Source organism: Convolutriloba macropyga, chromosome 6 (assembly GCF_964194025.1).
Source record: "Convolutriloba macropyga chromosome 6, txConMacr16.3, whole genome shotgun sequence".
Lineage (NCBI taxonomy): Eukaryota > Metazoa > Xenacoelomorpha > Acoela > Convolutidae > Convolutriloba > Convolutriloba macropyga.
Genome location: NC_134473.1, coordinates 36,053,437 through 36,125,525, shown reverse-complemented (window position 1 = coordinate 36,125,525; position 72,089 = coordinate 36,053,437). Strand labels below are relative to the sequence as shown.

General features: G+C 33.6%; 2 protein-coding genes across 2 annotated transcripts in view; one reads left to right on the top strand and one right to left on the bottom strand.

Annotated features, from left to right (window-relative positions):
- LOC142341648 (transcription initiation factor TFIID subunit 11-like) overlaps positions 1 to 6,288 on the bottom strand; it is a 102,289-nt gene extending 96,001 nt beyond the window's left edge. Inside the window, exon 1 of the mRNA XM_075392763.1 lies at positions 6,264 to 6,288. The gene's annotated coding sequence lies outside the window, so the exon portion shown is untranslated. The remainder of the gene's footprint in view (positions 1 to 6,263) is intronic.
- A 5,525-nt stretch (positions 6,289 to 11,813) lies between these two features.
- LOC142341645 (putative acyl-CoA dehydrogenase 6) lies at positions 11,814 to 66,998 on the top strand. The gene is made up of 7 exons (XM_075392758.1): positions 11,814 to 12,338; positions 25,094 to 25,285; positions 25,720 to 25,947; positions 59,832 to 60,079; positions 60,585 to 60,744; positions 64,155 to 64,363; positions 66,892 to 66,998. The coding sequence occupies exons 1-6, from the start codon at positions 11,906 to 11,908 to the stop codon at positions 64,247 to 64,249; spliced, it is 1,356 nt and encodes a 451-aa protein (XP_075248873.1). The 5' UTR covers positions 11,814 to 11,905; the 3' UTR covers positions 64,250 to 64,363; positions 66,892 to 66,998.
- Positions 66,999 to 72,089: the final 5,091 nt, after the last annotated feature.

Below are 72,089 nucleotides of genomic sequence, written 5' to 3'. Positions count from 1 at the left end.
AGAAGGCAAGTGGGTTCTGTCAAGACTAAGAATGACTAACAGTTCACAGAAATTTTGAGATTTGTTAATGTTCCAAAAAATTTTCGAAAAATTATTTTCAAATTCTTAACAGCCATTAAATTCAAAAGATTTCAACGGGGTCAATAAATACGCTCGTATATGCTTCAATAGGAATATGGAGATGTTTGTCATAAATAGGTGATCAAAAAGACATCACAACAAGTCTTATGACTGTGAAAACAACAACAAAATCAGGCAAAAACCAAAAAGTCAGTAAAGTGCGAGAGGAAAAGGTGGAAGCCATTTGAAACCATAAGCTTTTCTCCAAAAATTTTATCTGTGATCCACTGAACATCTCCATTAATCTTGTGTCATTGAAGTCAGATTACTAAAAGCTAGAAGATAAAACCCCCAGCTGGATCAAACTTGGTTACAGTAGGACTGAAGAGGGTGCTGTCATCACAGAGACTGACTTACAGTTCACAATAATAAGTTTATGATTGGTTAATGTTCAAAAAAAAAATCGAAAAATTATTTTTAAAGACTTCACAGCCAATAGCTGTCCACTCAAAGCACTAGATTTTTTTACTTAGATCTCATTTTGGAACATAATGCACAGTTAGTCAATGAGTCCATGCCATAAGACACCAAAAAATAGTGAAACCCCAAAAACAAATTCAAAAATTCTTAGATTCTTATAAAATCACGAAAACAAAAAACATCACGAAAACAAAAAATCAAGAACGATTTTTTTGTTCAATGTTCAACGGGCTTCATTTGCTTGTAAAGGAGATTTGTCATTAACGGAATCTTGATATAAAAAGTGACTTGTCTCTAGGTGACCTAAAAAAGCAAAAAAAGTAGAAAATTTTTATAAAAAAAGAGCTGTCAAATAGATTTCGATTTTTGATATTGAAGCTCCCTATGAGACCAGAACTAGTTTTGTTATTGCCTTTAGTCTATCAGAAACACAAAATTGGTTCATTTTTTTGGCAAGAAATTTGAGTTTGAAATACTATTTTTTATAAAAAATATCTTATTTTGAAGAAAAATCACACTAAAAGTGAACAAATATCACAGGTTTACACGAAACTTCATTCCTCGATAACTCCTCGAAAAAAAACGAAAATCAAAAAAATTTTCTTAATTCTACGCTGGACCAGCTTTTTAATGATACCACTCACATTTCTCTCCTATCGATCGGCCAAAATTGACTGAACAAAAAAACCATTTGAGTATATAGTTCCTCCCCTCACAAGTGGGGTCGGTACAATAATAACAAATCGAATGTAAAGTTATGTGCCTAAGACCTGTTTGTGCTATAAGTCTCAAATTAAATGTCCTTAGTATAAAAATGTTCAAGCTTACTGATTACCAGTTGAATCGGGTTGAGTTGTTTTTTTCAAGAGGAAAAGTAGACATTTGCGAAGGTCCGCCGTCTAAGTATTTGTCTTTTTGGTATTTGTAAGTGAACACTTTAATATATCAGATTATATTCTGTCGTTTATATGATTCTGTCGATGTTTTTCTAGTTGAAGATCCGTTAATGGTTTTCACTGGATGATTTTGTCTGAAAAAAATTTAGATGCAAAGGAAAAACTGTTGTCTGCATCCGTGATCTGGAACAATAATCATTCTCATCCTGCTCCTTTCCTCAATATTATCGTTGAAGCTTTGGGCCAATAGGGAGCGGACAGCCACGTACTCGTTTATAGTGACACGGTTTTCTAATTTTCCTCTTCCCTAAGAAATTGAGTAAAGTAGCTCCGCCTATCTCAACAAAAGCTTTTTTTCCTTTTGAAAAGTATTAAAAAGCGGGAGCCCTCTGAGCCTGATTCATCCTTGCGTATGCGCCTGATTTCTTCAGCTTGGTTCGCCTTCTTTCTTCTGAGTAGTTAATCTGATTTAAAAATTTAAGCGAGGAAAAGGAAATTGAGCAGTCTTTGCGAAGCCTTCTCAAATTTAGTTCTAGTTTTAATGGGTCCAGGCCTAAACTGAGGCTCTTTTAGTTATTGGAATTTGAAGGCTCAGATGTTAACTTATTTGTTAGCCTAAGAACGCAATAAACTGTTTTGCGGGTGCTATAAGTAGTTGCAACTAACTTTTTAATGTATGCGGTCGACGTTCTTGATTAATTATCCGTTCATTTGTAGCAGCTCTAATACTACAGCTCACTCCGAAAATAGAAAGGAGCAAAAAGAAAATAACTGCATCGTAAATAATTTTTTGACTTCTGGACTATTATACGAGTTTTAGTTATGCTTTTGAGTTTTTGTCAATATCAAGGTTCAGGTGAAATCAGATGCTGTTTGAATAGCCGCACAAAATGGACGAGGGTAGAAATGAGGGACCTGGAGAATTAAATCCAGTTCCTGCGACTTATGTATATGCAGCTTGAATACAAAGATGTATACAAAATTTTCTACTAATCCATCACAGGGAACATTTGCCTTCCAAAATGACGAAACATTGGTCGTCATTAATAACATGAACCCCGAGAACGTGTTGATCAGTGATTCTATCGTCAAATCTGTCTTCGGTTCTCTTTTCTTTGTCTCTGCTTCCTTATTCGTTTAGTATTTTGAAATCTTCCGCAGCCTACTCAACTCTGACTAGAGATATTTGTTTTCTTTTTTCAGCTCTTTAATTGAGTTTTCCAGTTTCAGATTTTTTTGCGAGAACGATTTGCAATATGCCTGTTCGTTGGTTTCATTAGTTTCTCTTGATTTATTAGAGATCACATATTGGCTCATCGAGTACTCATATGATGTGTCATTCTCTGTTTCTCTGCATTCCATCTTCATTTTTTCAAAGGACAATTGTAGATACTCAAGTTTCGTTTCCTACAACTCCTGATGAAAGTGGATAGTTTTCTCAATCAACTGCTGTTCATTGATTTTGACTCGGAGATCAGTGATCACTGGAAAAGCAGATAGTGCTTCTTATTGAACATCGAGGTAAATATGGAGATGATGATTCCTTACAGTGGATGTTTTCTGTGTTTGATACGCCATTTTTTGTTCTGATGGCATTGAAGTTTTTATGATTGGGTGTTGGGTTGTAGCGAGCTGAAGAGAGGTATTGGTTGGTTCGTGAAGAGTTGATTCCTCCTATTATGAAGTGATATACCTAGGCTTCAGGCTGTATATGAGGGTGGTAACAAATCTAGGACTATGGAATTCATGTCGTCCTCTCGAATTCTTTAATTCTAAACAGTTTATAGTATTTTGGCGCTGTTCCGTAGTTAAGAGATCGTTAATATTGCTCACAGCATCTTTATTTTGTAACGGCTGACAGCATCTTTGTAACGGCTCACAGCATCTTTATTTTTTACAAAGCTAGTATCTCGGAACATTAAATCAATTTTATTTATATCTTCACTTGTTCGCAACGTTAGAATAACGGGATTATGATCAGTAAAATTGTGATGTTCTAGGACTTCTACAGAAACATGCTTATCCGAATTTTGATAAATGAAATGGTCCAAGCAAGAATTGTACTCATTAGTTGAACGTGTTGGTTCGGGTGAGGAAATACAGAAACCATTTACTGTAATGCTGTACAAGTAATTTCTGCTCAGCACTTTATTTTTCATAATATCCAAATTCATATCATCACAAATAAGTTGTTGCTTGAACTTAGATTTTCTAAAAATTTATCCATCATATTGACAAATTCAACTTTGTTTGAGCGTGGTGGGTTATATACAACTACAGTTTTAAACGTTTGTTTATTTTTGCTGATATCTGCACAAAGAGCTTCCTGAAAGTCGATCTTGCTTTCCGTTGTATTACTGCAAAATTTGTTACATTGCAACATGACTCGACCCCCTTTAGAATTCCTATTCGTTGCTACAAAACTATTGTATTAAGTAACAAGATAGTTGCAGATTTCATCTTTTTCAGAAAGCCAGGTTTCAGTTAAACAAATTACATCAGGTTGTACATCCAGACTATAAATATCAGCTTCTAGGTTCAACACATTTTTTCTATGAGATCGAACATTTACATTGAGGATCGTTATAGTTTTTGTGTTACTTTTATGTATTGAACCTTCAGCATTGGGGACGAAAAAAATCTTTGTCTAGAACCGTAGTCCAGAAATCTGAATTTTGAAGAACTTGAGGGTATCGCTGAATGATGTTGGGTTTTCTGTTTGTCGTGTGGGAAAGTTAACTGACGAAAAGTTTGATTATTGATATTTGCGCGTGGTGGTGGAATAAAGGAGTTGAAACAATTAAGTGCACTTTATGCTGTAATTGAGATCAATTCCACCTTCGTACAAACCATGAATTTTGTAGGCTAAATTGTCGTACTTCCACTGATAGAACAAAGTGCCCTCCCTTTACCATAATGAATTTCATCTGCCTTCATCAAGTTGATAAAATTAACTCGCGCTTTACTCAAGTTTTTTTTTCTTTTTCATGAAGTCAAGTTTTGTTATTCTGCGCACAAATGTTGCTATTATTGGTTTTTTTTCGGAATTTGACGTCAGTCGGTGCTCAATTGAGATGTCCTCCTCCTTCAATTTCATACCGATGTCCGCTGCAACATCAACAACTAACTTCGATGTCTATTGATAAATTTCTTTACCTTCAGATGAACATGGAGATAACCCAAGCAGTTTGATATTATATCTTATACGTTTCTAAGAGCTCCGATTCAGAAAGAGTTTTGAGCTTAGATTTGGCAGCTTCCAAGTTGACTTTACCATCGAGTTCATTTCTTAGGTCACTATTTTTTTGCATTGACAATTTCACTGATAGTATTGCGCAGTTCTGTCCTAATGGTTTCAAGTATACACGGAACTAAGTGATCAATTGATCTTTTAATGCTAGATTCTACTGTCTTCTCTAAATTCACATCTGAATTCGACTCTTCCACTGGACTAAGAACAGTACAGCTCCTTTTAACACTTTTTGCAACGGGAGTATCAAGGTCTTTACCATTTCTAATTAGTGTTTCTCCGTGAAATCTGAGTTCGGGCATTGCTTCAGAGACATTACGCACAATTTTGCTTTCCAGGACTGTCGAGTTCGCTATATCGTTGATTGCGGTCCTCTCCATTTGAATTTCATTTCCAACAGAATTTGTAGCTTCTGACATCATTTGAGGAATTCTAGTCGACTACGGAAGTTAAAATTTAAGGACAGATTACATTAATTTACAAAAACCAAAGAACAAAAAAATGTATGCAGAATGAACACGAAGAGTAAGCAGAATAGTAGTATTTAATATTTATACTTCAGTCGAGAATTTGAACTTTATTGCTTTTAGCAGTTCCAAGATATCAACATCTCAAAAACTGCCTGTGCTGATTAAGCAAAATATCAAATTACTGAGGAAGCATTTATTACTGTTGCGCGTTTCATCCAAATTATAAGCAAGCAACTAGTCCTGCACTTTTAGCACCACAGAGTCAATCCCTCAGCAACGATCTCAGACGGCAGCTCCAAGAAAACGAAATCTCAAAAGTTCACCCAGAGATCACAGCTAAGAAACCGAAACTGACTAGCAAAGATTATTGACAATTCAACAAAAGAGCATACAGAGGTTTTGACTTTCTAAATGTTATTATTTTTTATTTTCCCTCTTTCTGGTTTTTGATCTTTTCTTCAAGATTAATTTGTTCAATGTACGTTGTTGCTGAATAACTGTTCTAAGCAAATTCACTTCAATTCGTGACGTCGGATGAATTCGCTCTAGTTCTGCTTTATAATACTGTGACTTCTTCTTTCTTGGGGAAATCAAATGACGTCTCACACTATTAACAGTAGCAATTTTCAGATCGCACAGTCTTTTGAAAAGATCGGGTGACCCAAAAGGATTACAGCAAACGAAGCCTAATATTTGATCGCTGTATTTCGTCAGGATATATTTCAATTCGTTGACTGATAAAGGATTGTTTCTGTTGCTCTTGTGTGGTGTCACTGTATTATTCAGGAGATCATGCCAGATTATTAGGTCCTTTCGTTGTTTCAATGGCAATTTTTCGAGCAGCTGTTGCAGACAGAGGCCAGCACCGCTTCTATGATTTAGGTTCAGACCTGATTTTGAATGTATGTCCTAGAATGCTGTACTGTTTGAGAAGTATGTAAGGGGTTCGTGTGACTGCTCTGTTAACGCAACTCGCATCAATAATTAGAACCATAGGGGTTATACACTAAGCGGATCTCTAAAATCTCAGTTATTTGGGCCCCAAGTCTTATCCGATTCGTCGGCAACTACAACTGAAAAGAACTTATTAAACAGCAACGAATTGCTATTTAATAAGTTTATCACAACAATTATGCTAATGTAACTATTACATGCAATTTGCAGTAAACTGCAAGCAGTTCGTCTTGGTGGTAGAGAGTAGTCTTGCAATATATTTCTGCTGCATTTTGATAGTTTTTTTGCATATTGCGGATTTTTGGGACAATACAATTCTCAAGTTCGTTAGGCGAATTTGAAAGGTTTTGTACTACAGGTTATTGTTAAATGTTTTATGTTTGGATTATGATTTTAAGTACCAGACTCTGTTGAATATTTCGATCTGAGACGTTCACAAATAGGAAGCAGCTGTTCATGTTTAAACTATTTGGAACTGGCGCTGCAAAGTCCCAAGTGTTTCTATTTCTGTTTGTGCTTCCATTTTGCTTCAAGTGCGCCTGATACAACAAATATCTCGTGTGGCTGCACTGTCATCTGTTCAACGCCTATGATGAAATAGTGTAAGGCTCCTTGTATCTTTTATTGGTTTCGTTCCACTATATTGCGATAGAACCTCCGAAATCTATTTCAATGAAGCTCAACTTGTTTAATTCGAGTCATTGCTTTTTGATGTCCTGTCGCGCTCGCTTGTTTTCCAGCTTTGCCTCATGAGCTAAGCAGTGTGGTCTGACAGGTTCGGGGCGGAAACGTTCTGATTGCGGCTATTTCAAATGTCACTTTAATTCGCAGTGCTATATAGAGCCAACTTCATAGGAGCGATAGTACTAACAGCTGAGTTTTTGAAATGTTAGTCGCGCTTTTTTCCCCTTTCTATGTTTTTCAACCAATCAAAAGCTGAAGTATCATAATATTCATACTAAGCGTAACAATTTTCAATAGAAAACTATGATGCCCGAAACAGACGATCAATTCAGTTCATTGGATCTGCAATCCAAACTGGTCTATCAATCCTTAATGGATGAATATATGGTCATAACATACATTACCTAAAAATGCAGTCTTCAAGATAAATTTAGGGCGCAAAATTCTATCACAAGTCAGAGAACTCAACTAGGGCGAGAAAAAGAAGATTGAAGCGATCTACTTCCAAAATCAAATCACATATGTGAGATTTAGATTAGTTCAGATACATGCACGATTTTTACATCTTTTAATTCTACATCAAATCAACTAAAAATGATGCAGTGGTAACAAAAGTTTCAAAACGTATTATCCCAAACTGAGTTAACTTTCTATATCAAAATCCTGGGTTAATGGGGCAACCTTCATTAGTAACAAAATTAGACGCTGCAAAGCGCATTCAGCGAAGACCTATTTTAAACAATCATTTTTTCTCAACTATCGTTTATGAAGGAAAATGTTTACATTTGAAATGGGGAGACATTCCTTTAAGGGTCCCCTAATGGTAATGATAAAAGATTTCAGAGGCACCCTAAATATGTGAATGTTTCATTGCTGCATTTATTATTCAAAGTGCTTTCAAAATTGTACGAAGCGCTGTCGTAATTTATAGTTCCATGCATCCTTATGTTCAAACCTGTTGTAAATAAACATAGTTTGTTAGTCAAGTTCTGTTGTGTTCTCGTGTGTTATGTTTAAGTTCAAATGTGGCTTCATTTGTTTGTTTGTTTTTAAACTGGTTGAAGACTCTTCCTCCTTGCATCCTGTCCATTCCTTTTAATATTAGTACAGCCAAAGTATAGTTTACAAATTTTATTTGCAATGAATATTTTGCCCTAATTTGCAATACTAATGTAACCAAACAATTTTGTATAATTCAATGTTCACTCATCCTTAACTTTTCTTCTATCTACAATCATGAGGAACCTGATTGACTTTTAGCCGTATAAGGTTTTTACACATCTTCCAAATCGTTTAGAAGCATTGTGGGGTTCAACAGAGTGTTCACTGCCTATAATTTTGTAATTGGTAGACCCCCCCCCCCCCCCATTGAGGAATTAAAATCCCACCAAATCATAGTGGAACAAGTTAATTTTCAATATATACACTTCTTGCATTGAAGGACCAATTATTTAACAATGATGGACTTTCGTCTCAGTCGCAAAAAGAGGCGTGTGGATTGCATCTCAGACAGCTACATCAACAGACCAAATGGGAAGTCAATTACAGGTTTTGAAAAAGGACGAATTATGACCAGAATACCTCTTAAACATAATGAAAAAATTCCTGACTGACTTTAGTTCTATGCTCCATAGGTCAGTGCCCGTAACTTGCAACTTTACGTTCAAGTTCATTTCAGTAGTACAAGTACACATTGTAACGCCAGGTGTATGATCCTCTGAGGCATACCCTTTCTATGAGGAATTGAATTTAAAAATATTTGAGCTAGTGACCATTTGATACAAGTTTTCAGGAAAGTAAGCTCAGTAATCGAATTTGTATCTCTTGGTTCCACTAAGAATTGTTATTGTAAAAAGAGTCACATATCCAGAAATGCAAGTTTTAAATTTGAGGGACAACAGCTAGGTGATAATGCGTCCCTGTTTGATGAAGAGGAGAGAATTGGATTGTGACGTTTTACTGACTCTTTTGAGGCACTTAATAAAGACAAAATTGATCAAAATTCATTGTCGTACAGAGACATCTATCGGTCAATCTGAAATATTTAATTTTTTGTTCTCAGACATTTATTGAAAGAACGATTGTGTCTCCGGTGAGGAGAGTGAATAGATTTGTTTTGTGACTCCACGTAGTTGCGGGGATCGTAGTTTTTTATAATTCAAAATTTTGATTGTTTGGGCGCCATCATTTTAAGATCTGATAACAATTTTCAATTTTTGCTGTTAATGAGAAGGTGAACTGGAGCAGTAAATTTAGTCTCGTTGAAATAGCAAGGAGAGAAAAACAGAGTAGTTTTGAAGTGGCTTCATATTATACTATTTGTATTCATAAAAGTGACTTTTGGATTTTGCCAGTTTTTGTGCTTCCTTTTTTGGGTCTCATCTGTGATAGGTCTCATTGGTTCGTTAATCAGGTAATTGCATGTTAAATTTTTGATTTATTTTGAAATCTAACTGTTTTAACGGATTTTGACACTGCTTTTCAAAAACAGTTAACATTTTTTTTGGATAATCCACCTTTTATCGTTGTTGTTATTGCTCTGTGACATTGTGTCATTGTGAGCAGATCTAATTGGCTCTATTTTGAGTCTGATTTTGACCATTTAATGGTTTTTATTCATGTTGAACTGTTTTCACGACTTGCTTTCCAAAAATTTCATTTTTTTCAAATTTTGCCGTTTTCTGTCATTATTATTAATCTGTCACTTAGTCTCAATAATAATAGGTCTTTTTGGAACTCTTTATATAATTTTGTGAGATTAACTTATTTTTTAATTCACAACTGAAGGTTTTTACTACTTTGTCACGACTTGTGTACAAAAAAATATTAATATTTTATTATTTTGCGATTTGTCGTTGTTATTCTGCTACTTAGTCTTGCTAATGAAAATTATCTAGGCTCTCTAAAGATTCATTATTGAATTAGTGGTTATTGGTTGGTCGTTTTTAATCATAGCTGACATTTTTCGATACTTTGACACGACTTGTTTTAAAAAATTAATTGTTTATTTTGGATTTTGCCCGTTTTTTGTCTGTCGATTAGCCATTAATTTTGGGTCCCGTTTGCTCTGTAGTTAGTTATAATTGCCTCTGCTAAAGGGTTTCAATTTTTTGCTGATAATTTTTATTTACTTTGACACTATTTGTTTTCGAAATTTTAACTTTTGATTGTTGACTGCATTTGTTGCTACTTTTGTTTCGTGGTCCCTCAGTTGTTTTCATTTAGATGATATAAGCCTCCTATTTATGGATAGTATGATAGATGTTGAGGAGTTCAATTTTTAGTTGCGTGTTATAGTGAATTTGATGCCACTTTTCAATGACATCGTAAAGACAGGTTTTTGCAAAATTTGGTTGGCTTCCCCTCTGGTTTTATTTCTACAAAGTTAGCAGTTTGATGTTTAAACTCACATCGTATAAGTTAAACTCACTTCGAAGTTGACGTTGTTAGACATCATAACTTCGATAACCATATTTTTCTCTAAGGAAAGGGCAATAATTTTGTTTTTTAGATTTTTGTAGTGTTCTGTTTACTTTTGTGGTCGTCTTGGTATTTTATCTGTTGATTATCGGAGGCTGTTCTTCTAAGCAGGCTGATGGCGTTTTCTTTAGTTTGCTCGGTTCTTTGAATTGTAATTCAGTACTGGTCCTGCGATGTTTCTTTTTAAATTCGTTCGTTTTTCTCGATTTTTGTTGCGACCATCCGATCACGCGCCACCAAGTGAAAGACTTTTATCTGTGACTTCTAGCTTACAGCTTGTGTGAAGGTTCATTACCAGGGCTCCTTATAACTTGTAGACAATAAGGTCGATGAGACCTGGAGAGGACAGGCAACTGGAATTTGTTCTGAAAAGACCTTTCCAACAGCTATCACCTACTTGTTTTTTAGTAAATATGAAAATTTTAAATAAAATTGCCCTTTGGTGACGTTGATCGGCTGTTTTTTTCTGGAGGTGATCTGAAAACGGGATAATCAAATGCAGCTGCGCTTAACCAGAGAAAACCCATAAGTTTTTAGGCCACGTGACATCTACTTACTTAATTTGAAAGCTTGTGAAACAGCATCACTTGACGCAACAATTACTGCTCCAGTGCAAACCAGCTTTGTCTCAGACGGGGAAATGATGTGTAAGCCCTCATAATTGTTAAGGAATAAGCGCAAAATTCAATGAGATTGGGATTCAGTTTGTTACCGATAGCTTTTGAGTGTTTTTTAGTTCCCTCTAAGACTGTCCAAAATTTTTGAATCAAAATAGCTCCATGGCTGACTGGCGAAGTTTCCAGCCTTTGGGTTTCTCAGAAAATAGCAATGACAGATGATTCAATGATGGTAAACAAAGACCCTGAATTTAGCATTCTTTTCTCTTTACATCACCAGCCGTAATTTCGCGATACGTTTTTTTTGTAAGTATTACAAAATAGAGAAAAAATGATAGGCGAGAATTTAACTGAATGCATCACAACGGGAAATTTTGCAGAAAAATTTGCCGTTATCACGATTTAACTAATTTTCCCCCTGTTTTGACAGATGATGTACTCAATCGCTAAGATTACTGTATTAACCACTCTTTCGATCAAGCTTGTGGTTTTTCAGTTGACAAAAAAGGAGTTTCCAAAGCAAGATTTATTCATTGCCCTTGTGAAGCTCAAAAGTTGAAATTGATTCAGCTGAATGTTCTAAGGACGCTTTTGATTAAAAAGAGCATCTTAAAGCTGCGCTGCTCAAATAAGCAGTGTTATATTTAAACCAGCAGGGAGCGATCGAAGGCAGTTACGCTCTAATCGCCATTTTAGTCGGTTCTTGCCGTGAAAATGAGAATTTTCCCATTTCGGGATTTTATTAAGCTCTTGGACGAGTTCCATTTTCTTTGTAATGCGTGGTTGCTGATCTGTGACCGTGGGAATTTTAATTTAACGGGAATCTCGAAATGTAGATATTAAATAATTGTCAGATCAGAGTGGTATGCATATACAGAGTAAATGAAAAACAAACCTCATAGTTCCACTTGAATAAATTTAATAAAGCTTCGTTATATTTTGATTACTTTTACTGCATTCGAGTTAAATTCTCAATATAGAAATATCTTTCTCGGATCAAATTTTCAGCTAAGAATGAAACCAAAGTTATCTAACTTCACGTTGCCGATTAAAATTGTTCGCAATTTCATCAAACCGTTATCAACCTCGTCGGCCTTATCTTTATTTGCTCCGACAACCGTCAAGTCGTCAGACTCTGTAATTCCAAGACCCAAAGCCTTGCCTCAACCTTCGCTGATAGCCGAGCATGTGTACACCGAACAGCATATCGAATTACGAGAGTCGTATCAAAAGCTAGTCCAAAAAGAGATTGAACCATATATCGACGAATGGGAAGCCAAAGGGATTTTTCCAGCTCATGAGTTGTTTAAGAAATTGGGAGATGCAGGATTTCTGGGAATATCAAAACCGGTTGAGTACGGGGGAATGGGTTTGGAATACAGCTATGAGATCGCGGCTGCAGAGGAATTGGGAAAGTGTTCATGCGGTGCTATACCTATGGCCATTGGTTTGTACTGCTGTTTATTTCGGTTCAGCGGAAACCCAACTTTCATATATTTAAACCGACGAAACAGTCCCAGACAAAACAGTCCCAAATAGCAAAATATTACCAGACAAAATAGTCCCAAAAAACAGACAAAACAGTCCCAGAAAAAATAGTCCGAACTAAATATAGAGTCAAACTTATGCACATCAATTAACAAAGAAACCACTTCAGTTATTCATACGATTCTATTTCTTTGAACAAATATTAAGCCGATAACATAGTTTTTGCCAAATAATGTGTTTTGAAACAAGATTTTGGTTTAGTCCAAATCCATATCAATAAAAAACAATGCATTCAGAATCTGAACTCATAATTTATGTTTGTTAGTTGTTTGTAGACTATATTTACAATTGTTTTATTATTTTATTTAAGATTTTTCGACCTGGAAATGTTTTGTCTGTTTTCTTGCGACTATTTTGTCTGTGACTGTTTTGTCCGGACACGTTCATATAGGCTCGTCTCAATTTTTTTCGAACCCCGTTTGTAGGCGAAGTTTTTTTGCTTTTATTTGTCGATTTTTGCCGATTGGATTAATTAACTGAAAAAGCTGCGTGTTGTATCATTAAATAGCCTCTGGATCGGGGATTGAGAACTGTAATTGGCAAATTTGCTTTCATTTTTTTCTCGGCGGATTTAGGAAAGTTTAATGCTTAACATCAATTGCTTGAATTTTTAACTGTTGAACAACGATAACTCGTGATTTTGAATGTTACCAAATTTTTCAGACGCACGTTGAAGGGCGTCGCCGTGACATTTGCCGCTCGGAATGTGGCAGCTGCCTCCTCAATTACAAAAATTAAACATTTTACTTCTCCGGTTCATTTGTTTTTAATAGCCGCATAGCGATAGCTGAGTCTATTATTGGCCTTCTTTTGCTTTTTACGACTCGAAGAGGTGTATTGGTTTTGGTTTTGTTGAGGATTTTTTTAATGGAAGTGCTATTTGTTCAAACGGCTGTTTGACCTAAAAGCGAAAGAAAAATTTTCTTATAAACTAATTTTTCTAAGTGAGAGAAGTTTATTTGATCATACGCTGTGTTCATTGAATGACTTTTCAACTTTGAGAAGATCTTGAGGAATACGAACAGAATTCAATGAGATTGGAATTCAGTTTGTTACCGATAGCTTTTAAGTGTTATAAATTTTCCCGCTAAGGCTGGCCGACTGAAGAATTTTCCAGCCTTCGGTTTTATTCTCTTCAGACTCCCAGCAGTAGTTTTCCGAAAACGATTTTTAAGGGTTGTAAAATACAGAAAAAAACTAATTTTGGTGCGTGAGAATTCTACTTAATGAATCAAAAAGGGAAGTTTTGAAAAATAATTTGACGTTGTTCTTATGATTTAAGTAACTGTTCACTGTTTCGACAGATACTGTTCTCTTTTTCTGAAATATTAGATCCGCTACTATTTCAAAAAGAGGTTCAAATACGGTAAAATTGTAGGTTATACAAGCTTACTTCTCTACAGACCAGCTTTGTTTGAGATATGACAATTAGGTGCAGGCCTTCATAGCTATTTAGGAATAAGCACAAAATTCAATGAGTGGGAATCAGTTTGGTACCGATAGCTTTTATGTGTTATGTAGTTCCCTCTGAGACTGTGCAAAAATTAACTGAGTCAATTAACTGAGTCAATTAGCTGTATTACCGACGGGCAAAGTTTACAGCTTTCGGGTTTTCAGAAAATGATGGGTCAACCAATCCAATGATGGGTAAACAAAGATTCTGAATTTGGCATTCTTTTCTCTTTACATTTCCAGCAGTAATTGGCAAATTTGCTTTCATTTTTTTCTCGGCGGATTTATGAATATTTAATACTTAACATCAATTGCTTGAATTTTTAACTGTTGAACAACGATAAGATAACTCGTGATTTTGAATGTTACCAAATTTTTCAGACGCACGTTGAAGGGCGTCGCCGTGACATTTGCCGCTCGGAATGTGGCATCTGCCTCCTCAATTACAAAAATTAAACATTTTACTTCTCCGGTTTATTTGTTTTTAATAGCCGCATAGCGATAGCTGAGTCTATTATTGGCCTTCTTTTGCTTTTTACGACTCGAAGAGGTGTATTGGTTTTGGTTTTGTTGAGGATTTTTTTAATGGAAGTGCTATTTGTTCAAACGGCTGTTTGACCTAAAAGCGAAAGAAAAATTTTCTTATAAACTAATTTTTCTAAGTGAGAGAAGTTTATTTGATCATACGCTGTGTTCATTGAATGATTTTCAACTTTGAGAAGATCTTGAGGAATACGAGCAGAATTCAATGAGATTGGAATTCAGTTTGTTACTGATAGCTTTTAAGTGTTATGAATTTTCCCGCTGAGGCTGGCCGACTGGCGAATTTTCCAGCCTTCGGTTTTATGAAAAAATAGCAATGACAGGCGATTATTTTATTCTCTTTAGACTCCCAGAAGTAGTTTTCCGAAAACGATTTTTAAGGGTTGTAAAATACAGAAAAAAAAACTAATTTTGGTGCGTGAGAATTCTACTTAATGAATCAAAAAGGGAAGTTTTGAAAAATAATTTGACGTTGTTCTTACGATTTAAGTAACTGTTCACTGTTTCGACAGATACTGTTCTCTTTTTCTGAAATATTAGATCCGCTACTATTTCAAAAAGAGGTTCAAATACGGTAAAATTGTAGGTTATACAAGCTTACTTCTCTACAGACCAGCTTTGTTTGAGATGTGACAATTAGGTGCAGGCCTTCATAGCTATTTAGGAATAAGCACAAAATTCAATGAGTGGGAATCAGTTTGGTACCGATAGCTTTTATGTGTTATGTAGTTCCCTCTGAGACTGTGCAAAAATTAACTGAGTCAATTAACTGAGTCAATTAGCTGTATTACCGACGGGCAAAATTTACAGCTTTCGGGTTTTCAGAAATTGATGGGTCAACCAATCCAATGATGGGTAAACAAAGATTCTGAATTTGGCATTCTTTTCTCTTTACATTTTCAGCAGTAATTTTGTGATACTATTTTTTGTAAGTATTGCAAAATAGAGAAAAATGACCCGCGAGAATTTAATCTAATACATCAAAACGGGAAGTTTTTGATGAATATTTTGCTGTTATTTTTACGATTCAACTTCTTTTCCACTTTTTTAACGGATGATCTACTCAGTTGGTAAGTGAACTCAGTATTAACTTTTAATTCGATCAAGCTTGTGAGATTTTAGTTGACGAAGGAGATTCACTCTCCCAGCAGCAATTTTGCGATACTATTTTCTGCAAAATGGAGAAAAAACGATGCGCGAGAATTTAAATTAATACATTAAAACGGCAAATTTCGAAGAATAATTTGCTGTTATTCTTACGATTTAATTATTTTTCATGGTTTTTGATGAATGTTGTAATCAGCCGGTAAGTGTACTCTGTTTTAACTTTTCTTTCGATCAAGGTTGTGTCTCTTCATTTGACAAAGGAGTTTCCAAAGCAAAATTTATTCAATGCCTTTGTGAAGCTCAAAAGTTGAAATTGATTCAGCTGAAAGTTCTAAGGACGTTTTTGATGAATAAGACTATTTAAAGCTGTGGTGCGCAAATAATCAGTGTTCTATTTAAACCAGCAGGGTGCGATCAATTGTAGTTAACCTCTAATCGCCATTTTAGTTGGATCTTGCTGTGAAAATGATAATTTTCTGATTTCGGGATTTTAAGCTTTTGGCCGAGTTCCATTTTCTTTTCAATGCGTGGATGCTGATCTGTGGGAATCCGAGTAACGGGAATCCGAAATGTAAATAATAAGTAATCGTCAGATCGCGGGGTACATAAAGAGTAAATGAAAAACAAACCTCATAGTTCCAGTTGAATAAATTTAATAAATCCTTATTTTAATTGGTTTTACTGCATTCAATTTAAATTCTCAATATGGATTTATCTTTCGGATTTTATGTTTTCTTTTTATTATCCTCAGTCTGGCATATATCATTCTGGAATACTCCTCAGAACTAGAATTGTTCTTCCACTGATTTTTATTCGCTAAATATTTTTAATTCCAACATTTTTTGTTAGATTCTTCAAATTTTTGTTGATTTGCTATTGATTTTATTTGTGTAGCACTTAAAGTTTGCTGTAATTAGTAGTAGAAATTATGACTGATACTTAGTATTCGAGAAATTTTGGACTAGATTTGTATTAAACTATTTTCGGCTTTTGAGTGCTACTATGTTCTTTTTTTTCCGAGCTATAAATTTTTGCAGATGTTTGAATTCATTTTGTCTGATCTCTTCAACAAGAGAGAAATATATCTTGTTTTGTCCTAATTCGTAAGCGCTATGTCGTCAGAAGAATAATTTTCGTGTTTTTATGAGTCCTCTTAATTTAAGTTTTTTTTTGAATTTGGTAATTTGGTATCTAAGAATGTTACCTGCCTTACTTAGACTTTGCTGTAATTAGTTTTAGAAACTTGGACTGATTCTAATTTTTCATGAGGTTTGTCAACAGTCAAATCTTACTTGAGACAAAATGCAGGCCAGGTGACATCTACTTATCTAACTTAAAAGCTTGTGAAACAGCATCACTTGACTCAACGATTACTGCTCCACTGCAAACCAGCTTTGTCTCAGACGCGGCAATGAGATGTAGGCCCTCATAGCTGTTGAGGAGTATGAGCTAAATTCAATTAGAAGGATGTGATTCGGGTTTATGAAAAAATAGCAATGACGATGAGAAAATGAAAAAATAGCAATGAGTTGTAGGCCCTCATAGCAGTTCAGGAATAAGCACATAATTCAATGAGTTGGAGTCAGTTTGTTACCGATATCTTTTACGTGTTATGTAGTTCCCTCTGAGACTGTCCAAAAGTTTTGAATTAAATAGCTCTATTGCCGTTTGGCGAAGTCTACAGCTTTCGGGTTTCACAGAAAATAGCGTTGACTGACAACTCATTCATGGGTAAATAAAGATTCTAAGTTTAGCATTCTCTTCTTTTCACTCTCCCAGCAGCAATTTTGCGATACTATTTTCTGCAAAATGGAGAAAAAACGATGCGCGAGAATTTAAATTAATACATTAAAACGGGAAATTTCGAAGAATAATTTGCTGTTATTCTTACGATTTAATTATTTTTCATGGTTTTTGATGAATGTTGTAATCAGCCGGTAAGTGTACTCTGTTTTAACTTTTCTTTCGATCAAGGTTGTGTCTCTTCATTTGACAAAGGAGTTTCCAAAGCAAAATTTATTCAATGTCTTTGTGAAGCTCAAAAGTTGAAATTGATTCAGCTGAAAGTTCTAAGGACGCTTTTGATGAATAAGACTATTTAAAGCTGTGGTGCGCAAATAATCAGTGTTCTATTTAAACCAGCAGGGTGCGATCAATTGTAGTTAACCTCTAATCGCCATTTTAGTTGGATCTTGCTGTGAAAATGATAATTTTCTGATTTCGGGATTTTAAGCTTTTGGCCGAGTTCCATTTTCTTTTCAATGCGTGGATGCTGATCTGTGGGAATCCGAGTAACGGGAATCCGAAATGTAAATAATAAGTAATCGTCAGATCGCGGGGGTACATAAAGAGTAAATGAAAAACAAAACTCATAGTTCCAGTTGAATAAATTAAATTAAGCTTTATATTTTAATTGCTTTTACCGCATTGAAGTTAAATTTTCAATTTAGAGTTATCTTTCTCGGATCCTTCTTGTTTTTTGTTTCCCGGATCCTTCTTGTTTTTTGTATCATCCTTACTCTAGCATGTATCATTCTTTAATACTCCTCAGACCTAGAGTTGTTCTTCCACTGATTGTTATTCGTTAAAATGTTTTAATTCCATTCTTTTTTGTTAGATTCTTCAAACCTATGTTGATTTACTATTGATTTCATATATAATATAACAGTTAAACTTTGCTGTAATTGGTATTAGAAACTTGGCCTGATTTAGAAACTAGGATTTAAAGACTGATTTAGAAACTGTTTTTAGAAACTTGGATTAAAAGTTTATTTAAATTTTTTGTCATTGTTTTCTTGTCGTCTTAAGCAGAGTTGTCTTTTTTGAAGAAAGAAATTTGGTTTCTAAGAATCATACCTGCCTTACCTTTAAGTTGAGTCGCAGAGTTGAGTTGATTCGCGGAGCTCTATTTTTTTTTAAATATTACTACTTTGACAACTTTTAGCCCGGTCAGTTTTTTTGAGCCTGTCAATATTTTTCCATCCAAAGATTGTTGGCTAATTTTCAACGTTACCAGATATGTTTTTAGTAATTTGATGGTTTGCGGTATTAAGATATCCCAGTGAGTGTCTCCTGCCAAAAGTCGGTCTCTAGATTTAATTTTTTTTGTTTTTTTTTGTCTCTAATTGATGTCGTACTGGTTTTTATATTAGCTAGTTTCAATATTGTCAATGCTCACATTTTTTGTTATAAGGTGTAATTTTTCTACCAAATACTTTCATTTAATCATGTGATTTGAAGATAACCTGTTTTACGACAAAAGTTATTGTAATTTTAGACGTTTTGTCTTCCCAATTGACCAAGTTTTTATTGCATGTATTTTAGTCCTTTTTTGTAAATAATTTTCAATAGATGCTGTATTAATACGTGAACCTCAATTGATACCATGGTGTTTTTGAGGGTCTAATACTGCGTTTTAAATTCTTAATTTTTTTTATATATTCCCCAATTTTCCATTCGAGTTTTGCTGTTTATTAATTAGTTTCTTCATTTTTGCTTGATAAAGCAGATTTTTTGGAAAATCAATGCCTGTGGTAACTTACTTTTTTTTAGTTTTAATTACAAGAAGTTCTTTTTGTGCACGGTCAGGGATCCTATTTTTCTGTAAATCTCGAATGAATTATTTTGTGGTGTTCAGTATTGGGAATTCTGCAGAAATTTGTTTCGTAATCTCAATTTTGAAAAAATTATTTTGTTTGCAAACTTTGAGCTATGTTTCTGCATTTTAATCTATACTATATGACAGCTAGATAATTTTGTTCAGCCTCGAATGCTAATTAAGGAAATGTAATTATTGATACATTTTTTCTCAATATGGTTTTTAGCTTCCAAAAATCAAGATATAGTCTTTTTGTTTTTCTGTGTTTTGTTTGTCCCTATTCTCCGCATTTTAGCATATACAGGTCTATTATTTTTGTGATGCCTATAGTTTAATCAGCCCTGCCTATATCAGTTATTAGAAAATGATGGTTTTGGCGTTTTTCTTAGTTTTTTGTTCGCAATTGATTTCATTTGACCTATTGCTGCACTGAGAACTTGCTGAAATGCCGTTTAAATTTTTAACTGATAATTAATTTCTACGAATCTTATGGGGTCTGAGGTTTGATTTGAAATGATTTTTTGCCGTCAAAATATATTCTGTCTCTTCTGTCGAATATTTTTGTGCCTGCAAAATTTTAAAATCTTTCAGGCTATGATATCTCCAAAAAGAGAGAAGTATACCATGTTTTTAGGTTAATACTAGTGACTTCACAAATAATCATTAGGTGTATTCGAATCATATAACTTGCTGTTCCTTTCCTTTTGAATAATCCTTTCGAACAATGTTAGTTTCTACGGATTATACCCTCCTGATGCTTTCACAGTGTATCTTGGGTCGCACAGTTGAATGTGGAGTTCTATTCTTCATCAGATTAGCATCTTGGTTTACTCATGATAATTTGTATTCCACTCAGTTTTTTAGCCTGTCGGTTTTGAGCCCGTCTTATGTGTTTTGGTGTTCGTTTTTTTTTGTAAATGAATGATGTTGTTATTGTTCTCACAAACTATCTCCCATCATGTCATTGCTCAAATTTTTTGGCGACAGTTGTGAAACTTTCATTTTTTTAAATCAAATCTGTTGAAATGAATAGTCAAGGTTTTGAGACAAGAGGTAGTAGTTCCAGCTGTAATTACGGTTTTCCTTCTCAAGTTCTGGCGCTTCGAGTCGCTCGCGGATTTCTTCCGGTTCTGTTTCATTTCGTCAAAGGATTTTTGTTACGACCGCATGTCACAATCACTTCAAATCTGCTTTTTGTTCATGCGATCATGCACTTTTAATTGAATTGCGTGCGTGGCGTCATTTTTCAGTCTTTTTGGAGAATGGCGTTGTTCATGTGTGTGGTTAAGAACTTACCTCACTCTGAAAAATGACTTTCACTTTCAAAATGACAGGAGATAAGGCCATGTGAGTACGTGTCACTCTACTCGAAGTTTTTTCGGTCAGCTATAATAATAAATGTTTGCTTGTACAGTAAATAGAAACCGCCATTGGACGCTATCTTCATACAAAAAAATAGTTACTCATGAAATTTCTATTTTTCTCAGTTTTTTCGAAATGTAGATATTGGAAAATTGTTTTGCTTTTAAATTGTGGATATTTTTAAGAGCTCATGCCTTCAAGTTATTTTGAGTGAAGAGTGCATAAAATGGCAGTCTCTTTGTGCAATTTATTATGGGTTTTTTGGTTTTGCTGACGTTTTGCAATTTTCTGTATGCTTGCATTTTTAATCATCAAATACTCTAAAATACTATTCTACTGTTAGATCCTATGTGCAACTAAATGATTTTTAAGAGTTCTCTCTATTATTTGTGTGCAGTATCTTATCCTTTATGTTTTTCATTTGTGCTACTTTGAGGGAAATCAATTTTTTGAATGAATTGTCGGTTTTGGTTGTTGTGCTATCTTGGAATAGTATAGAGCTTTTTTCCGAATGATACAGCAAAACTGTTTTGTTGTGGTTGCTGTGGCATCTTGGAATATTGTAGAGCCATTTCCCGAATAAAGTAGCATAACTATTTTGTTCTGGTTGTGGTGCTATCTTGGAGTATTGAAGAGCCATTTTACGAATAAAATAGCCGAAATTTTTTTGGCAGAAGAAATATTGTTTTATCAACAAAAGTGATCAGTTGACGCACTTTATCCCAAGTAGGTTTCATTGAACGCGGCAACTCATTGGAGAATTTTGGGAATTTTGGGTTGTGTTTAGTAGTTCTTTGTTATATTACATTCTGTACTTCGTTTTTGCTTTACTTTAGGTTGATTATTTTAATTCGTTGCAATCGAAAATAAAGCTCCAAATTTTGCCTTGAACACAGGCTTTTTATAGTTCCTTGAGTCAGGATGTTTTAACTTTTGAGAAGTGTCTTGGTAATTTTTGAATAACTCACAATGTTTCTTGAAAAGTCAATTATCTTTGAAAGATGTTTAGCAGATGTCCTTTCCATCTGTCGAAGCATTTGAACTTCAATTGTCATTGATGTACACTGTAGATTGTAAATCTACACCTTTTAAGTTCAATAGTTTTGTGTTCAATTGGGTGCAACTTGTGATATTTGATTGATTTGAATATTTTTGTTCCGACCCGTCTTGAGGGGGGAGGAACTATATACTCAAAGGGTTTTTTTTTGTTCAGTCAATTTTCGCCGATCGATATATTCATCGTAGAGAGTTGAGACTGGTATCATTAGGAAGCTCGTCCAGCGTAGAATATGGAATTAAAAAGATTTTGTTAATTTTCGTTTTCTACAGGGAGTTATCGAGGTTTAAACTTCTGAGAAAAGTAGAGTGAATTCACGATGTTTTTATTCACCTTTTCCGAAATTTTTGCCTAATTTTTCGTCAATTTTTTCCAAAATTTGTTAAATTTTTTTAAGAATAGTGTAGTTGATTTCATTTTTAAAGACAAAAAATCTTTGTTGATTCTTCTGATTTAATTTTTTTGATCTAAAACTCTGGATAAATATTTTAAAATTCAGCCTTTCAAAAACAGCAGGAAATAAGCTACTTTAGTCCACTTTGATTACCTTTGCCGACAGTTTACCCGCAAACAACACTAATTCAATCTTTGTAGACTCAGAAGGGGGCTATTCCTACTTCAACTTTCGCTGAGAGTGCTCTGTAATTAAAACTTGCCGTTTTTTGCTAACTTTACTCGTTGATTATCAAAAATGCAGAATTTATTTTTGAGTTTTCAACTATCAAATTATCTATATCTACAACATTTACAAAATCAACTGTTCCCAACGGACAATAAGCATTAGAAGGGCTAGTTTTGGGCCAAGCTTGGTCTGTTACAATCCAAAAAGAATTCCGATTGTAATCAGTCCGTCTTTTTTTTTGAAGAAAGACCTTTTTTATTAATAAAGAACAGAACATATCAAATCAAAGCTCAGGAGTGATAGGTCCAATTGGCTTTCTAAGCAGCTACAAGCTAATGCATTTAGTTTTTTACTTGGATGTTTATTATCGTTTCGACTTTTAAAAATAATTGATTTTTAAAGAAATAATGCCTTAATGAACTTTTCCTCTATTTTTTTCTTAATTTGGTCAACTTATAGCTTAGTGTCGGCTAATAAAGAATGCTTCTTCATTCTACTGAATTAAAATTTATTTTCGATTGTGGTTTTAAGCCTGAATTTATTGTTTTCTGGCTTTGATACTACTAGATTTCAGATTTTTTTTTTGTTTTTCTACATTTGCCTGTTTTTCACGTTTTCCAGTCACATTATCACATTATTGACAGTTCTCATATCACATTATTACCGTTCAAAATAAAGCACGATTGAATATATTAAAATCGCACGATTGAAAATATTAAAATAAAAAAGATATAGATTATCGTTTTAACGGCCTCGACACTATTTTCTTGAAGAAATTTAGTGAATTTGTTGAATATTGAATATTTGTCTTGAATATTGAATAACTGTCATTTTTACTTTGTCGTTTCGGTCGTGTGAAACTTCCTGTATAGTGATGGGTTTCACTGGCTTTTCATGAACGAATAGATGAGCCAATATTCTGATAATAATAGATAGCTGATGGCTTTCATGACTTTGAAAGCAATCGTTTTCCAAAACTAAAGAAAAAACTTTTTAACTTCGCAAGTATGTTCTTTTTATTTTTCCTTTTTTACCTAATCTCCTTTAATTACAGGTCAAATATGACATTATGGGTGTCAAGGGAACATGTCAAAAGGGATTGATGTCCCAAAATCTGTTTTTTTAAAGAATGCGTTATGACCTTACTGACTTCGACACCGGTTTTTCACAAAAAAGTAAATTTGATTTTTGTCTTATTGTACGTTCTTTTTGTAGACGCAAGCCATATTCTGGATAATTGCAGGTCTCAAAGGCTTCTTTTGGATGAATAAACGACCCTATTAAAAAATTTAATTTTGTAATTAATGTCTTTCATGACTTTGGATATAATTTTCTTTCGAAAAAAAGTCAAAATTATTACATACTTTTGCCCTTTTCTCTTTTTTGTCTACTTGTTACCTAGTCTCACTAATAAATGGCCACATACTTTATTATTGGTGTAAGGCGGAATCGAATATATTTTGAGGGCCAAAATATGGCTTGACGGTTTTGACAGCGTTTTCTGGCAAGTTTCAATTGAATTTTTGTTTGTTGTTTTTTTGTTGTTCTTTTTAGCCGCTTAATGAAAATGAATAAGGACAGATCCTAATGCCCTTCTATAGAAGCATTGGTAATCGTAACCCTTTGGGATAATTTACTAATGATTTTTAATGGTTTTCATTACTTTTAAGTTAATTGTTTAAGAAAAATAAGCTAATTTTTTAACTTTACTGTTTTTGTTCTTTTTTGTCTAATTGTTACCAAACCTTTTTATGGACTGATCCATATCTTTTCTGGTGATTTATAAGTTATTTTGTTTAGTTTTAGGTTCATCTGACGGTATGCTGACTTTGTTATTAAATTTTGATTTTTAAAACGGACATAAAGTTTTTGATGTAATTAATGTTTGTTGTTGTTGTTGTTTGATTTTGCTGTTCGTCTTGACTCGCTTTCTTAATATTGGCATATCACAGCAATCTATTGCTTCAATTTTTACTCCACTGAGTTGTTTGATTTGGAGGCTATCTTATCGTTCATACACAATTCTTTTGAAAAATACTTGGGCTTTTTTGGGTTTGTTGGGATTCCCAAAAAATAATTTTTGGGTTTTCTATCTGTTCCTCATTTGGTAGACAATTATGCCAAAATTGTGGGTGGGCGGGGTCGGAACCTTATGTGCCATCGCACAATACCGAGCCGATTCGTTAGACTTAAATATAAACTGATGCTGTTCCGTTAATCTTTTTTCTGAATATTGTTTTTTGCATATAAAATGAGCATAAACTAGCATTGTTCTCTTTCCTCAAAAAGAGGACCGGCCACTAGTGAAAATTCTGGTATTGTTGTTTCTTGGGAGGTACCGTTTTGTTTTCAGCTTTTGATTTCTATAGGAAATGTTTGGAAAAGCATTATGTCGGCAAGAGAAGATCTAACTTAATTGATCTATTTTAAAATGAATTAACAGTACTGAAATTTTTCGGCATATAGAAATTGCCCTCTGTCTTCTGGTTGGCAAAAATTGAGCGAAATATTTAATTACTCACGGTCAAAACATTGTGAGTCGGCACATTATCGAGCCTCGTCCTTGTTTGAATCAATTTCAAAATTAACTACAGGATGTCTTTTTTCTATTCGGAGATGATTTTAAATTTTTTCGATCCAATATTTTATTTGCTCTGGGGCGAAGTTTGAGGCAATTATTGTAGTCACTGGTCTTTTGTTCACACTTTTCGCTGAACCGTTTGTCTTTTCGGGTGACCTTTATCACGCTTGCTTGACGTCTTGTGGCTTTTCAATCCAATTTTATTTACACTATTTTTGGCCTGATAATTTAATCAATTTTGATTTTGGCTTGCGTAGATTATGATTTTAATGAGAAATCGGTTAATTATCTAAGATAGTAATAAAATATTATATAAATTTTAATTCGTTAAGGCGTTCAGTCGGACATGGCCACTCCAGCCTTGGCGCACTTTGGCTCTGATTTACTGAAGGAGAAATTCTTATCACCCTCAATAGCAGGAGATATGGTGGCTTGTATCGGAGTAAGTGAGCAGGGTGGAGGGAGCGACGTGGCGAGTATTGTGACTACAGCTAAGAAAAGGGATGGGTATTACTATATAACAGGTAGGTCAGTTTTTGATATTTGTTAGCACAGGCAAAATGAGATAATGGAAATGTTTTAATTTTGTGCTTTTGTTTTCTTTCGACTGCTTTATTATATTTTTGCTCCAAACTTCATGTTCATAGCAGAATACTGAATAGTCATTGCTTTGTGCCTCAGAAAGTCTGATAATGATTCGTTGCACATAAAAAAATTTAAAAAAAAATGATAATACAGTTCGTGAATTTTTAGTTCAAGAATGATTTTATTGTTTATTCCTGGTAAAGAGGTTTTAAGAAAAAGCTTTGACGTATTACTAAGTGAACATATTTGCATTTGCCAATTTTCCTAAGTTTGCTTCTTTAATTCGATTGTCAGACATCTAACACCGTTGCAAATAAATTTTATGAATAACAGCTTTGTCATTCGTTTATTTTTCCAAGCCCTTTTTTCCCAGGCAACAAAATGTGGATAACAAACGGCATCCAGGCTGACTGGATGTGCATGTTGGCCAACACTGGACCACCAGACGCTCCTCAACACTTGAACAAATCCCTCATCTGTGTTCCTCTTGACTCTGAAGGTGTCCAGAAAGCAAAGAAGATTGAAAAGTTGGGAATGGACAGTTCAGATACGGCGCAGATTTACTTCGACAACGTCAGAGTTCCTGAGGAAAACCTTATTGGTATGAAGGCTACTTACTCGACTTCAAGACTCATTTTCGTTTTTTGATGTAAGACGAAGTTAAGCTGCTCTTCCCATTCTGTTGAGCCTAACATACTCATTAAGGTACATTTTTGTAAATTGGGTGCTTTGGTAGCCTAGTTATTGTTTTTGAATTGTCTCGTGGTTTTAAGGACTCAAAGACTAGTTTGGTTGCTTAATGGTCTTTTCTGCACACTGGACACTATCTGTTAGGAGAGCGTTTTGATCTAAAAGTGAAGAAGAAAAAACCCTGCGTGACATGTTCACCCAGAGAAACATATTAGCTAATTTTGATTGGTTTTTGTCTGATTAGTTCATATTCCACCTGAGATTAAGTTATTGATTAAAATAAGTTAACTATTGTAATATGTAATAGTAGACACGCTTTTTATTGTTATTATCACATTTTTAAATGCTTTCAAACTTATTAAACCGTTGCTATATTTCATCAGAAGGGAAACGATAAAAACAGCTTGGTTTTTTAAAGGAAACATGGAGGGCTCGGCCCGGTTTTGTATTGAAGCATATAATGTTTCCACCCATCACATTCTCAATCTTCGCTCAACTTTTTGTCAACGAGAGGACAGAGCGTGAAATTTTGAATAGCGTTTAACCTAGAAAAAAAAACAGTCTTTTCCTGTGTTTTAAACTGAAAGCGTGAGAGAGCGAGAGGGTTTTTTCTTGCACTGCGTTGACTGAATGTCTTTTCGACTTTGAAAAGTTTTTTCGAGAGGATGGCACGTAACGTTTTTAGCCATTTTCTCATTAATTTGTTTCATTGGTTTGCCTGTAGCTTGGCTTTCTGTTGAATTTTTTTGTTCGAAGCGGCAGTAATATGTCACCCTCTGAAATTGATGTTAGTGTTTTGGAGCTACTACTAAAAAATGTACTCGCAAAAGCGGCTCATATTTCTCAATTTTTTTAGTTAATTTTGCTTTTTTCAGAAGTTAGTGTATTTTTTGGATCTTTGATCGGAGTTTGTGGGCTTTTTGTGAAATCAGTCTTTGCGTTTATCTGTTTTTTACGCGAGGCGTTTTCTAAATATTTAACTTTTCCGAAACGGATTTTTGGCGATTTGTCCTTTTCTTTTGTTGAGTTTGCGATGTTCACCAAAATATTCCGTTTTCTGCGCCGTCAGGATTTTAATTCGGCGTTAATTTAATTCTGGACTCTTAATTGGGTTTTTGATTTTCAGTTAAAGTTTGTTCCATATTGGCGATATTAACAATAATTTGACATTTTTATAACAATAGGCGATATTTCTTCGAATCTTTGATTTTGGTTCTTTTTTAACACAAAGATAGCAAAATAAATTTTACTGTCCATCCAGTGCTGAATACCGAATTTTTAATTGCTCTCAAACGAAGTTTGTAGCAATTATATTAGTCCTGTCGGTCTTTTTTGATGCGATTTTTCGCTTGACCGATTTTTCGTCTGACGCTTGTGACTTTTCGTCCTGAAAAACGGGATAAACAGGTAGCGCCCAGTGGGAATTAAGTGCTCTTAGAGCCTTTCAGCTCTCTTTCAGCTCAAAATGTTTTGGAGACATACTTATGGTGTGAAGAGCGGTTCTTAGAGGTTGAAGACCCCCCCCCCCCCAACTGTTGACCCCCACCCACTATTGCCCCAAACCCCCACCGCGCTGTTGCCACCCCCATCAGCACCCAAATGCACCCCCCACCCCCTCGTGGCTAGCTACTGACGAACAAGCGCTCGCCAAAGATACGCAAATTTTTTTCAAATTTTCACTATTTTTTTCAAGCCTTTTGAAAATGTTTGTCATTTTTTGAGTTTTATCAATCCTAGATGTCCACGGAACCCACTCTCTGGTTTGATAATAGGTTACTGCACAGTTTCTAGTGGTCATAGAATAGTTTCAACATTTCAACATCGCGAATTTTTGCATTTTTTTTTTTGGAAAAACAGGCACATTTTTTCAAGGTTTTGAAAAATTTTGTCGTTTTTTAGATTTTTCCAGCCTCAAGAGCCAAGGAGCCTCCTCTAGGGTTTCATAATAGGTTACTGTAAAGTTTCTAGAGGTAATGGATTTTTTTCAATTTTTTAACATCACGAATTTTAGCATTTTTTTGAAAAAAAATAGCATTTTTTAATTTTCTTTTACATTTATTGTAATTATTCAAGGTATTTCAGCCTCAGGGTTTAGAAAATCTGCTTAAAGGTTTGATAATAGGTGGCTGCATTGTTTCTAGTTGTAATGGAATGGTTTGTAACCTTTTTAATATCACATATTTTATCGACTTGTTTTATTAAACTTGCAATTTTTTCAAGTTTTTTGACAATTTTTTGTCATTTTATAGGTTTATCTAGCCTCAAGAACCAGGGAACGTCCTCTAGAGTTTGATAACAATTGATTGTATATTTTCTAGATGCAAGGGAGTGTTTTTAAATATTTTAACACTTAACGAGTTTTAGCATTTTTTGAAAAATTTTTGGCAATCTTCATGTTTTTTGAAATTGTTTGTCTTTTTTTAAGGTTTCTCCAGCCTCAAGAGCCAAGAAACCTGCTTCGAGGTTTTGATGCTAAGCTTTTGCTTAGTTTCTAGAGTTAATGGAATGGTTATCATTATTTTAATGACTCAAATTATCTAAATTATTTGATAATTTTGAAAAATTTTTGAAACTTTTTTTTCATGTACCAAGTGTATGGATCTTTATTAGCCAATGAAGCCGCTTAAGGCTTGAAATAGGCATACTGGATAGTCACTTGAGACAATGAAATGGTTTTGAAGATTTTCTTAAAGTTTGCGATTGTTTTCAAAGTTTTTGAATATTTTTGGTCCTTTTTTAGTTTGATAATCATTACTGGCCAACGAAGCTTTTCAAGTCTTGCAGATGGGTTCCTTGACATAACTCCAGAGACAAAAAATAGTTTTTGTCATTGTTTTGCTTGTCTCTGAGTGCCTCCTCTATCAACCAAGTTTCTTATTTTTAAGTTTTTGCTCTTTCTAAAGTTTTAAACCTTACATCTTTTAAAACCGTTTAAATCTATCTGAAGATATTAATATTACGATTTTTAGCAAGATTTTAAAATTGCAATTGTTTTTAAGATTTTTGATTATTTTTGTCCTTTTCTGAATTTAACAATCCTTACTGGCCAACGAAGCTTTCTTAAGTCTTGGGTTACATGACAAATATCCAGAGACAAAAAATGTTTTTGAACATTTTCTGTACTGCGAAATGTGGAAACTTTTCTTTTGAATTTTGCACTTTCAGTTTTTATGGTTTCAGAGTTAACCTGACGGTTTTTATGGCTCTGACCAAATAATTTCGTAAAATTTTTTGGAGGTCTTATGTTTTGCTTTTTGTTGTTATTCGTTTTGTAGTCCAGTGATTTGGTCGTGATAATCAAAGATCCAATTGGCTGCTGTATGAGGTATAATTGACCTAAACAATGCTTTCACACAGTTCTCTCTTAAAATCTAGTCGGTTCTTAAAAACTTTGCCTGTTAGTCTTTGTTTTTGTTGTTGTATGACATATACCCGATAGTGTGATAGTGATATTTCTCATTTCTTTTCCCCGGCATGTATAGCTGAACCTACTTAAAGATTTCAGTATATAGCTAATTGTGATATTGACTTTTAAATGAATTTTCAACTGAGTTCAAACGAGTTTTTGAACTGTCTCCTTTTTGATCTCATTTTTGGGTTTCGTTCTGTTGTAATTTTTACGCAGTCCTTTTATAAGGGAGACCCGTTGATGTTCAGATGAGAAGTACGTGATGATTTACATTTGTTGCAGATAATTGCCTTAAACCTTCTGGTATCGGAAATTGATTGTGAAGCTTTTCTGCCTGTATTTCTCGTTATTTTGTTGTCTTGCGACTTAGTCTCCTTAATAACAGCCGTAATTCGGAAATAAAGACAGAGGTCACTACTCGATTCCAGTTAGCTATAATTTAATCTCTCTGAAGGTTTTAGTTTCAAAAATTTGTTTCCCGGCTTTTTTAGTACGATATTTGATATAATAATTATTTTTTATATATACTATTTACAGTATTTTTGTTTTTTTTTAATAACAACCTTAATGGTAGGTCCCATTGGCTTTGAACAATTGCGTTAATTCCTTCGGTGAGCTAAAATTTAGTTGCAACAGTTTTTTCTCGGCTTTGTTACTACGTGATTTCATAAGAATGGTTGAGGTTTTATGTATTTTATGGACCTTTGTTTTAAATAATAACATTAAATGTAGGTCTCATTGAATTTGAAATACTGCGCAATTGAATTTTTATAATGTTTTTAGTGACAACCTTAAGGTTTTTTAAGAGCCTCACTCCCTTTTTCGCGCAAAGTTTAATTGAAATCTTTTTGCTGGTATTTGTCTTTCTTTTAGTAGTCGTATGACGTACACTAAATAATGACAGGTCTCTATTGCTCCCGAGATGTAAATGAGTTTTTTTGTTATTTCATTTAATATCGAATGATTTTAATCACTTTGAAGTTAATTTTCCAAACGTAGAAACTTTTTTTCTGAACTTCGCCTCTTTTGGCTTTTTTTTGTCAACCTGTTAACCAGTCGCATAGAGGACAGGTCCCATGTCTTTTCTAATGAAGTGTATGTCAATTTGTTTTGTTTACATTTTATCTGATTCGCGTTTGATCGTGCTATTATTTTTTTAAAATATAGAAATCGAGTTTTAGTCAGAATTATTGTTTGTTATTTGATTTTTAAGATTCTCTTTTCTAGTAGTCAGTCCTATTGACAGCAAGTTTCATCGGCCATCTAACGTGGCTTTATTTTATTCCATTTGTGGTTTGTTGAACGATATGTATTTTTGAACGTTTTCTATATCTCCGTCATTTGGTAGCCAAATGATTCAAGAATGTGGGTGAGCGGGGTCGGATAACTATGTGCGAACGCACATTACTGAGCCTTCTTGTTTAATGTAAAATTGAACGCGTTGGCTCACTTTAGTGAAAAAAATAAAAGTGACAACGGAAAACATGACTCCTCTTTTAATTTTATTTTGAAATCAGTTGTTTTTGACAACATTCCTAGAACCGTTTTTGGTTACTTGAATTTTTGTCAAATTGGGCCTATGGTAGCTTTGACGGAGTTAACATGCATCAATGTCATTTGAAAACGTGTAATTTCAAAAATAAATGATTTAAGTTTAAAACTATTTTTGAGTTACTCGATAAAAGTCAACGTTTTGACTATTGACAAGAGCATTTTTCAAGTCAATTGGTTTTTATATCAATGTTTATTTTCTGGGGAAATTTTAACTAATTCTGAACAAACTGGATTGTTAGTAGTCAAAATTGAGTGTGAAATTAATCAGCCGTTAAGTTAGAGAACTTATAGTTAGTTCACAATGACAAAATCTTAAATTCATGGCAGTTTGGATAAAATTTGCTCAAAAATTGGAATTAAAACGGTCAGTGAGTTGATTTAATTGGCAACATTTAAAAATCGACGACGAACAAATAGCACTCATCTTATCTATTGAGGAGTATCTCAGCAGTCTGTATGTCAATGTTTTCGACAAGATTGGTTAAAGTAGTCAGAAATATCAGATTTTTGCTATTTTTCTTGCAAAAGGCAATTCAGAAGTCTTTTATTTTTTTCAATAAAGCGTATGGGATTTTGGTAAAGAATTTAGAAATTTTTTCTGTACAAAAAAAACAAAAATGCCTAAAAAGTGCAGACATCAGATGACGACGGTAGACGTGAAATAAAGAAAACAATTTTTTTTTTAAATTCTTATTAACTGAAGACAAAATTCTCTTTCCCTTATACCAAAATAGGCATTTCCCAGCAACGTTTATTCAGACACCTTTTTAATAAGAATATTGAACAAGGTTTTCGAAAAGGTGTAAGGACGCCACTTTCTCCCAGAAAGAAACCCTCAGTTAATTGTTCCGTTTGAATTTTTTATCGTCATCGATGTTCATTTTCCTATCCTCTAAGCAAACAAAAGTTCTAAGCAAACCTACTTGCACGAAATCGATTATTTTTTTTGCAGAGAATTATAAAAAGAGCCCGTAGAAATGGCACAGCCAGCTTACTTCCTGCTAGAAAAGATCGCGATCATGTCGAAGATATCAAATTTTATAATAACCAACATAAAGCGAAGAAAATGTTATAGACAACGACAAATTGTGATTGAAATTTTGATTTTGGCGTCAGCAGATGCCGAAACCCAGAATGTTGAAACTTCAGACTTCCAGGTGAGATTTCTAGAGAGCGTTAACTGCTCACTTTGGTTGATAAAACAACCCGGAGAATTCGCCACAAAGTTGTGAGAATTATTCAAGAAGATAAATTTTTTAAATATGCTGAAGATAACCAAAATGGTTAACGTTCCTCAATTAGTTAACCAATTTCTTTTTTAATAGCCGCGAAGCGATAGCGGCTATTATTGGGGACATCGTGGTTTTTTTTAATTCGTCGTCTCCATCGATGATTCTTACGCCCTGACTTCCTGGAATTGACTTTTTCAATGACTTCAGTGACCTCTACTGCTTTGCGGTTAAAATTTGTTTTCGTGACGTTATTTCTGCTTTTAGGTCAATTGCGTGACTTACCTCACTCAAAAAAATGACTTCTGAACTTATAAAACTTCAAATTTTATGAACATTTTTCTGTTATTAGTGTGCATCTAAGTAGTGTCAAACTTATATGCCCTCATTGTTGATTATTAGATTTGAGTTTTTGATTTCGAATATCATTTTAAAAATGCTTTTTTCTGGCTTTTTTTTATAGACCCTATGTCAAAATTGACAGTCCGAATATAACGCAAAAAATCTAGTGGTCTATTAATGGTCTGGTTTGAAAATGTATAATTTTAAAAATAATTGATTATGAGTTTAAAAATGTGAGTTACTTTTCAGATGATTTGCCTAGTGTGCATCAGAACGTGCAACCAATTAAGTGGTTTATTTGGCATTATCGTTAGTGCTCGCCAATGTCGATAAAAGTTAACGTTTTTGACTATTGACAAGAGCATTTTTCAATCTATTGGTTTTTTATATCAATGTTTATTTTCTGGGGAAATTTTAACTAATTCTGAACAAACTGGATTGTTAGTAGTCACAATTGAGTGTGAAATTAATCAGCCGTTAAGTTAGAGAACTTATAGTTAGTTCACAATGACAAAATCTTAAATTCATGGCAGTTTGGATAAAATTTGCTCAAAATTGGAATTAAAACGTCAGTGAGTTGATTTAATTCGCAACATTTAAAAATCGACGACGAACAAATAGCACTCGTATTATCTATTGAGGAGTATCTCAGCAGTCTGTATGTCAATGTTTTCGACAAGATTGGTTAAAGTAGTCAGAAATATCAGATTTTTGCTATTTTTCTTGCAAAAGGCAATTCAGAAGTCTTTTATTTTTTTCAATAAAGCGTATGGGATTTTGGTAAAAGAATTTAGAAATTTTTTCTGTACAAAAAAAACAAAAATGCCTGAAAAGTGCAGACATCAGATGACGACGGTAGACGATAATTTTTTTTTAATCTTTAATAACTGAAGACAAAGTTCTCTTTTCCTTATACCAAAATAGTCATTTCCCAGAAAAATTAATTCAGACAACTTTTTAAAAAGAAGAATATTGAGCCCAGTTTTCGGAAGTTTGCGGAATGGTGTAAGGGCTCCACTTTCTCCCAGAAAGAAACCCTCAGATAATTTTTCCGTTTGAATTTTTCATCGTCATCGATGTTCATTTTCCTATCCTCTAAGCAAACAAAAGTTCTAAGCAAACCTACTTGCACGAAATCGATTATTTCTTTGCAGAGAATTATAAAAAGAGCCCGTAGAAATGGCACAGCCAGCTTACTTCCTGCTAGCAAAGATTGCGATCATGTCGAAGATATCAAATTTTATAATAACCAACATAAAGCGAAGAAAATGTTATAGACAACGACAAATTGTGATTGAAATTTTGATTTTGGCGTCAGCAGATGCCGAAACCCAGAATATTGAAACTTCAGACTTCCAGGTGAGATTTCTAGAGAGCGTTAACTGCTCACTTTGGTTGATAAAACAACCCGGAGAATTCGCCACAAAGTTGTGAGAATTATTCAAGAAGATAAATTTTTTAAATATGCTGAAGATAACCAAAATGGTTAACGTTCCTCAATTAGTTAACCAATTTCTTTTTTAATAGCCGCGAAGCGATAGCGGCTATTATTGGGGACATCGTGGTTTTTTTAATTCGTCGTCTCCATCGATGATTCTTACGCCCTGACTTCCTGGAATTGACTTTTTCAATGACTTCAGTGACCTCTACTGCTTTGCGGTTAAAATTTGTTTTCGTGACGTTATTTCTGCTTTTAGGTCAATTGCGGGACTTACCTCACTCAAAAAAATGACTTCTGAACTTATAAAACTTCAAATTTTATGAACATTTTTCTGTTATTAGTGTGCATCTAAGTAGTGTCAAACTTATATGCCCTCATTGTTGATTATTAGATTTGAGTTTTTGATTTCGAATATCATTTTAAAAATGCTTTTTTCTGGCTTTTTCTTTATAGACCCTATGTCAAAATTGACAGTCCGAATATAACGCAAAAAATCTAGTGGTCTATTAAAGGTCTGGTTTGAAAATGTATAATTTTAAAAATAATTGATTATGAGTTTAAAAATGTGAGTTACTTTTCAGATGATTTGCCTAGTGTGCATCAGAACGTGCAACCAATTGAGTGGTTTATTTGGCGTTATCGTTAGTGCTCGCCAATGTCGATAAAAGTTAACGTTTTTGACTATTGACAAGAGCATTTTTCAAGTCTATTGGTTTTTTATATCAATGTTTATTTTCTGGGGAAATTTTAACTAATTCTTAACAAACTGGATAGTTAGTAGTCAAAATTGAGTGTGAAGTTAATCAGCCGTTAAGTTAGAGAACTTATAGATAGTTCACAATGACAAAATCTTAAATTCATGGCAGTTTGGATAAAATTTGCTCAAAATTGGAATTAAAACGTCAGTGAGTTGATTTAATTCGCAACATTTAAAAATCGACGACCAACAAATAGCACTCATATTATCTATTGAGGAGTATCTCAGCAGTCTGTATGTCAATGTTTTCGACAAGATTGGTTAAAGTAGTCAGAAATATCAGATTTTTGCTATTTTTCTTGCAAAGGGCAATTCAGAAGTCTTTTATTTTTTTCAATAAAGCGTATGGGATTTTGGTAAAGAATTTAGAAATTTTTTCTGTACAAAAAAAAACAAAAATGCCTGAAAAGTGCAGACATCAGATGACGACGGTAGACGATAAATTTTTTTTAATCTTTAATAACTGAAGACAAAGTTCTCTTTTCCTTATACCAAAATAGGCATTTCCCAGAAAAATTAATTCAGACAACTTTTTAAAAAGAAGAATATTGAGCCAAATTTTCGGAAGTTTGCGGAATGGTGTAAGGACTCCACTTTCTCCCAGAAAGAAACCCTCAGTTAATTGTCCCGTTTGAAATTTTCATCGTCATCGGTGTTCATTTTCCTATCCTCTATACTTCCTGCTAGTAAAGATCGCGATCGTGTCAAAGATGTCAAATTTTATAATATCCAACATAAAGGGAAGAAAATGCCATAGAAAACGACAAATTGTGATTGAAATTTTGATTTTGGCGTCAGCAGATACCAAAACCCAGAAGGTTGAAATTTCAGACTTCCAGGTGAGATTTTTAGAGAGCGCTAGCTGCTCACTTTGGTTGATAAAACAATCCGCAGATTTCGCCTCAAAATTGTGAGAATTATTAAAGAAGATAAATTGTTTAAATATGCTGAAGACAACCAAAAAGGTTAACGTTCCTCAATTAGTTAACCAATTTTTTTTCAAAATTTTCCACTTATAGATGAGGCTTTCTTAAAATGTTTTAGTTTTTTCAATGCTTTAGTTAAAATGCTTTAGTTTTAGCTTTAGAATCTTAATGCTTTAGTTTTTTCAATTCATGGAAGGACACAAGCGTCTATCGCGGCATTTTTCCGGCAATCTGCCGGCTATGTTCAAAATTTTCCACTTAAAGACGAGGCTTTCTTAAAAGGCAAGAGTCTCGGTAATGATGTGGAGATGTACATCTGTCACGGAGAAATCCGGAGAATTAATCAAAAATAGTCTAATAATAATGGTCAAATAATTTCCAGAAATGTCAGAAAACTGAAGGTTTTGTTTTCAAAGGACCGCAATTTCAATTTGTATTTTTTGTTCCGAACCACTTTAGTGGGGGGAGGAACTATATACTCAAAGGGTTTTTTTTGTTCAGTCAAGGCCGATTGATATAATCATCGTAGAGAGTGGTGAGTGGTATCATTAAAAGGCGCGTACATCCTAGAATATAGAATTAAAAAGATTTTTTCGAATATCATTTTTTTACAGGGAGTTATCCAGGTTTAAAGTTTTGTGAGTAATCGACAGTTTTTATTCATATTCATCGTATTCTTCAGATTCTGTAAACATAATTTTCGTAAGCTAAATAAAGCACCTAGTTGTACTCTCGCTAGCTCTAAGAGTCTTCTGGAATTATAAGTTTTTAAAGCGAAATTAAACTTGATAATAATACAAAATGCATTATTTGTTTTTGATCTATTCAAAAATTTTGTTTAAAATTTTATCTATCTTGCAATCATGTGAACAATTGGGTGTTTCGCAGACGCGAAGCAATATCAGGGCTTATATTTATCTCACAATGGATCCTTGAAATAAAGAATCAGATTTCAAGGTGGCGCAGCCTTTTTTCTAAATATTTCCGCATACAGTTCTTCATTTTAATAATGATAAAAATATCAAATCACGGCTAAATGTATGAAACATACTATTTACAAAACAATTAGGTCCAACGGACTTGTATTATGGTTTCAGAGTTAACCTGACGGTTTTTATGGCTTTTACCAAATATGCTTTCTTTTGGGCAAAGCCATTTTTATGGCTTTGCTTTCTTTTGTTATTCTTTTTGTAGTCCAGTGATTTATCCGCGACAATCAAAGATCCAATTGGCTGCTGTGTGAGGTATAATTGACCTAAACAATGTTTTCGCACAGTTATCTTTCAAAATCTAGTGGATTTTTAAAAAATTTTTGCCTGTTTGTCTTTGTTTTTGTTGTTGTATGACAAATACTTGATAGTGTGATAATGATAGGTCTCATTTGTTTTCCCCAGCATGTATAACTGAACCTACTTTAAGATTTCAGTTTATAGCTAATTGTTATTCAGAATTTGTATCAAAATGAGAATGACAGAAGGAGAGATAAAAAAAGAGAGTTGATGAAACGCAGTCCGTACCATCTTTGGCAAGATTGTTCTTTCTTTTTAGGACTGTGGTTTTATTGTACAAGTGCCCCTCTCTTAAGAAGAGAAACGTTTTAGTTGCGAATTGCAGAATTGGGCATTGATTTCAAATCATAGCATAACTGATGTTTTTTCGAGCAGCTTTGATAGTTCCGAAAACGCAAGTTTTTCCTTTTCAACTTAATGAGGCTAAAAGTTTTCCAGCCTCTTTTATGCTTTTATCTTGGTGGAAACGTTCTTCTCCCTGTACAGAATCAAGAGATTCTTTTACTTAATACATCGCAGTCAGCCTCTCAGCGGCTTCTAACTGAATGGAATTTAATTACTTTCACTCATTGAATTACTCAATGTAGTGAATATTGTCAAGGTCGAAACATGAAAATCGAAAAAAACGGGCTAAACCGATTTAAGTGCTAAACTGTACGGGCTAAACTGTACAGAATCAAGAGATTCTTTTACTTAATACGTCGCAGTCAGCCTCTCAGGTGCTACTAACTGAATGGAATTTAATTACTTTCACTCATTGAATTGCTCAATGTAGTGAATATTGTCAAGGTCGAAACATGAAAATAAAAAAAACGGGCTAAGCCCTGTATTTAAGTCATAGTGCATTAGATTACCAAAGCTCGTTAAATCGGTAGCTCGTTCGCTTTGATTTCAAGTTGAATAGCCTTCAGTTTAGAAGATGAATTATGTATTGTTTTAGAATCGAACTGAAACTGCGCTCCAGATTAGAACATTTTTTATATATTTCTTCTCTTCTTTCTTTTTCTGTTCCATTCTTGATGTGTGGCAGCGGAGTCAACGGAGGCAACCGAAATGTACCAGCTATGTTTTTAAAAAAGAAAGTCCTTTAATTTTTTTGATTACTGCAATTGTATGATTCAAATTGTTCGAATCAATGGAGGAGATTATACTTCAGCGCGGTTTTGACAGCTGCCAATTTTTTTGTGTCAATGATGTTTTGTTTGTTGATTCCTTGATCCGAATGTTTTTTTGTTCTATGGGTGACATGCTCACGTTGGCCTTTCCTTTCAGTTGAAGTGAAAGGTTTGCAATATCAAATGACAAAAACTGCTGGCTGATTTATAAAATTGTGATGAGCAATCTAATCATTACTCGTTGTTTGTATTTGTTTTGTTTGTATGTAATTCAGGCTATTGAATGAGATATTTGCATGACATATTCTGATATAGCGAATTGAGTTATTCGATGAATTTCTATTAGCTGATTACATTCATATGCTACATTCATTTGAGTTGTTGACTCATCGATTGCTATATAGTGCTGAAGAGTAGAGTGTTTGAAGTCCAATGGTTAAACTCCATATATCGGCTCTAATTTCAGCTGAGTAAGAATTTTCCATGAAGTGTGCCATTTTGCAGCCTGATAAATAAAACCATGTTCTCCTCCTTTGACAGAATTGAAGTGTAAAAGGCTATAGAGAATTCTATTTTTAGCCGCATTTTGTAGCTATAATCACTATTCACTTTGGCTATATGCTCGACTATAATACCTATAATTTCCGAACGCTATCGAGTTTTTGCAGAATTAAATTGTGTTTAATTGCGTTCTAACGAAAATTTTTGTTCCAATTTACTTGTGGTTTGGTATTCCGCCAGGGCGTTTCCTGCTATGTTTTTTTTACTTCGTCGAATAAAAAAATGTTTCGCTTTACCTCATTTTTCCGCTTTCAACATTTTGCTTGATATCTTTTTGACTTCTCTAGGCTAGTTTCTCTTTTCTCTCATTCTGCTAAAAGTGATTTTGAACATCAGTTGCGTCAGTATAAAAAATTGAAGTCAGAAGTAGAAACGGGATAAACCCATAAAGCCCAATTTTAGATGCCCGCTATTTGAACGTCGTTCCTATGAGTCTTAGTTTCCATCTCTAATGCTTATTGGTATTGATAGTAGCCCCTGTAGCCTCTCTCTAAGAAACAGAAGTACGTTATGTTCAACTACGAAATGCCATCAAAATAAATCGGACTTAAAAAATGTTTTTGTACAAAAATCTTTCTATATCTTCTATTCTGTCAATGTCAATCCCAATCATGCTTATTGGAATCAACGGCGGCTATTTTCCGGCAATCTGCCGGGTATGTTTTTTAATTGCTCTCAAGCGAAGTTTGTAGCAATTATATTGGTCCTGTCGGTCTTTTTTATGAGATTTTTCGCTTGACCAATTTTCGTCTGACGCATTTGACTTTTCGTCCTCAAAAATGGGATAAACAGGTAGCGCCCAGTGGGCATTAAGTGCTCTTAGAGCCTTTAAGCTCACTAGTCTGCAAGTATGCGATTCACAGAATTAGTTTTGGAGACTTATACTTCTGGTGAGAAGGGCGGTTCTTTTAGATTGACCCCCCCCACTGTTGCCACCCCATCAGTCCCCCGGTGCACCCCCCTCACCCCGCTGCGCTCACTTACGCCTCTTAAATTAAGCTTGAGCTAGCCTCACTAAACCGTTCATAGCTACTGACAAAACCAACCGCTTGCCGGTCGTTTGAGAGCAATTCGCACGACGTTAGTCTGTTGTGTTTATAATATTTGAGTCTCTTACATGAAACAAAATGCTGAGATCAATTTCTTGTATGTTTGCAAATGATGCAGAAATTTCGATATGAGTTTTGATGTGAATTATATACGGGATTATATAACCAATTGAAAAATTTTTAACTTGTTTTGCTTAGTGCCTCAGACTTTTGTTAGTTATGGATCTGAATTGTCAAATTTCCAGCAGCGCAAAAGATTTTTAAGGTTTTTTGAGAATAGCCAGGCGATTTTTTTCTCCTTTTGGTGAAATTGATGATAGGTATTACAAAGCTAATACACCACTGTTCATTAAAATTGTCATTAAACCGAGAACTAATTTATCGCCTGTTATTTCTTTTACTTTTTCGTCTTGGTTTTTAGAATAAAGGAACGGAAGCCTTTTTGTTATACCATTCGCAAAATCTAAAACTGGAGAAGGCAAATTTTTAATTTGCAATCATTCGCACTCTGAGCCAGGAAATTGGTGCTTGCTTTTCATTGCCTGCTTTTCAAAGTTATCAACATTCTCTGCAAAGTTATCAAGACGCTGAAATTTTTGTCAGCAATCGGTCCGTAGGCAAGAATCAGCTATCAAACAGACAAATTTTTCACAATTACAAGTTGTGGTAACTCTCTGCAGAGCGATTCTAGTAGGAGTTTTCCTACTTATTTTTAGGTTCCAAGTCCGGTTTTTTTGTTTCTTTTCCCAAATTTTTTCTAAGTGTTTAGGTTCGCAAGCGTCAGGTATTCTGATAAAATGAGAATATTTTACAAGTTCTGAGGACGAAGATTTGCACTGAGTTTCACAAGAATCAATTTCACAAATAATGAAAAAATCGTGCGATGCATTTCTTGTTTATATTTTTTATTTACATTTTTGTCCAATCTGAATTGAGTTCATTCTATTAATAGATAGGAAATTATAAGGAATATATAGGTTTTCTTTGAGTCATTCTTCATGCTCGATAAAAGTTTTTTGAAACTTTGTTATGAACCGTTTTGTTTAATGAACCACGTAGATATGTTTATTAAGGAAACTTTTTCGCCGTTTGATAACTGCGAACTAAAACAAAGCCAAATGATGGACCGCAGCTTACAAGGGGCTCAAAATAGAATTACAATTCAGGGTTTAGCTCATAGTATTATTGCTTTCAGATTCTTTTTCAATTATTTGAAATAAAATCATTTCGTATTTTGTTCTTTTTTCATTGAAATTAATTGCTCGCGTTTTATTTTCCCAACTATTTTTCTGAGATGGTTTTGTGATCCATTAATTACGACGGTCTCTGCGATTCAATATAAACCTTTTTGGGCGTTTTGTGGCAAGCAGTGGCAATATTACACTACTATCCGGTTAGCGTACCTGTTCTCGCGTTGAAAGGGCCTGCTATAGCAGGGGCCGCTTATTACAAAAATGCAGTAAACTTCCTCGGCCATTCTTGCAAATACGCTCACTTCCGTGCTTTTTTGAGCATGTAAAATCAATTTTAGAATGCATTTATAATCGAATTTTAACCAATGTTTGCCATTGACATTTAAATATGCCCTGTTGTGTATTATATTGTCATTAAATAGGCCCTGTCTCTTTCAAGTATGTTAGAATGTTCACCCTGCAATTAGTTAAAAATAGACAGAATAGTAGTGGGAAAAAGGGGCCCCGTGCACAGCACCCCCCCCCCCCCCTATTTCACCCCTAAAAATACCCCACCTGTTTTTTTTGCCCTAATCGGACCAATTTTTTTCATATTAGAAAAAAATGGTATTTTCAAGCACTTTTCGACTCGTATTCACACTTCGTGCGAATACTCGTCTCAAAGTGCTTTTTTTTAACACTGTTTAATTTAGAGTACAAATCCAATTCAAATCTTTATCAGCGAATTAATCTTTATCAGTGAATTTACCAATCATGCTTTTCCCTCTTAAATATCTAAATTTTACAAACTGTATAAAAATAGTATTTACACTTCATTCGAATATTCGACTCAAAATGCTTTTCAACATTACCCTAGAACATAGTTCAAATCTTAATCAATAACCGCATCGCAGATATTATATTTATAAATGTGTTCTCTAAATTGATTTCTAGTATGACCGAATCTATATCTATGAAGGTAAATACACAACTTACATTTTGCATTTCTAAATCTAAAGAAAGAAATATGTTTATAGGCTTTGCACATATTACACGTTAGATATTGATCTGGATTATCATAATGATATAATAACAAAAATCTAATTAAATTAAGCTAAATTTATAGAAAAGAGTGATTTCATTCTTTCGCTCTTTTTCGGAGTGATGCCCCAGTACGAAAATCACTCTTCTATCACGCTTAAAGAGCGATTCACTCTTTTTCTTTAATTTTTAAAATTATCTATACTTTTCAATAAATTTATATTTTCTTTTACTTTTTCTATATTTATTCCATTATTAATAAGAAATAATACAAAATCATAATATTTACATGAGCAATCTTCTTCATTTTGTCTAATGGCTAAAGTACTTTCAGTTCTAGAACTTTGTTTTTCAGTTAGATTTCTACTAAATCCTTTAGTTAATTCTACGCCTGGATGTTGTTTCTTTACATGAGCCCGTATCCCATCATATCTCACAACAGAAGTACAATATGGACAATTAACTTTAGCTGAAGTACAGTTTCTACATGTATACTTACTCTCATCAAAATCAGTTAGTGGTTTTATATAATTACATTTATTACAATTTCTGGTTGGTGTAACCGCTTCGTGGATCTGCGGGGCAGTTGGGTACCAAGGACTTCGTCCCTTTCACCGATTAATACTTCTGAGTTATAGTTAGGGTTAGGATTAGGGTTAGGGTTAGGATTAGGGTTAGGGTTAAGGTTAGGGACTGAGTTATAGTTAGGGTTAGGGTTAAGGTTAGGGACTGAGTTATAGTTAGGGTTAGGGTCTGAGTTAGAACTGGTGTTATAACTAGAATCAGAACCAGAACCAGAACTAGAGCTAGAACCAGAATCAGAACTAGAGTTAGAGCTAGAGCTAGAACTTGAGCTAGAACCAGAACTAGAGCTAGATTCATTTTTTAAAGAACAACCCCATGGAGAAAAATCATTAGCACAAATAGCACTTATTGTTATATTACCACATATTCATTTATCAATTTTATCTTTATGACATGATTCGTAATGATATTTTAAACAAGCAATGTTTCCACAATTATAGTTACACTCCAAACATTTTATAACCATTTATAATTGGTCAAATCTGCGAATTTGCAAACGAGTTTCACTCGTGGTTAACCAATTTGCAAAACAACTTAGTTGAACAACTCCGTTGAACAGTTTGGTAAACCACGAACAAAGTTCGTTGGAGAACCACAAGCAAAGCTCGTTCACTGATTTCAATTATACTCAACATATATATTTAGCCAATATCTCAATTACATCTTTAGTATTATCTTTAGATTTGATACACTCTGCTAAATATTTATTTCCTAAAGTATTGAGTATATTAGTTTTACATCTCTTATCTAAAATTGCTTCAAGGTTTAATTGCATTTTATTTTTAACATAACTTATAATTTCATTTCTAAATTCTTCATTATTTACATATAGACTGTTTAAATTCTCTCGTCCCTCTTTATTTAAAATCCCAGTATATTTATGAGTGTAACTTCTTCGCTGATCTGTGTAACAGCTTCGCTGATGGGTCTTCGACCATGTTTCACTATCTGTGTACGAGTTACACTCGTGGTTTACCAAACAGCTTCGCTGATGGGTCTTCGACCATGTGTCTCCATCTGTATATTCCCTTTCATGTTCCAGATCTTGATCTTGATCTTGATTTCTGCCAAATCCATAGTTCAATAATGTACTTGTTCTATTCAACATAGTACTCGCTGCAGTTGCCACATGTCCGGCATTTCTTACTGATATATCAGGACTCATAAAATTATATATCATTAAACCTGAACTTATAATACCTAAAATAGTTGAAAATAATCTAAGACCATTTGCTTTAACAACTTCCTGAGTTAAAACATCATTCTGTATTTTAATACCTTTTAATGTAAGAAGTTTATTAAAATAAAACTGATAATTATCATGACTAATAGTATTTCTATCTGTTGCATTTATCATGAGTGGTTTCATATATGCTTTAAGTTTATTTATATCTTCTCTTCCTAACTCATCTTTTAAACTGAGAGCTTTTAAATCAAGGAAACCAACTCTTGAATCATATATCATTGTTCTATTACTATTAATAATAATAAAAGTATTTTCTTTCTTATTATATTTAATTATACCATAACGAAGTTCATCTGACATTCCGTCTGTACGATTATAATGGTTACTATTTAACTCATTAATTATTTTACTAAAGTCATGTTCACATTTATATATCTCATTAAAGTTTTTAAACAGATCAGATCCATTATAAGTTGTTAAATAAATAGTATCACAACTCATTCTTGCTGTATTATTTATTTGAGCTGGTTTATGACACATTACAATCATTTGAATATTATAATGTCTACCTTCAGTAAAATAATAGTCTATATCCTTATTTAACTTATCACCCATATCATCAAGTACTATTACACAATTTCGAAATTTTTGCATATTGTTTTTTGTGATCATATTCATATCACATTTATTAAATCCAGTATAAAACTTATTAGTCTCGGGATTTATCCAGTCTCTGTCATCTTTACACACTATAACTATACTTTTTGGTTGATCAGTGAAACTGCTTCGCAGATTTTGATCTTGATTTTGATTTTGTTTTTGATCTTGATTTTGATCTTGATTTTGATTTTGATCTTGATCTTGATTTTGATCTTGATTTTGATTTTGATCTTGATTTTGATTTTGATCCTGGTCGGTGTAACCACTTCGCGGATCTTGATTTTGGACTGAGTATAGTTTTAAGTATTGTCTAACAAAATATGTTTTACCCGTACCAGTTCCACCATAGACAATAGTGTGTAATGGTGACTTTTCATATTCAAATCTAACTAGACTCCTATTCATAAATCCACCAAAGCTTTCTTCTAGTTTTGCATATTTACTCGGTATTGAATCATATACTATAAAACAAAATATAATTAAGAAAAGAAAAATTATAACCACGCTACCTGTCTCCATTTTTATAAATGAAAACATAGATAAATATAGACATAATTAGACTTATGGGTCTTCGACCATGGCGGAGCATGACCGGAGGTCCATCCGTGTAACGGTTCCACCGATGCTTCGCAATAATTAGAGTTATAATTAAACATTAATAATATTTATAAGAAAATGCTTATCCTAACTTTTGAGGAATTCAATAATAAATTTAATATTGATAATAGTGCTATGAGTGATATCAGAATAAAAGATATTGGTAAAGATATAAGTCTAACACCAATTGAAATTGTAATGAGAGATCAGACTCCAAATAACGTAAGTGAACCCAACTCCAACATTATTGTAAATTTACATCCAACTGAAGGTACACATTGGGTTTTAGTTATAAGAAGAGAAGGTGGTCCAGTGTATTACTTTGATAGTTTTGGTAAAGAAACTCCTCCATTATTCTTAGAAGAGTATGTTAATCTAGGCTCTAATGAAAGAATACAACAATATGATGAATCTTATTGGGGGGCTTATTGCTTATACATGATCTATCTTATTGATAGAGGATTTAGAATTAACAATGCTTTGAATATTCTAGTTAATCAATGTAAATATCCAGTAATGTATAATGAGTGTTTCTGTTTGGGTTGTAATGATAAAGTTAATCAGGGAACCTGCTTCGCAGATGATCTACGAAGTAGCTTTGCTAATAATGATAAAGTTAATGATAATCAGGGAACGGACTCCGTCCGTGGCATGCCAACCTGCTTCACAGATGATCTACGAAGTAGCTTTGCTAATAAAGTTAATGATAACGATAAAGTTAATGATAACGATAAAGTTAATGATAATGATAATGTTAAGTTTAATGATAATGATAATGATAATGATAATGATAATGTCAATGTTTATGATAATTATAATGATGAGACTATCTATCAGAGAAGTAGTTATAATCAAGGGGGTAGTTATAATCCGCGAAGTAGTCCTAATCTGGATATATCACCACCAAGAAGTATACACCCATTGTATAGAAAGAATAAACCCAAAAGCAGATGTTGAATTTATTAAAGATATAAAAGATTTACCATCTCCTGATAAACTACCCAAAGACTTAAAGAAACTAATGATATTCGATGATGTTAGAGCCAAAGAACCAGTTATTAATGAATACTTTTGTAGGGGTAGACATAATAATTGTAATATGATATATCTTAATCAAAACCTGTTCTCTCTGGATAGGCAGAGTGTTAGAGAGAACTGTAATCTATTTATTTTATTTGAACAGAGAGGTAAAGCCCTCATATCTATATATCAAGATTTCTTTAATAATGTGGAACTTAGTTATAATGATTTTGCTAATATATGTAATAAGGTATGGAAAGAGCCTTATAATTACATTGTCATTGATATAACTAAAAATAAAAATATTAATGGTAAACTAAGAATTAATTGGGATCGGAGAGTTTTGTAGTTTATTTTAAGTATCCACGAAGTGGTTACACCAATCAGGGAACCTGCTTGGCTTACCACGAGCAGAGCTCGTTCGCAGATAAGTCTAAGTCTAAGTCTAAATCTATGACTATGTCTCAGCCTAAGTCTAAGTAAAGTCTAAGTCTAAGTCTGTAACTAAATCAAACAGACCTTCGGTCTGCTAACTATATTAGATCAACGAAGTTGTTGCTGGTTACACCAGATGTAAAGTAAAACTTAATACATCACCATTAAAGTCTATAGGTCTTCCATGCTCATCTTTAATATGAAATTCTATATATTCTATTCTATCGTTAGTTACATTTTGATATAAGATATTAGTTGGTATAATATTTATCAAGTAACTTGGTGGTTCAGTTAGATTAAAAGTATATAATATGTCTGTATCCTTACCATTATCTTTAACACCAGATATCACATTACAATGAATGTTAATATTACTAAAACCCATAATATCAACAATTTTCTGAGATGTATATTTACCTTTATTATAAACTATTTTTCTAAATCCTAGTAGTGGGGCTATTGAATTTTCTATGTCAAAGTTAATTGCACCTTGTTTTACTTCCATTAAACTTTTCATTGTATTCTTATCAATTTCTATTATAACATTACCATTAGTTTCTTCTTTTATTAATTCTGCTATTTCATATAATTCATATGCACCTGGTGTAATACCTAAAAGACGGGTATTTGACCATGTTTCACCTTGGGTATCATATATGAGTTGATTGTTCATTCTATTCACATTAAACACTGAGTTATAAACTGATAATCTAATTAAACCTAATTTTGTTTTATTAAGTATAGGTTCACTAAAGTTAAACTTTTCTGTTGGCTTTATCATTCTAAAGTTAAGTGTGTGTTCTTCTTTAGTTTTAGTTAAAGCATCATGTATCTTTTGTAGTTCCCATAAGATCAACGAAGTTGCACCTCCGGTGATTAAGTTATCAGTCATTTTTTATCTAATAAAAATGGATTTTAATTTGGATGCAACTTATGGTTATAATAATGATATACGCAAAAGTAAGATTATAAAGTATAAACCAAATAATCTGGCAACAATGAATACAATCAATACTAACATTAATATTATACTCAATAGAGAAGAGAATCATTTAAATATACACGATTCATATCTAGAGATAGAGTTTGTTTTATCAGATGATGCTGGGGGTGTATTTGCTAATAATGCTAATATTAGATTAGTTAATTATGGTATGATGGCATTGTTTAGTTCAGTTAAACTTGAAACTAGTGGTGATAGGACCATTGAATATATAGATCATTGTCATCCTAATCTATTGATGTATAAGTTATTAACTAGTACTGATGATGAATATGAGAGTGGTTTTGTTAGAAATCAAGGTAATAGAGATAGTCAACTTAAAGGTGATCATGCTGCTGCCGAACGAGGTCATATGTATATGATGGTTAAGATGAGTGATCTATTTGGTTTTGTGAATGATTTAAAAAAGATTATATATGGTTTAGGATTTAAACTAATATTAAAAAGAAATAATAATGATAGAGCTCTATATAGAATTAATGCTGGTGCTGATGCAGTAGCTAATGATGGTAATATAGAAATTAGAGATATATCATGGTGTGTGCCTAGTATTGATCCTAGTAATGACAATAGAATTATTGTACAGAAAGGATTAAATAAAAAGAATAATATAGACTTCGGTTATTATGAAAGAAAAACATTTTATAAGAACGTACCTAATGCTACTAATTTCTTGTTTGATCTAGGTATGGAAAGTGGTATGGAAAGACCACAATATATAATAGTTGGTTTTGAAAATAATAATGTTAATGAACAAACTCATGATGCAAGTACATTTCATATAATGAATGTTACTGAATGTTATTGTAAGATTGGTAGTGAGTTTTATCCTGAAGATAGAATGAATATTAATTATGGCACTAATAATTATAATGAGGCTTTTAAAGAGATTGTTAGCTTTAATAAAGATTATAATGGGCTACCATATAATATAAAACCGTATATAAATCATAGAACATTCAAAAGTAGTTATAGAATATATGTAAATGATACTAGATATCAAAGTGATCATATAGGTCCACAACCAATACAACTTAATTTTAAATTTAGTGCTGCAGTTGCCGATGTTATATGTCATGCATTAGTATTAACTAGAAAGGTTATTAGTGTTAGTAGTGATGGTAATAAGATGGTTGATATAGTTTCATAGAAACTAATGACCGAAGGTCTATAGTCTCGTAGAGACTAATTGGCAAAGCCACTTCGTGGATCGACAGAGTCGCGGCCTTGCTGATCAGTGAAACTGCTTCGCAGATAGCCAGAGGCTTATCATATCATAGATATAATTATAATTAAAGTCCTTATCATTATTTCCTACTAGTCTTAACAAAACCTTTAGCATAAATAGTATCTAATTTCTTTTTATTCTCTAGAGATAGGACTCCGTCCATCCAGGAACCGGTTTCACCGATGCTACGCCATAAGCCTCTAGCTTCAAGTTTAGTCTTCGAGCTTCGCTCGCGGGCAGAGCCCGTAGGCTTAGACTCAGTCTTAGGCTTTGTCTTCGAGCTTCGTTCGCGGGTGAAACCCGTAGGCTTAGTCTTCGAGTTTCGCTCGCGGGTGAAACCCGTAGGCTTATTCATAACAACAAAAGGATTATACTTTTTAACTTCCATTATTTTTTATATATAGAAATGAGTCTTTTAAATAAGTTCAAAACCAATTCATATTGTGTTGGTGGCAGACATTATAGTGGCACTAATAACATAAGAGGAGCTATTACACCAAAAGGTACTAAAATGTTAAGAGGATCCTGCACTAAATGTGGAAGGAATAAATCAATGACTGTATCTGATGCAACAATAGAAGCTGAGGGATTGAAAGATTTCTTTAAGAGTGTTGGTAGAGCTACAGTTAACTTTGGAAAGAAAGTTGCTAATAATCCAATAAGAGCATTAGAGATTGCAAGTAAAATAGGAACTGCAGCGGCATCTAGAAAACCTAGAGCTGCTTTATCAGCCACACCTGATTTAATTAAATTTGCAACTACTGGTGAAGGTATAAAGGTAGTACAAAAAGGAAGAAGTTTATACTTAGGTACAAAGAAAAGATAATTATTTGATTATGATTATATTTATGTTTATGTTTATGATTATCGGTATATATTTATACTAATATTATTATTACTAAAGACATTGTTATTACTAAAAACTAATAACTTTAGTTTAAAAAAACACTTAATTTATTTTTCTTGTTCTTCTTATAATCCTCATATACCTTGACTAATTCATTATATTCATCATTATCTATTTTATTATCATTCATTGATTTAGTATATAGTTTATTAAATTTATCACTAAACTGTTTAGCTAGAATATACATTTGTGAATACTTTATAATTTTATTTCTTATTTTAGTATTAATTGTTTTTGATAATGAACCACAAACAGTTGCTGTAGCAAAAGCTGTGGGTATAGAATAAGGTAATCCTATACCTGTTAATGCAACTGATGTTGTTGTTGCTGTTGTTGCAATTGATGATAATAGTATTTCTGTTATCTCAGCTACGTTAATATAATTTTTATATCTACTTAACTTCTTATTATAATTATTAATTTCAGTTTCATAATAATTTCTAATATCTTTTATAATGTTAATATTATTGTTAAATTTATTATTAGCTTGAATCTTTTCATTTATCTGCTGTTCATTGACAGCAGCAGCTTCGCGCATCAACCGTTCCGATACTGATGATAAATCTGGATACAGTAAGCTCTCACTCGGTGCTGTTGGATCAGTGAAACTACTTCGTAGATTGGTCATTTTCATTAGTGAAAAAACTTTCTATTTCTTTCGTTATATCTTCTTGTTTAAATCCATAATGCATCTCAAGTCTGTCTTTCTCTTTATTATCAAGTAACTTACTTCGTAAAAGTATAGAAATTATATATATTACTATAACACCTCTAAGAGATTTATTGTATTCTTTCATTTCCCTTAGACCATTAGTAAACATATCATCTAAATGTATGTTGGTAACATTCTGATTAAACTTATTATTATCAATCTCTTGTTTTAATTGATTATATTTAGAGATAGTATCAGCAGCAACTTTATTTCAAAAGTTAACAACATTTGTGACTTCATTTGCTGATTTAATGAATTCTTTAATTAGATTTTCATTAACTTGTGTTTCATTTAGTTGTAATGTTTTAGTTGTAACTTTATCAAAATCACCTTTTCTTAGTTCAGTTATGTTTCTACTTAAGATTTCTATTTTATTAGAAGAGGATAATAAGTTATTGTCACAATACTCTTTATTAACCACATCCTTTTCATCTAACGGAGGATGTACATTTGTAATTTTATAGGTATCCTTCATGTCAATATTATCATTATCTTCTAGGAATAACCCACGAGCCTTACTTAGTGTTAGGTTGTGCCAACGGTCAGCGGAGCTGATTGTTGATGTTAATCCGAGAAGTGAGTTCCCTGATTGATTTTTAGCCTGATTGAATCTGTTTCTTGTCATTATTTATTTTAGGAAATATATTTAATGATTCCAAAACTTTATTATTAGATTCAAAATCAAACTCAGATTTCAATAGTTCCTGTTCATAATATTTACCTTCTATTATCTCTCCATTAATATCTTCTATCTTATATGTTGGTGGTTGTGTTTTTAGAACTTCATTAACTTTAAACAGTTCTCTATTCCAATTAGAAGTGTAACCTTTAGAGAAGATATTACGTTTATCTGCGTTTCTAACATAATCACCAACTTTAAATTTTGGCTTAATATTCTTAAAATTAAAAGTGTATTTAACCTTATCAGGATTATTAGAAGCATCAACTGGTGTCATATTAATTGTTGAATGAATGTTATTGTTATATGTTAAGACTGCATCATTTAGTATATTTACCCAATTACCATCACCATTGATGAACATAGGTTTATTTATTATGTGTAATAATGTTCTATTGAATCTCTCTATAAACACAGCTTTTAAATCACTATAAGTAGAATATAGTTCTATCTGCGAAGCGGCTTTGCCGGTTCCATATTCTTTAAGTAAAGATTTAAATGTTTTATTGTAAAACTCACTACCTCTATCTACCCATAACTTTTCTGGTTTTCTACTTTCAGAGCCACCTTGTGGATTTTCGCCTAATACTAATTTAAAGCCATTAGTTATAGATAAACCAGATTTATTCTTTAATGGAATAGCCCATGCATATTTTGTGAATATATCTATAACTGTTAATATAAACTTATAATTATTATTGTATTTACTTAAAGATGACTTATCAATTAAATCAGCTGACCATGTTTCATCTTTATATAATGGTATTATTCTTTCTCTTCTAAACTTTGTTATTTGAGGACTAAATACTTCTTTAGCTAGGAGTTGTTGTTGTTCCATCATTATGGGCGTAGCCAGGTGTTTACCCTGCATTTACCATAGTTAAAAACAAAATTATCTAGTTGTTCTTGATTAATAATATTCATAGATAATAGTTGCTTAGATATATCTAGCATTTCGTCATATAATCCATCATGACCAGCTTTTGTTTCTAGTATTAATAATTCTAGTCTTTCTATTAAACCATTGACGAAGTCACAGCTACGCTGATTTAAATGGCAACTCCGTTGATTATTTGGGTTGCTATTTAGTCCCCTACCATATACATCATCTTTTGCCCCCATTATACGTTTTATTGTTCTATATCTAGCGCTTTTCTTATCCGCTTTTCCTAAATCATATCTAATATCCTTTAAAAACCTTTTAATTTTGTTTTCATCTTCTTCGATATCATCGTTATATGTTACATTTGGGTTAGTGAGAAATTCAATAAATCCTTCTGAGAATTCGTATATATTATCCCTAACTAAAAATGCACCCTGCTCTAGGTTTATATCAACACCATTCATTTTGTATCTTCTAGTAGGCAAATCTACAAGATTTAATTTTAATTGAGGATTAGTTTGAGTACCCATTTTATGAAGATTCTTGGCTATCTTTGTATCAACAAAAACTGGTGCTATTTCTTGAGTTTCCTCTATGGTCCCCTTTAACGTTTCATTAATCTGCGAAGCAGTTTCACCCATCTTAGAAGTGTTTTCACTGATCTGGGAACCAGCTTCCTGGATTCGTGAAGCGGTTTCACCCATCTGAGAAGCGGCTTCTCCTATCTGAAAACCAGCTTGTTCGATCATCTTAGTTTGTTTATCCAACTCTTGATTTTGCCAATCTATTGCTTGTTTCATTGTTTGCATTTAGTGTTTTAGTTAAAGGATCAAATAACTCTTCTATTTCACCATAATATTCTTGTTGTTTTAATTTATCTTCTAGTCTATTCTTTCTGTTTTGTTTTTCTAAATAATTTAATTCTATAAGTGTGTCTAGTTTAGTCATTTTTGATATATTGAAAAATTATAATCATAAAACTAAAATGGATAATAAAAATAGTTTCTCTCTTAACCTAAAAAGATGTTTAGCTTGTAAAAGACGTTGTAATACTATAGATGAGTTTATTGATCTGCGAAGCAGGTTCCCTGATCATATTAAGGAACCAAATCATGATGATTTAATAATTTCAACTTATTCTAAATATGTAAAACAGGAAAACTTAAATCCGTGGAAGATAATAAAGTTTCTAGAATATAATAAAAAGATAATAGCTGAAGCTACAATTAAGGAAGACATTATGGGAATATATATGGCTCAGATGATGATTTATAATATACTAACTACCAACCCTATGGATGTAATGAAAGAATTAAATTCATAATTATTTTTTATTTATACAACTCATTATATAATACAATAGCAGCTTCAATTAACTTTCTATCATCATTAATAGTTAGATCTTGAATATTATTAATCAGTAGATCTTTGTCTTTGTCTAGCTCTAGATTTAGTTTTATCGGTGAACCCGATTGGTTTACCACAAGCGGAGCTTGTTCGCGGATCATTTTTATTAAATCTCTTTTGAATAGATATAGATTCTCATCAAGAGGATAGCTAGTAATATTATTCACATAACATCTTTTATCATCAAAGTTATTTAGACTTCTTTTACTAGTTTTTATTGTGGTCATTTTATCTCCTACTTTTTGTATTCTACATTCATCTACAATTCTTTCTTTATCATCCATTAAGGCGTTATAATAGTCTTCATGTTTACCATTGTTCTCTTTCTTTATTCCTTTCTCTTTTGCACAGAAGTGTTTAAAGCTATAGGTCTTTGGTTTTAATACTATGAATTCTTCTATCTCTTTACTTCCTAATTCATGTTTAAATTTGCCTGGTACTTTATTATTGGTTTTGATTGGAACTTCGAGATTGCTTAAGTCCATATATTTATTATCAATACTACCTTCAGTAAAACTTAATACAAAACTATCAGTATCCATATAGTGTAGCATTAGATCTTTAAGTGATGGTTGTAATACATTGTAAAAGAATTCATACATGTGGAGTTTACTAAGTTCTAATACAGTTGAGCCTAAATATATCGGTTTATCATATTGTATTTCCTTTTTATAGAATTCTATTAGAGTATAATTATCATATCTAATTACATCTTTACATGTTGGTTTACTAACAGCTTTAAGTATTTCATAATCATCAGTTAGAATCTTAGCTTCTAAATACTTTAATGGATTCTCACAACTTTTACCAAACAAGGAATTATTCATTAGCTTAAATATATCTTTCTCAGGTTCAGTTTTAGCTTCGGTTCTCATTTTAGTATTAAGCTCAATATAGTCTCTAATAATATAATCTTGTTTAAATTTAATTATTCTATGGACTTTAGTAACCTTTATACCCATCTTAACAACAAATTTTAACATTCGATAGTGTATTGGATATTTATATTTATTATTCTGATCTAATACTAGTTTCTCACTTTTTGATGAAGTTGAAGGTCTTTGTTTGCATCCTAGTTCATTGTTCTCTACTTCTCTTTTATGGGGTAATGATTGGAATTTTGCTGTTTTATCTTTACATTCATTGGTGTATTCTAAATCACAGATAAGCCAATAACCATAATCACTATCATCATCAGTGTTTAACACTTCGTCTATGGTTATGTCACTAAAGCTGAAATCTTTATATGGTAGCTTTTGCATTAGTGCGGAACCATATAAGTTATTAGCATCGATGTACCACAACTTTCTGTTTTCATTTTTGTTTATTTTTCTATTACCAAAAACACCGCATATACCACCTCTCATTGCTCCAATGAAGTCTTTTAGCATTTGTTCATCTTGTATTGTATCTAATTCAACTTCACTTAGTTTTAGAAAACAGTCGAAGCTGTAACCTGGTAGACTAATATAATGTAGAGGATTGAGTTTATATGTATTTATGTTTAACTTAACAAATAGATTGAAGCAGTGCTGTAATATAAATATATCATTTTCCATGTACTCTAATGTTAATTCTTTACCCGTTTTATTACTATTAGAATTATTAAAGCTATCAACATCTGCTTGAGTTGGTAACTTAGTTGTCAGCGATGATCTAAAGTCTTGTATTGATAGATTACCTAAATTATTATTATAGCTATTCTCATCTTTAAAGTATTCATAAGGGTATAATGTTTTACTTTTAACACCATAAATATTTGCCATCTTTTCAAGAGACATTGTCATGAAACTATAACTATCTATAAACTTTAAAACACCTATTCTAAACATTCTGGCTTTACCATTAGTACTAGGTAATATATCAACTCTTCTCTTACTATTATTCTGATTAAATAGCTCATTAAATAATAGATTGAAGTCGTAGCCTTTACCATTATGAAATATTACTGGGATGAAGTTTTGTTGTCTATAGTTTAAGTTGCAAATATTACAAGCTGGGCCTCTATATCTACCAGTTTGGTGGCAGTGATCTCTAACTTTATTAATACAAGGTTTATTACAAATATGACAAATTTTAGTGGCATTATGATACTGTTTATCTTCTTCTGTAAATACCATTGTTTTATTAGATTTAATACTATGAGTTGATTCTATCTCTAATAAATCTTTAACAAAATATTTAATACAGCTAGAGCCAAAATATGAAACATAGTTAGTATCTAAGTTATAGCCAGTAGCTATAGGTACATGCTCAGATATTTTATATGTGTTATCCCCAATCTTTTGATCTGTTCCTTTCATGTAACATTCAATATCGGCAAAGATAACATTCTTTACTTCTTGTTGTTTATGTTGATTCTTGAATTTGATTTGTTTTAATTTAGGGCATACAATCTTTGGCTTGATTTGTACACAGCATTCATGAGTTTCATATTTATGTTGAGAACTCAACCAATAGGTGCAATTATCACAAAACCAAAACTTTGCGTGTTTAGCATTAGGTCTTTCTAATAACACCTCTATATTTTTAATTAGAGCACAATGGGTCTTCGACCACGTTCCACCATGTTCACCCCAAGTTAGTATTCGAACATTCTTACGATCTTTAACAAAATCTATGCATTTCTCTAATAGCTCTACTTTGGCTGAGCCTGGGATTGGTCTGTAAAACCAAATATTAATATTATACTTATTTTGAATTTTTGTTAAATAATTATGTGCATGTTCATTATCTTCCCAGTCTTCGACTAGGTTATCAATATATTTATTTTCTCTAGTAGCATTTCTGGCCGCAGGATGCAATGCAGCTGTAATACATAATCGTAGACAGTTAAATTTATTGTTCCTAATATTTAAAATCGCATTTGTTTTATCTTTTAGGTCGAATGATAGTTCTATATAAGATCCTAATGATGGTTTAGTCCTTTCTATACTTATTTGCATGTCTGTTATTCCAATAAATTCATAATCATATCCACGGCCTTCATATATTTCTTTAACATGATCAAGCCATTGGTTTAGATCTAATCGATGATCTTTAGTCATATATTCATCTGTTCTAAAGTTTATATTAACAGTCTTTTCTTCTTCTGAGTCTCTCTTTTTATATAAACAATTAGCAGTAACTTTATATTTATATGATTTAAATGGTTTGAACTCGTCTAATATGTAATCTACTGGTTCATTAATATCCTTGATTAAACTATTATTAGATTTAGTAATATATAACTGTCTTTGATTAAAGCTAGATTTAATATTATAATTTTCGTCTAAGCTAACGTTTTCTCTCCAATGTTTATTCATATGAGTTTGCAAACCAATCTGATTTTTAAACTTATTGCCGCAAACCCAACATCCGAGATTCTCTGATCCGTGAAACGGCTTCGCCGATGGAACTTCAGATTCGGGTTCGGTTTCAGTCTTAGTATCAGTTTTAGTTCCAGTTTCAGTTCCAGGTCTAACATAGAGTAATCCATCGTCAGAATCAGTGAATTTGTCAAACAACTTCGTTGAACTGCTTCGCAGATCAGAAGCAAACATTTTCTCTAATAGTTCCTTATGTTTAGGATCATAAGATTGATGTTTATATAACTCTTTCTTCGTTTCAAATTCTAGATCACAGATATCACAGAAGTTTATACTCGGGACACTAGTTTTAGTTGAGTGGGACATGGTGTATTTTATTGGGGAAAATTTTATAATTTTTCGACAATATAAAAATGAAATGCAATAACTGCAAAAATAAACCTTGGAAAAAATGTGAAAATTGTAAAGAATTAGAATATAGTTGTTATATATGTAATAGTTTAGTTAAAGTAAAAAATTATATTGGGCATTTAGAGGAACATTATAAAAATCCTGATTTATATATAACTTGTAAGATGTGTAATGGTTATAAACATATTTCTTTCTTTAGATTTAGAAATGCAAAATGTAAGTTGTGTATTTACCTTCATAGATATAGATTCGGTCATACTAGAAATCAATTTAGAGAACACATTTATAAATATAATATCTGCGATGCGGTTATTGATTAAGATTTGAACTATGTTCTAGGGTAATGTTGAAAAGCATTTTGAGTCGAATATTCGAATGAAGTGTAAATACTATTTTTATACAGTTTGTAAAATTTAGATATTTAAGAGGGAAAAGCATGATTGGTAAATTCACTGATAAAGATTAATTCGCTGATAAAGATTTGAATTGGATTTGTACTCTAAATTAAACAGTGTTAAAAAAAGCACTTTGAGACGAGTATTCGCACGAAGTGTGAATACGAGTCGAAAAGTGCTTGAAAATACCATTTTTTTCTAATATGAAAAAAATTGGTCCGATAAGGCCAAAAAAAACAGGTGGGGTATTTTTAGGGGTGAAATAGGGGGGGGGGGGGGTGCTGTGCACGGGGCCCCTTTTCCCCACTACTCAGAATCGATGACAAATTAGACAAATAATTTTTTTAAAAAAATCCCTCAGTGTTTTTACGTTTTATGCATTTCTTTAAAATATTTGGAACCAAAAGTAATTCAAGTATTTCCGTTTTTGTTTTTGTAAATTGCTTTTAATTCCATGAAAAAAAACATTTGACAACTTATTTTTAAATTACTTCGTCGGTTGAATAATTTAACCAATAAGCCATTAAACGCTGGCAGTGTAAATGTAAAGCGCGGACAACATTGACAATAAAATCGTGGAAATTAGTTACTTTGAGGCATCAGTAAAGGACTGGTTTCTTCTGAATCCGTTCTGATCAACGCACAAAAGAGAATGTTTCCACGAAAAGTTAAGCACACGTTTAAAAAGCAACTTCTATCAAAACCTTATTGATGGCCGGTAAAAGAGTTATTGGACAAATATGTTTGGATCAAAACAATTTCCTTTCGGAGAATTGCTTGCACTTTTACTTATTAAAACAATTTGGAAAATTTACATATCTATGCTATTGTAGAAGTGGTGGACACAATGCTACGTGCTCCTACCTTAGCATCGATATCCTTTGTTGGAGCGGAGAATTTTAACACTTTGAGACTGAAGCAATCATGGCGAACTGAGTTTTTACTTAGTTTTTTTGACAATTTTGTTAACTTTCCTCTCATCCGTTTGCTACAAGTCAAAGGACGAAAACCTTTTTTTTAGTTCGTTGTATCTTTCTTCCCGCTCATTCATAGTACATAACTTCTTGCCAGCATTAATAACAAAACGTTTTAAAGCCATTCTAGTCAAAGTGTGGTGATTTATTCATTCATTCTGAAAGTCCTTTTGTCAGTTTGGTACAAAAAACAAACAATGACAAGGTCTTTTTTAGTTCGTTGCATCTTTCTTCCGCCTCATTCATCGTACAGAACTTATTGCCAGCATTTATGAAAAACGTGACAACAACATTCACGCCAAAGTCTGGTGATAGAATTTTCCTTTCCAATTCTTATAAGTGGAGAATAGTTCGCTGGAAAATCGTTGGAAATTTTCTTATTGTCTGTTTTCTTCAATTCTAATTTCCTTAAATACTCAATTTTTTTTATTCTTTTCTATTGTGTGTCTGACCCTAATCAGAGATGTTGCGTTTGTATTTTGGTATCGAAATATCTTGTTTTTGATTGGTTTTTGAGATAAATGCTCACCCAAGACTTTCTCTTTTTGTGCATGAACACAACGTATAGGCACAAATCGGTCGATTACTTTATCTTTTTTGTTAATTTCTTCAACCGAGATATATTCGGTTGATTATAAGACTTTTTCAGCTTTTGTCTGTATTTGCAAGCTTTTTAGGGTTGCGATTTTCCAATTTTTCATCGAACTCAGCAATTGTTGATGTAATTCCAAGGCTACATTATAAAATATAATGATCACTTTGTTCACTTAGAAGAGTTCCAACAGATAAAAAATTCTCTTCGCCTGTCTTAAAAACGTTCAAAGCAAGTTTGGGTATGAGCAGTTACTCGAGTTGATTCGTTGTTTTCAACTAACAGTTGATGAAAGCGTAACAATTGTTGGTACCATTTTTTCAACTCATTATTTGTCGATGTTAAAGTCGCCATCCAGTGTTGTTTCTTCATTCATGTTTTTCGGCGTCAGCATTAAGTATTCAGTATTAAATCTTTCTTTTCCTTTTGAGAAACCATCGTTTTCATATTAGGTGGTTTATTAACAACCTAAGAGATTGCAAAATCTTTTCATTTGCCTTTAGCAAAACTATTTGCTCAATATTGAGGGGAAAACTTTGCTTTTCGTATTCTAGACAGTTTCTCAGAAACATTGCAACACCACCCCCCTCTTCGATTAGTTCGACTTGCCGTGATTATATCTTGCTTGATACATAGCGTAAATATAGAACAAAGAAAGTTCAGCAATGGTAATGTAATGTTAGGAATTTTATTTGATTACTTGATAGGTTTTTTAAATATTCGTTTCTAGCGTTTTTCGTGGTCTGCAAAATACCAAACGCATTGTTGAAATGAGAACCGATTTTTTTTGTCATTCCACCTTGAATAATTAGAAGATAATCAAACAGAAAAATACTTTAAAAAATCACGTGACCAAAGTTAAGTCGTTTAAGCTCCACTCATGTAAACCTTTTATAGTAATAACATTTTAAGTGATTATTTGATTTAGGGGAAGAAGGACTGGGTTTTGTCTATCAAATGATGCAGTTCCAAGAAGAGCGGATCTGGGGTGCGGCGAGTATAGTTGAGACCCTGTTCAGACTGATCAAAGACACGGTTGAGTACACGAGCGAGAGGAAGTCTTTTGGAAAGCCTCTCCTCCACAATCAGTACATCCACTTCAGACTGGCTGAGTTGGAAACGGAGGTGGAGATGCTGCGGTCATCCATTTACAGATGTGTAGGCCTTTATCAACAGGTTTGTCATGCTAAGTTATCAATTTTTAATTTAAGCATCCTTAAAATTTTTCAGCGCATGTGATTCGTAGGTTGCTAAGTCGCTGCCCACTCTGCGAACTATAAATTTTTATTGGCGAAAATTGGTATAAAATTTTGTTAGAGCTGCAAGAAATTAATTGGAACCAGTAGCATTCTGTTAAAGGTTCTTTTGATTTTGCTGAGACCGAAAGTTTTGTGTTACTTGGAACAGTAAGACTTATTAAAATTTTGACATCTAACAAGACCTTGAGTTCAAGACTCATCGCGGAAGAACTTTCTCCAAAATACGAATACGTGTTAATGCACCACTTGCTGACAAGTTTGAAGCATATTTAGCAAACGAAATTTGTTTTTACTTTTTCTACCCAAACGAGTTACAAGACGATGGTCCTAATGTGACAGTGTTTTCGAATGCAGCTTTTGTTACAGATTGGTAAATGAATAAACTGCTTTCTTTAGTGGTTTTGATGAAGTGATGTGTTAAGGGTTACGACGTGACCAAACTGGCGTCTATGGTGAAACTAAAGGCCGGAAGGGTGAGCAGGGAAGTGGCAGATACATGTCTGCAGTTTTGGGGAGGCATGGGCTACTCCAAGGAGACACACGTGAACAGGGCATTCAGGGATTTACGACTACTTTCCATCGGTATATTTCCACAAATTGTTGCCTGGTCCCAAATTGTTGCCCGGTTCAAACGTTTTTCGGCTTTTTCACGTCAGTGAGAAGTCAAATTAGAGTGATGATTTTAGTCACGCTGAAGTACTAAAGGGAGCGAAAATTAGAGTAGGTTTAATGCGTAATTTTTTTCAAACTAGAGAAGTTTTTTTTCACGTGCGTCAATTCGACTTCTGTTTTCAGAGTTTCTTTTCTTGGAGTGCTTCTAGTTTGATAAATATGTTCTAATTGCGCCTAGTTGAAATTGTTAGATTTAATCAAGGGGCAGCTGTAACTTATGACCTGAACACTTTTTTGTCAAAAACCATTAAAGAATATTTGATTTTGCGCACTTTCAAAAATTATTTTTGTTGTCTTACGACTAAGTATCATCAATAACACGTCCCATTGGTTGATAATGAGGCGCAAAAGAACCTAATTGATGTTCAGAGTTTATGGGGTTATTTTAGTCGATGAAATAGTTTCTGTTCAAAGCTGATGCCTTCTATGACTTTGACATCAATTGTTTTCAAGAAATATTATAGAACTTTTGAGTTTTGCGAGTTTTTGCTCTTAACTTTATTATCTTATTTCTTTGTCTCAATATTGATAGTTTTCCTTGATTTTTTTGAGTTTTGCAAGTATTTATTGAACTTATTGCTGTTTTATCGCATAACCTCATTAATGATAGGTTTCATTGGTTGATACTGAGAAACAAGGGAATTTAATTAGTGGCATGAGTTCTGAGAAGTCGTTTTTTTGATTTTGACTATGTCTTTGAAAAGCAGATCTGATTTTTTAGTGTTGCTTGTTTTTTGTTCTTGTGTTAAAATTGCTAAATTTCAATGACGCCAAACTAATTGTTCTCATTGGACATCTAACGCGGCTTATTTTTTTGTCATGTCAAAGCTAAATTATTTCTTTGGATTTTAATTCAGGACTTGTCCTGTTATGTTTTTTTAATTCGCTTAACCTTTTGATCACGTTTTCGTTTTACATAAGTCAGGATTTTTACGTTCGACTTCTGATTTACTTCACTCACTGTTTCAACTGAATGGATTTTAATTTTTTTTAGACATTGAATTATGCAATATAGTGAATACAGTCAAAGTCAAAAGAGCAAAGTAAAAGAAACGGGATAAACCGATAAAGCCCGGTCGGTAAGCCATAGTGCATTAGTTTATGAAAGTTCATTAGAGCGATTGCTAGCTGATATTAGCATTAAGTTTAATACCCTTCATTTTAGAATTAGTATAGGTTTAGAATGTAACCTAAACTGCACACTGAATTAGAACAATTTTTGAAATTTTTTGAAAAAGATTTGGTCAATTTCAATCTCTTCCTTCTTTTCTTTTTCTATTTCAATCCCGATTTGCGTCGAGTGCGTCAACGGCGGCTATTTTCCGGCAATCTGTCGGCTATGTTATTAGTTTTCTGAAAATAATAGCAATAACTAATTAAATAGGTCTGCAGAACTTATGCATTCGAGCGTAATGTTTTGTCATGAATCGAATATAATGGAGCAAAATTAAATTTTTAATAGCCGCCCTCATCTTCTCAGCCGGCTATTATAGCGCTCCTATTTTTTTTACAATTCAAAGAATTTGAATTGTATTGGGGCGCTGGCTTTTTTTTAAGATCTGTTCACACATTTTCATGATTTTTGAAGTCAAATTGGAGTGGTGATTTTGGTCAAGCCGAAACAGGAAATGGAGCGAAAAAGCGAGTGCTTTTGCGGCGTGAATTTTTTTCGCTCTAATTTTAAAGTAGAGTGAGAAAACGGTGTTTGAACAAAAATTCGCTTTCTCGCTAGTGGTTTTTTGTTCACATGCGGCAATTTCACTCTGATTTTTACTGTTTTTGCGATTTTTTGGATCGGATTTTTTTCTTAATAGTTTTCCCAATCCATTCACAGCTCATTCTGGACCTAGTTTTCTGTTAGAATCAAAATTACATATCTCACTAGTGGTTTTTTGTTCTCCCTAGCAGCATTTTGTTTTTTGTTTTTTTTTCATCTGACATTTTTTTTAGAATTGGTTTTCCCAATTCACTCATTGTCCGTTCTAGGTCTAGTTGTTTGTTAATTCAATGAAAATTTTTTGAATTGTACGTCAGGACTTGTCCTGCTATGTTTTTTTACTTCGTCGAATAAAAAAATGTTTCGCTTTACCTCATTTTGCCGCCTTTTCAACATTTTGCGTGAAATCTTTTTGACTTCTCTAGGCTAGTTTCTCTCTTCTCTCATTCTGCTAAAAGTGATTTTGAACATCAGTTGAACAGCCAAGCAATTCAAAATGAACAGAGTTAGTACAAAAATGGATGTCAGAGATAGAAACGGGATAAACCCATAAAGCCCAATTTTAGATGCCCGCTATTTGAACGTCGTTCCTATAAGTTTTTTTTACCATCACTAATGCTTATTGTTATTGATAGTAGCCCCTGTAGCCTCTCTCTAAGAAACAGAAGTATGTTCAACTACGAAATGCCATCAAAATAAATCGTTCTTAAGAAAATGTTTTTGTACAAAAATCTTTTTTTTTTCAATATCTTCTGTTATTTCAATCCCAATCATGCTTATTGGAATCAACGGCGGCTATTTTCCGGCAATCTGCCGGGTATGTTTAATTTTGCTAACCGATTTTTATAAGGTTGATGAATTAAGGCAGTGTTTGTTATTTTGTAAATTTGGGTAAACTTACCTATTATTCAATTTGGGCAACTCGCTTCTAAATGCTTTCGGCAAGAGATGATGGCGTAACTGCCAAAAAAGAACAAATCAGGACAGAGCTCGACCGAAACAAATGTTGCAATATAACCTTCGGTTTTGTAAGATCTTGGAAGGTAGCCTTTCATCTTGCAAAATTTTGTGTTCTCACAAGATTAATTTTTGTCTCGGCAGACCCTCTTAGCTAGCCTTCTGGTCTCTACTTGGGATTCCTCTTTATAGGAAAAAAACAGATCGAGAAATCATATATCATGTTCAGACTTTCGTGCGTTCATGTCCAGACTTTCGTGCGTTCACCAGACTTTCGTGCGTTCATGTTCAGACTTTCGTGCGTTTTTTGATGTTTCCAGACTATGTAATTTTGAACGCACGACGCCCCCCTCGTGTGTTCATCTTCGGTCTGGACATACTTGCTTCCGTCTGGGACCTCAACCTGGGATGCACTCGCACTACCGAGCCTCTTTGCTCTCATAATATCGAGAAATAAGTTCTGATAGTTTACTAGTCCGAAAAAATATATTTCAATTAGCATGAGTTAGCATTTCATTAGATCAAATAAAGTTTTTAAATCAAATAATTTGTGAAAGCACCAGGCTTTTGTCCCCAAACTGACTGGCAGATGGAATTGATAGATTTGCTTGGCTGGGGGTTATTGCTGAAATTGTTATTGTTTCAGGAGCTGGTGCTGACGAAGTGATGCTTCAGATCATTTGCAAGTATATGGGCACGCTTCCAATGCCACAAAAGAAGAAAAATGGGATATCTACATGAATCTCGAGAATCGATCTCAGCTATTTTAAACAGATAATTCAGCCAAATTTTATATTTCATGTTGGTAAATCAGATCGTTCTGCAGGAAGTTTTTGAAAAGATAGTTTTAGTTATTAATAGCCGCACAGCGATAGCTGGGGCTATTATTGGCCTTCTCTTGGTTTTTTTACAATTCAAAGAATTTGAATTGTATTGGGGCGCTGTCTTTTTTACGACTCGAAGAGGAGTATTGGAGAAGTCCTTTTTTTTTAATCAATTTTATTGGAGTGATTTTTAAAGCGGGAAATGAAACGCGTGAAAAAATTTGGAGTGGTTTTTGTGCTGAACAAAATTGAAGAGTGGAGCGAAAAGAGAGTGGTTTTTGTTCATACCGCTGTTTTTGAGAGCGATAAATTGATGTGTGAAAAAATTTTCTCTAAGCGAGCGAAATTTTTTGTTCACATGCGGCTTTTTAAAACCGTTTTTTTGTTATTTTTTGGTTTAGAGGTCTGATTATGATATTGTGTGATGCTTAGGGTTGTTTTAATAGTGATTCGCAAGTTTTTGGTCATTAATAAGATTTTTATGCCATTTTGCTGGTTTTTCAGCTATTTTGCTGAATTTTAGGCGAATTTAAGCAATTTTTTGCGTTTTATTTTGTTATAATGCTTTGTAATGGCTTTGAATAGACGCATCTTAGTAACTGAGTTTTTAGATACCAAGTGATTACATTCTCTTAGGTTGGAAACGATTTTTTTGTTTAGAACAATGACAATAAACTGAAAAATTTTGAATTATTTTTCTTAATTTTTTGCTGTTTTTCGTTTTTTTTTCTAAACTTAGAAAAATTTTTCAGCCTATTCAACCTTCCTATTGTTTTCGAAGTCTTCCAGTACTAATTCACTCCAATTAACGTATTTTGGGTCTATGTGCTCCCGTGAAATTGAAAAAAAGCTCAATTTTTTCTATGATTTTTTTTTCAATTTTTTTAAATGCCCTTTGTTCTTCAATTTTTTTATAGCATTTGGGGATGCCTATAGTCCAAATTAGTTGTCCTTGATGCATGTTGATGATTTTGATTTCAGTTTTGAATCATTTTGTTAAAGATAATTGAGTAACTTTTATGAAGAGTTCCGCAAATTTTCGTGTTTTTTTGGAATTTTTGCTGAGTTCTTCTGATTGTCTGCTTTTTGCTATTTTTTAATGGTCTAGTTTTTGATAGGAGCTTTTCTAGAGGTTTTGTTGAAATATATTTAGTGCACTTTTCAATGACAAATATCACTAACTTTTCTTAAACACTAACTTTTTTTCTATTTTTTTCGTTCTTCGTTTTTACTCATATAAATAAACGATGATTTGGATTGGTGGACACTTGACCAGATGTAGTATTAAAAGTTTTTTGAAATAATGATTTGATTTCAGCATAATGGTATTTGATTCATTATTTGTGGCCAATTTTTTTTGTTTTTTTACAGAAAATATTTTTGGTTTTGTTTTTCATCTCCTTTCTTTTACCTACGTTTATTCTACTTGAAATTTGTGTTTGGTTTTTGTCTCAAATAGCAGTGTTTCAACAAAATTAAACTTAACCTATTTCACGGGTTTTTGCCAAAAGTTGTTTTTAAACTTGCAACTCAATGTAAAATCTTTATCACGTGCTTTATCGTCTTTTCTGGTCAGTTATTTTTTCATTGTTCTTTTTCTTTTTTTTTGTTTTAAAGTGACAAGTGTTATTCAGTAGGATAAGCATTATGTTAGTTATTGTGGTCAATCAGTAGAGTAAGTTTTATGTTTGTTAGGGGCGTTCGTTTTTTCCTTCGAGTCGTTTCCGGAATTCTTCCGGCTATGTTTTTTTTTTAAGATCTGTTCACACATTTTCATGATTTTTGAAGTCAAATTGGAGTAGTGATTTTGGTCACGCCGAAACAGGAAGTGGAGCGAAAAAGCGAGTGGTTTTGCGGCGTGAAATTTTTTCGCTCTAAATTTAAAGTAGAGTGAGAAAACGGTGTTTGAACAAAAATTCACTTTGTCGCTAGTGGTTTTTTGTTCACATGCGGCAATTTCACTTTGATTTTTACTGTTTTTTCGATTTTTTGGATCGGATTTTTTTCTAAATGGTTTTCCCAATCCATTCATTGTCCGTTCAAGGTCTAGTTTTCTGGTTAGTCAATGAAAATTCTTTGAATTGTGCGTCAGGACTTGTCCTGCTATGTTTTTTTATTTCGTCGTCATGATTTTTGTTACGACCATATGACGTCACAGCCACTTTTTGTTCATTCGTTCATGCAATTTCAACTGAATTGCATGCGTGACGTCATTTTTCGCTCTTAGTGGAGCGAGTTTTTTGTTCATTCGCGTGATTAAATTTTTGGTCACTTTTGACTTACCTCACTCTCAAAAATGACTTCCTCACTTTGAAATTGACTTTTATTTACTTTAATTCAAAGAGTTAAGGTCGAATGGGTGTGTGTCTCTCTAAATGAATGTTATTTGAGATCAGCTAATAGAGGCAGCAATAACTTATACAGATTTTTAATCAAAATATAACATATCAGCCTTCAATGAAAAGACGAATTTTTTCGGTCTGTCTTTTTTACTGTTTTTTTAGACTGCAGATCTACGAATCTATTGCGGCTATTTTCTGGCAATCTGCCAGCTATGTTATATAATTGCGTAAATGTGATTTACGAAAGACACAATTTGAAATGTGCTTGAGTTCTTTTTTGCTGTCATATAATTCATTAAGTTTCTAAAAGATTTTTAATAAGAACGCTTAAAAGCATTGAAGTTTATTATTTGAAAAATGAAAAAAAAAACAATTTGATTGCCTCAAGGATTTAGGAAAAGCCGGGATACCTATTCTGACAAATTGCAGAAAGTAAGCGCCATCGGAATCAAGTTTTTGAGTTAGCGAATTTCGTATTTCGGCTACTTCGTGCACGTTGCCATGTGACCTTGAATTCGGCCTTTAAATTACAGCTACTCCAGAAATTTTTGGACCGAATTTGACAAAAAGGTCGTCCTGTGGTGACGTGACCACTTGAATTTAATCAATTGAACACGTCTGTGATGAAATGATATGGAGGAACAATGAGGTTCGAAAATCCGGTTTTTGAGTCATTGCTGACCAAAATAGCAACAGTGGTTTCCCAGTTTACAGATCTAAAATGATCATAGCGTACATACACATCCAGCAGCTGTTAAATGCTGTCATTTTTGTAATACGAAAGTTAAATGTTTTTGGGACGCTAAGAAAGTCACGCTTCCACAATGCATATAAAACAAGGAAGCTCGTTAAGTTGATAGATTTTGCTCGTTGGGCAAAGACAGCAACACTTCATAAAATATGTAATAAACAACCAAATAAATGAACAACCTCCGAATAAATATTTTTTGGCTTGAATTTTCGAAAATAGTTCAACATGCTGGGTTGAGCTAATTCGGTTGACTCGGAGTTTGTCCTGACATTCAAAGAATCCTACTTTTGCTTCAGTGTGACTACGTTGAAACGCGATTCGAACAACCTTGTGACGAATCCCATTCGTATGAGTTCAACGCATATTCAGCGCAAAAAAAATAAATTTGTTTTAGCTAATCTGTGGATGCATTCTCGCTCTAGTGCGGCACGAGCTTTGTTTCAATGGCGCTGAGATAAAATTCGTTTATGTTATTTGTTTCATGTCAGTTTTAACTAATGGGAGTTGAGATAGACTCTCCAAGTGCGCTATTATAAGAGCAGCAAGTCCTCTTTCCATTTTTACTCTGATACAATGTATTAACTCGTGCAACCGAACTTCATTCACGCGAATCACCAATACACAGTTCGATCCGTGCAGCCCAATCCGAGTCTCGTGGATATAAAGTAATGTCATTCGGTACTACATCTTGTTCAATGGTTGGCGTTCTATGGAGAACTAAGCCTCAGTCATTGATTTAAACCAGGCCTTCAGATTTGTGAACTAAAGTATCATGGCCTGTGCCGAGGCTTGTGTCCTGAGTCTTGATGTCATTTGACAGAAAATACTGGTAAGTGCTGAATCAACGAGATGACATCAATACATCTGCCACGTGTTCGTACGCAGGCAAATGCGTGTCCCTTTGACAGAGGTACTAGGACGAATGAGCTAAACAAGACAGGGTGAATGGTAGTAGACATAGAAAGAGTAGGTTAAGAGAACATGTGAAATCAATGATGATGATGATGATGTGTGTGTGTGTGTTTCGCTCGTCTGAGCAGCAACTTCTTGAGCTGTGGATTCCCAGCTCTCATAAGTCGCTCTATCACAGTTGTGGGCTCAGTCGCAGTAGTTGTTGTCGTTGGTAGCAGTAGTTGAAGTCTTTTTCAATGGGTGGCATGTCGCAGTCTGAGTCGTCTTGCTTGTTAGGTTCAGGAGGCACTTTGAGGAGCTTGAGGAGTAGAACAGAGAGGTGGTGGTCTTGTCTGTCTTTGCATTCCTGGGGGAACTCGCTGGGGTTGAAGTCAGTGTACCGGGTAGTCTTGGCCTTAATCACGACATCAGCTACAGTTTCGATGGCTGCTGTGAGGATTTCAGGGAGGTCCTCACAGTGATGGGCAGGTATGCTGATAGCTCGTCCTGGTTTTTGCTGCAGCCCTTGTAGCTGGCAGCGTGGTCTCCATTGCAGTTGGTGCACTTGGGTTTAGCTCTGGGGACTGTGCATTCGGCTAGATTGTGATTGCCTCCACATCTGTTGCATCTGGCTTCTTGGGTGCATGCGTTCGCCTTGTGACCGATAGCACTGGATCGCCACATCACGTCTGGGAGAAGGAGGAGAAGAGGGCTGGGCTTGTCTTGACTCCTCACATCGGCGATGGGTGAGCCGGCTCATCAGGCCGCGGTCGATCAGAAGGGTCTTTGCGGTCTCGCATCTTGTGAAGGCTCGCACTAGCCGGGTTAGTGCCTGGGTGGCCAGGCTCTGAATTCGCACTAGGCTCATCTTCGCCGGGTAGGTTTTGTTGATTGCTGCCTTGACCTCGTCCAGGTTCTTGTCCAGCTCTACTCTAACTATCACAAAGATATGGTCACTAGCATACTTGGCTTTTTGGGTGGAAGCCAAAGATTCCGGACCCACGCTTTGGATAGCGGAGAGGGCCTTCTTGAACAGGGTGTAGCTTGGTTTGGGACTCTTTGCAGCTGGAGTTGTAATTGCTTCTTGTTGCATCTTGTAGCTGTTGGGTTGTAGAAAGTCGAGTAGTTAAGGTCGAGTAGCTGTTGTAGTTAAGAGAACATGTGAAATCAATAACTACGCTTGAATTGAACAGAAGCTTGCCGACTCTAGCAATAGACCCCACCAGTGATGCGAACTATTATTATAAGTGATAAAAATAGCATTGCAAGCATTTTTAATTGCTCTCGAGCGATGTTTGAAGCAATTATTGTAAACGTGTTGGTCTCCTTTATGGATAATTTTTGCTTCAATGTTTTGATTTTACGCCGTTGATATTTTCGTTCTGCGCTATCTAAGTTTCTCTTATTCACAAGTATCAGCAGCTGATCTCAAGTGGGGCGGCAGTTCACTAATAGAAGTCAATGAAAAGTGCACTGCAATTGGTGTATTTTTTTTTCACTTAAAGTATTTTTATTTGTGGTCCTCGAGGTATATAATAACCTCTAATTATGTCATTTTATGCATTCTTAGGGAACTTATCATCCCCACCTCCCGATTAAAGGAGGCTATAATCGATTGTTCCAGCTCCCACCTGCCGCTCGAAAGCAACTCTTCGACGTTAGGCGGTTATGTTTATTCATTAACTATCACTTGATGTGTGTTAAACGTCGCTATCAGTGTACTATCTCTTCCTTATCAAATTTCAAATATTAGGCAATTAACTGTGCAATAAAGAAGAACTGATTATATACACTGACGCAAAATTTAGAAAATAGGCAGTTTTGCTTACAAGCATTTACTGATAGGGGCAAACTGAACCCGGTGGCTCTACAAATCTTGACTTGAGGCGTCTAAGAATTTTTCAAAAAAAACTGCTAGACAATGGGCTGATTTCTACCACGCTGTATCTTGCATTTTGAGAAAAAATTCAGACTAATTGCTCTCAAACAAACATTGTAGCAATTTTATAAGCACTGCGGTCTGTTTTATGCGTTTTTTGCTGGAACGATTTCCCGTCTCACCCTTTTGAGTTTTTGTCCACCAAAAACGTAATAAAAATGTAAAGCCCAGAAGGCAATAATTTCTCTTAGAGCCTGACCGCTCATTAGTCTATAAGTAAGTTATTAAGTGATTAATTGAAGGAGTTTAAGAGACAATAAATTCATGAAATGAGGGACGGTTCTTAGAGTTGGAGCCCTCCCCAGTTAACCCCCCATGCTCCCGCCCCACCTTACCCCCCCCATGCTCCCGCCCCACCTTACCCCCCCCCACAACTACCCGTCCAACCACCACCGAAGTTCAGCTCTATTAGTACTTTTCATTAACAGCAAAAACGAGATCTAATTATTCGAGATCTCTTAAATGATTCGAGATCTCCAAAACGAGATCGCTCCTTTGAGACATTTTTTAAATTGTAAACATATCAATTGCACAGCTTTCTCTTTAAAGATTTCGCCAGTAAAAAGATGGCACAGAAAGCAGTAATTCCTGCACAACAATTTTTGCCAGTGTCTTACTAGCATCCGAATCCAGACAAACTCAAAACTAATCAGCGTCTTTGGTGGCTAAAACTGTCGATGGAAATTTATCTTAATTTTTTTTAGATTTAAGCTAGAATTTGGAACTTTTAGATCTCGGAATCTCAAATTAAAAGTACGCATATAAAGAGATACAGAGATACTTTTAGAATTCGGAATCTCAAATTAAAAGTACGCATATAAAGAGATACAGGGTTAAATTGTACCCAATTATTAGACATGATTTTGCAAAAACGGAGTTCAAAACATTGCTGATTTGGAGCCGAAGAACTGCGTTCAGACAACTAAACCAACACAAATTTCACATAAGATTGACGAAAATTGAATTTCTTCTTCTGATAACCTTAGACGTTGAATTCTGGAGCAACGATATTTTTATCATTAATTTTATGCATTTTTAAGGACAAATGAATTTTACTTTATAAGTTACAACTATAGCTAATAGAATGCCAAAAAATAACACGCCTAATAGGATCTAAAAAGGAAGAGATCTATGCATCGGTTTATTATCATTCTTTTGTTTTAGCTGATACCACTTTCTTTGAATGAATCAGACCAAAAGCAATCACTTAAAGATGCATAAAAAATCGAGACCTCAAAATATGCGCCAAACATTGTCTGGGTATTCTTAGTTAGCCATGGCTACTAATTTTGAAATTCGGAAAATAATCTCAAGTACGTTTTTCAATCTATAAAATAATGTTTAAATTATTGCGAGCAGTTATCTTTTTATTCTCTTGTTACCAGTTTTCAGCATAAATAATCTTATGTTACCAAAAATCTCATCAAATGTAAAATGATAACTGATCAAAAAAGTTAGTTGACCAAAGACCAACTCTATTGTTTTTATGACGCCAATAATAATATTGCCTCTTGGAACAAACAGATAAGGATTGCAGTTGTGACATATAACGCTTTTGACATAATGCATGACGGGCTTCAGGTACTTTATCAGTTTAATAGATTACGTCAACTAGCACTAAAACACAACATTGTGGAGAGGTGGTTTAATGCAATTTCTGCAGCGTAAAACAATCTGGGTTGCTACTTCTTAGTAGTCATACAGGGATCGTATATGATGTCGCATACGCTCTTTCTTAGTAAGATTTTTGTATGATTTCTAGGAAATCATCAATGATTCTTTATGATTACCGGGACATCATATATGATCCTTGTACAACCAGCATGTCACAGAA

What these genes read in the sequence shown, in the direction of transcription:
- LOC142341645 (XM_075392758.1), top strand. Translation starts at nt 11,906, where the DNA reads ATGAAACCAAAGTTATCTAACTTCACGTTGCCGATTAAAATTGTTCGC. An exon ending in TCCTGAGGAAAACCTTATTG is followed by an intron (nt 25,948 to 59,831) that starts GTATGAAGGCTA and finishes TATTTGATTTAG; the next exon opens with GGGAAGAAGGACTGGGTTTT. An exon ending in TTTACGACTACTTTCCATCG is followed by an intron (nt 60,745 to 64,154) that starts GTATATTTCCAC and finishes TTATTGTTTCAG; the next exon opens with GAGCTGGTGCTGACGAAGTG.